General features: G+C 37.0%; 4 protein-coding genes and 2 long non-coding RNA genes across 10 annotated transcripts; 4 read left to right on the forward strand and 2 right to left on the reverse strand.

Moving 5' to 3' along the window:
* Positions 1–2,579: 2,579 nt before the first annotated feature.
* LOC131312630 (uncharacterized) lies at positions 2,580–5,739 on the reverse strand. The gene is made up of 3 exons (XR_009195927.1): positions 5,670–5,739; positions 4,415–4,614; positions 2,580–2,947 (listed from the first exon to the last, which is right to left on the reverse strand). It is a non-coding gene; the product is annotated as an uncharacterized LOC131312630 (long non-coding RNA).
* A 2,446-nt stretch (positions 5,740–8,185) lies between these two features.
* On the reverse strand, positions 8,186–10,722 carry LOC131312629 (uncharacterized). Its single transcript, XR_009195926.1, has 2 exons — positions 10,408–10,722; positions 8,186–8,627 (listed from the first exon to the last, which is right to left on the reverse strand). It is a non-coding gene; the product is annotated as an uncharacterized LOC131312629 (long non-coding RNA).
* Positions 10,723–12,738: 2,016 nt separating this feature from the next.
* Positions 12,739–17,206, forward strand: LOC131312628 (uncharacterized). The gene is made up of 5 exons (XM_058340521.1): positions 12,739–13,178; positions 14,286–14,539; positions 15,686–15,897; positions 15,983–16,250; positions 16,716–17,206. The coding sequence occupies exons 2-5, from the start codon at positions 14,288–14,290 to the stop codon at positions 17,004–17,006; spliced, it is 1,023 nt and encodes a 340-aa protein (XP_058196504.1). The 5' UTR covers positions 12,739–13,178; positions 14,286–14,287; the 3' UTR covers positions 17,007–17,206.
* Positions 17,207–18,586: 1,380 nt separating this feature from the next.
* LOC131312626 (uncharacterized) lies at positions 18,587–23,628 on the forward strand. Of its 3 annotated transcripts, none has more exons than XM_058340518.1 (5): positions 18,587–18,653; positions 19,186–19,439; positions 19,934–20,145; positions 20,562–20,829; positions 23,112–23,628. In XM_058340518.1, exons 1-5 carry the CDS (start codon positions 18,599–18,601, stop codon positions 23,418–23,420), a joined length of 1,098 nt encoding a protein of 365 aa, XP_058196501.1. In that variant the 5' UTR covers positions 18,587–18,598; the 3' UTR covers positions 23,421–23,628. The 3 variants fall into 3 exon arrangements, with proteins under 3 accessions (XP_058196501.1, XP_058196503.1, XP_058196502.1); XM_058340520.1 differs by lacking the exon at positions 18,587–18,653 and adding an exon at positions 18,906–19,047; XM_058340519.1 differs by lacking the exon at positions 18,587–18,653 and adding an exon at positions 18,916–19,069.
* A 27,630-nt stretch (positions 23,629–51,258) lies between these two features.
* LOC131312625 (uncharacterized) lies at positions 51,259–55,296 on the forward strand. 3 transcript variants are annotated; one of them, XM_058340516.1, is made up of 5 exons: positions 51,259–51,420; positions 51,533–51,854; positions 52,732–52,943; positions 53,546–53,807; positions 54,869–55,296. In XM_058340516.1, the coding sequence occupies exons 2-5, from the start codon at positions 51,834–51,836 to the stop codon at positions 55,190–55,192; spliced, it is 819 nt and encodes a 272-aa protein (XP_058196499.1). In that variant the 5' UTR covers positions 51,259–51,420; positions 51,533–51,833; the 3' UTR covers positions 55,193–55,296. The 3 variants fall into 3 exon arrangements, with proteins under 3 accessions (XP_058196499.1, XP_058196498.1, XP_058196500.1); XM_058340515.1 differs by having other exon boundaries at positions 51,261–51,420; positions 51,522–51,854; XM_058340517.1 differs by lacking the exon at positions 51,259–51,420 and having other exon boundaries at positions 51,713–51,854; positions 52,725–52,943.
* Positions 55,297–61,648: 6,352 nt separating this feature from the next.
* LOC131312631 (ABSCISIC ACID-INSENSITIVE 5-like protein 1) lies at positions 61,649–65,522 on the forward strand. Its single transcript, XM_058340523.1, has 5 exons — positions 61,649–61,768; positions 63,253–64,218; positions 64,648–64,719; positions 64,826–64,855; positions 65,320–65,522. The coding sequence occupies exons 2-5, from the start codon at positions 63,340–63,342 to the stop codon at positions 65,404–65,406; spliced, it is 1,068 nt and encodes a 355-aa protein (XP_058196506.1). The 5' UTR covers positions 61,649–61,768; positions 63,253–63,339; the 3' UTR covers positions 65,407–65,522.
* Positions 65,523–71,904: the final 6,382 nt, after the last annotated feature.

Raw genomic sequence — 71,904 nt, forward strand, 5'->3', positions numbered from 1 at the left:
CAGCTAACTAGCTCAGTGAATGACAAAGCATGTATAAATAAAGTTTGAAAGCGGGAATTAAAATAACTTACCATTAAACCATAATTTGGCATACGAGGTATACAATAGAATAACAAATTAATCCAATGAAGCACTTATCCAATAATCATTCTTAGTGGTGATCACAACATCAAATCCATCAACAATGGGGAACCATAATCAAACAGTACCATGGCCAAAATAAATATCTCAAGATTAGATCCCATATCGAACTTAGAGTCACCAGGGTTGACAGCCTGTGGTATTTTTCCTTAAGATGATCCGGCAAAAGAAAACCATTGAGCATTAGGGTCACCGGCCTAATCCGGTCTCTTCCCCAACGGCCAAGGTCACCAACACGAAGAGGCATAATTTTCCTGAACATCCGAAAATAACTGTTCCTATTAATATCCACCAAGTTCTCACCAAAAAACTAATAACAACTAATCTTAGCAAAAGTTACTGCATGCCAATTCAAAGAATGAAATATAAACATTTGTGTATTTTCAATTAACAGTTATAATTTTTTCTAAAGAATCATCTAAGGGACACGGGGAAGTTCGAAAGTACGTAACATGCTTAACCACTCACCTGGGCCCAAATATGATGCAACTCAAATGAGCAAAAATATGCTAACTTGTACAAGATAAAACATATAAAGTAATTAACTAATATTAATATCACACTGACTAAGTAACTAGGAATTCGATTTACCAATAATCTACCCAACCAAGCCTAATTCTAAATTACTAACTCGTAAGTAGCGAACCAAAACCCAAATCACATTAAACTGCCATGCCACTACTGTTTTCCTCCAATTCTCCCATAACAAATCCTAGAGATAATGGCGGCCTAAGACGTGTTTTGATAATTAATCCCGCCAAGGATAAGCTAAGAACATTTATTAATGCTGAAAATGTCCTTGGTGGGTATTAATTATCAAAACACGTCATTGGCCGTCATTTTCCCCAAATTCTACTTTAATCCTCACATCCCATATTACTAATGAAATCAAGGAAGTACCATTTTAATGTATCGCGGGAACATAACCCCCAAAACCACGCAACTCTACTGTAACTGGTAATGATAAAATCATCCCACAAAACTCCAATACTTCAGCACCTCCCAAAAAATATTTGCATCGGATCACCACCACGCACACACACATCACACAAAACGCCAACCCACACATAGCGCACACACACACACACTAAAACCCCTTTGTGTTTCTCTCCACTTCACAACCAGAAACACCACCCAATAAATTAACTAACATCTAATATCCAACCCAAGGCCTAATCTCTCTCTCTCTCTCTCCAGATATAGTTTTTCCAAGACCCAAAACCCTAACTTATATTTCTACGTACGTGTATGTATGGAAGACTAACCAAAACCCACATTTATAGCCAAAGATATTTACAATAATTTAAATGCTAAATAAAGATAATTACAATATCCACCCACACTATATACAAATCAGAAGACTTAGCAAAATAAAACTTATACCACCGAAACCACAATAATTCTATTACGGCAAATCAACCCAACAATAAAAGCCAAAATTTAAATAAAAAACTAATAATTGAAGATAGAAAAGTCAGGGCGTAACATCCTTCTCCCCTTGAATAAATTTCGTCCTCGAAATTGAATACTAACCTCATGCATAAAAAGATGGGTATGACTCGAGCACCTCTGTTCTAGGCTCTCAAGTAGCTTCTCACACAACGTGATTGTGCCACAATACTTCAACCAATCAAATCTTTGTTTTTTTGGCCAAGTACATTTCCCTTTGTGTAAAAAAAACTCAACAGATTGTTCATCATAGGTTAAGTCACGATGAAAATGAAGTGTCTTGTAATCAAAACAGGGAAGGACTATGCATATACTTCTACAACATCGATATATGCAAATTTTTATGAACTCTAGCCAAACTAGGCAGCAACGCCAAATGATATGCCACCCCACCAACGTTGTCCAAAACCCCCAAAGGCCCAACATAGCGATGACTCTATTTTTTCTACAATTAATATTCAATTCCTATTTTAAACTTCAATTCCTTCTACGATTAATATCTGCATAACTCATTTTGTTTTTACATCTAATCCAATTTCTATGCCATCAATAATCTTATCAACTAAAATGATCACCTTAACTCATGGTATCAAGTCGCCTAAAAAATTCCAAAGCTCTAAAACTTATTTGTTGTCCATCGTTGTATGAAATTAAACATGTAACTAATCTCGAACACAAATGTTCCAACACTAACCAATATATCACTTCCTTTAAGATATACGAAAATCCAAATATATCAAACAAATCTAGTGCTCATCCCTGTCTTGAACTAAAGCATCAACAAACTACCACATTGATATCTCCTCTGGCAAAATAATTTTTTTTTCCAACGACTTATCACATATGTTTTCCTATCCTATAACAGTATTCAAAAGTCAACATTCCACAAACACACCCTTGTCGTCACAAACTCGTATTTCCAACAATTAATTCAGAATACTCAATTACTTCAAAGATCACAAAACAAGGACTACTTATTGGACTAAATCTTTAAGATTCATTGTTTTACATAGCTCTAAAAAATAGGAACCTCAACTAATTTTACACAATGATGCAGATATACATTAACTGATCAGAATTTTGTCAAAGTTATATGTCTATATTATCCATACCTGCACTTGTAAACCACAAACTAATTTACAAAGCATCACCATGATCATGCACACAGTTGCACAAAGAGAAACTATGAAGACGATGAGGAACTCAACTCATTGGATGTATTTGGGGATTTCGCCTTTTCTTAATAGAGAGAGGGAGTAATCCGCAGCATCAAAGAAATCTTGGATGTTATGGAGGGATAGCTCCTCAGAAGCGAGCAAGAAGATGGCACGAACCTTTGCTTTTTTTGCCAGTCGTGCTGCCAAGTTTAAGCAGCAAATCAGGGGAGTTAAGACTCCACAATATAATAAAGATGTATAACAATAGTAAATATGTTCACTAAAATAAATGCTAGGAGAACTATTTTCGGGCACACAAATAATGGATTGCAATCAGAACAGGACCAAGGCACATCATAAATGCAAGTTCAATATGCGCTGGCCACAACGAAAGCATAAATGAAAACAACAGTAATCAAAATTATAAATATTAATCATCAATTCCTAATACTATCGATAAGTTTCTACAAAAATAAAAGTACCATGGAAAAGTAATAAACAACAAGGAAATCATTTTCTTATTTCAAAGACTAAACCTATGAAAGCGAAACGAATTCACATATTCCTTAAATCAGAAGTCATAGAAATGCAATTTCAGCACTAAAAATAAGCTATAACAAATCTCTTCTTACTTCTGGTAAAGTCATAGATATGCAATTTCAGCACTTAAAATAAGACATAACACATCTCTTCTTACTTTTGGTACCAAATTTGCCTTTTCTCGGGTTATATTCACTTTCTATTTGAACAGACAAATTCAAATGGAGAAAATGCACACACCAGCAACTCCCTTAACCCATTGCAACGACAAACATGCAATATGTGTATAACGATCAAACAAAGAGCTGAAAATTCAGAACAACAACTCCCAAACATCTCACACAAAAGAATCAAATGCGCAAGAAAAGCAGTCATCGTCAAACAACCCAAAACAGGAAAATACCTAAGGTGCAAAGCGATGAATCATGCATCTAAGCAAAACACAAGCCCAGAAGGAGAGATCTAGAGAGAGCGTCGATGTCGAATCGGCTCGGATAGACCTATCGCAGTTATGACGAGGGGATCGGACAGTGGTGAACAGTCCACATCTGGTGGAGGAGAGAGAAGAAGACGGAAAGCTCTGGAAAACATGTCCACAGCCACTATAAGGCAGAACCCAGGTATTCTCTTTTCCCTAGCGCGCCACGTATCCTACATTGCTAAACAGGTAAAATTACAATTAAGGATATCCCAGTTAAGAAGTGAGGCCCAACAGTTGAGGGGCAAAATTGTCCCAAATTAAAATTTCGCCATGCCACCTATCGGCTCTTTTATATAAGCTAGGTGGTTAGCTTCGTGCTCTGTACAATAGTCATGCTCGTTGATTTTTTGTGACCAAGGATTATTCGGTTTATATTAGTATGTGTACGTGTGATTGTAGATGTATGATTACATAATTGAATGCATTTGGTATAATGTAAATATAGTAGATTCTAGATATTGGTAAGAGAATACAAGGATTCAAAAACATGATAAGCAAACTTTATATATACATGCAGTGGCAGTAGCAAAATTCATCTCTTGAAACAAAGTCTTGAGATGAATACAAAACAAAATCTTGAGATGAATACAGTTTCCATGATTAAAAGTATCGAAATAAAAGCTTGGGTAATACAAAAGTGCTACACCTTAGGAGGAGGACTGGAGGAGTTATAGTTCAAGTGACCAACAACCTAAGAGATGGCCTGTTCAGCTACTTTCTAAGACGGCTACATCATTTGCGTTTCTATTGCCAATAACGATTGCATACACTCTACCATTGGTGTTGAAATGATCATCTTTTTCCTTACCCAAAACCTTAACAAACGGTGCGGAAAGAGCCATGAATCTGCAATTAGAAAACAATAATGCCAACAAAGAATAACCTATTATTGAAATAGTTAAAAGGTACCTATGATACACAGCACTCAAGGTTTTGACAAACACTGCACATCATTTGAGGAGATCTTAGATAGGAATTAAAAGCACTTCACGCGCTAACGCAATATAAAGGTATATAGAATATTAAACAACACAATCCATAATTTGACAGTAATAAAAAAATGTATCCAAAAGAACTCGATAATATAATACAAATGCAAACTGAGAAAGTTCAACTGTTATCCAAATCTAATAAGGCCAGTAGTTCTGTTCAAAATTACTAAAACACCCAGTCAAAATATATTACATATGACTAAAAATCAAATGACAGATTTGAAATCAATCATAGTTTCCGAAAGTGTCAGATTCATTCATGTAATCAGAATCCTCGTTGTGGAATTGATCGTGTTGCAAATCAGCATAGTATTTAGTCTCAAGCCTAGAGGACTCTTTTTCAAACTCATCCTCAACAATGCTATTACAATCACCAAATTTAAACTGGGACATTTTTCAAGAATCTATATAAATTGCCAACTGATGTTTGAATCAAGATTTCTCAATCGTTGTATGAACTCAACCACTTGTTCTTTCATAAGTTGAACCGAAGTTGTAGGCTTGCTAGAAACTGACTCAGTTGAACTCTGACCCTTTTGACCAGTGTTTTAAATCGCAAATGGCGCACCATAGCGCAAAGGTCCCGTGGAGCTCACGCCTTTTCGACGCGAGGCGCAAAAAAAAATAAAAAATAAAAATCTTGTTACAAGGCGCAATTTATTAGAACAAGATTTCAACACAAACAAACACTTATAAAAACATTCAAATGACGTCAAAGATAACATTTCAATAGTTAAACAGAAACCCTAGTAAAAAAAAATTAAAATTTGACCAGCAAAAAAAAACGAACATAAGTCGTCGAGAAAAAAAACAGGGACTGACTCTGTCGACTGTCAAGAGAGAAAGCGCGCACGAGAGAGAGAGAGAGAGAGAGAGAGAGAGAGAGAGAGAGAGAGAGAGAGGACATACCTTGAGAAGTCGAGATACGAGAAAAAGTCGTCTGGGTCCTGAGATGTCGAACAGAGAACTCGAGAAGAAGTGGTCTTTTTTTTTACATAATAATGCTAGGCACACAACGTACGGACGCACAACCTCTCACACAACCGCTGACGTCATTCTCAAAACGACGTCGTTTTTCTTTAAAAAAACAGGTCGCAATGAACAGTCGCCATTCTTCCCCTTCCCCATTTCACGATCAGAGATTCAGAATACAAACTAAGGGGGCGACCACCACCACCCAACCCGGCGCTCCCCCATAGCCGGAGACCGCCATCACCACCGGCCTCTGGGTACCCTGGCGCTGTCTCTCTCTCTCTCGAGAGAGAGACCGTTGTTACACTTGCTTCAACAAAATCGAATAAAACTTGAAGAGGTAAAAATTTCGAAATTAGATGGCTTGATTCGAAACATGTAAATCACTCATTTTTTCCTACTAATCTTCCCCATTTTGTGTTTCTTCCTTAGACTTCTTTGATTTTAATACAAATCAGTTTGCCCTAATTTTCCCAAAAAAAAAAAAAATCCTCTGTTCTGAGATTAGGGTTGCTCGAAATTGGGGCTTTTCTAAAATCAGAGCTTTGAAGGTATTGTTGTATCCTACTTGATTGGCATTGTTGTATCCTACTTTCTTTCCTTAAATTAGGGCTTTTGTGTATCTAGAACTGTTACTTAGCTAGATTTGTTTCATTTTATAGAAAAAGTTATTGTGCTCTAACTTTTTAGAATTACTTCATATAATTGTTGGCTATCTGAGAATAGAGATTCATTTTATCCTAACATCCCCATTTGATTAATGTATTTACAAAGAACCATGCTCCCTTCTGTCTTGTTTATCATATTTGAACCCGATATTGGCAAGCCACCCAAAGGCTCTATATGTACATACAGATGTTATGTGTAGATTTTAAGGCATTTGATTTGTTTTCTCTATTTTATTGTGTGGATAATGCACTAGTTTTGTTTCTGTCTTATGAAAATGGTTCATGTGTCTCAGTCATACCAATCCTATAAGAAGACATATTTATACAGTTTTTTGTGCGACACAGTTGAAAGGAGATAGACTGGCCTGGTATTAACTCCTGAGTCCTAATGAGACCCTAACCTTTGAGACTGCAATACTGCATCTTTGTTGGATTTTCATTATCCCTTACTTAGCAGATAAGTAGTACTATATTAGCGAGGTAGTGGACTTAATAGATAAGTGTCGAATACATCATTTATAGCAACCTATTGAGGTTACTCGAACCCTGCAGGCTGCCTTTGAAGCAAGGATGTTTGCTATGTGTGAAGGAAAGATGTTGTCATGTACCTCCCATCTTATTATATGCATTTAGCCTGATTTTAATTGTTTGAAATGATGTTGTTTTTAGCTTCTCTTAGGTGATCAATCACCATTCTAGTTGACTAGTTTCTTTCAGCTCTGCTTGGACCGGGATTTGTTTAGGAATTTCTACAATGACGAGAAAAAGAAGATAGGAAACTTGGACCACTGAAAGGGCTCGAGGAGAAAGAACTGCTAGTGCTTGCAGCCAACAAAGAAACTTGGACCGAGATGATTTGTGAGTTTAAATAGACAGATATCGGCATAGAGATGACTCCGCTTGGCAGTTCAACTACTTGGAGATGCCACATGCCGTTGAAAGAGATTGAAGCTATTCAAGTGAATCAAAGGCTAAGAAAATGATTAATTGTCGTAATTTGAAATATGAAGTTGTAATTTGTCGGAATATCAAGTTGTAGTATCAAGTTTTAGTTTTGCGAAATCTAACTTCAATTGTAGCCCATTTGTGTTACTATATTGTTTTATTATTTTTGTTGGGAATGGATAATTTGGCAATGGATTTTGGCTATGAATGTGGCTTGTGAATGGTGATTTAGAATAAAAAAATGCCTGGGGTGGGCTTGTGCGTAATCTCATGTTGTTTCTATTGTTGTTATTGATGTACTGACTTAGGCGTAAGACTTCGGGCTAGGACCAAAAAACATGGGAGACCATGCCGAAATTGAACATGAGATTCTATTTGATTCGACATTATCATTTCGAGGCCGGAGGAATAACAGTCAATTGAGTTTTTAAAAGTTTTCTCTGGAGTAAGATTTGGTCAGTTGAGATTCTTTTTGGAAGGTTGAAGTTGAATTCATAGTTCCATCAGATAAGTTTTTGAAAGTCGTTTTTTTATGGAGGATGATTAGGTCAGTTCAAGGTGTAATCGATAGCTTAGAATGAAAGCAAAATAGGACTAAGTTTTGAGGTGAATTCAGTCAGCAATATCAATACTAGAATCATGCTAGTGTATTTGGTTCTGGAAAAATTTCAGCATAGTCTCCCTTGTTTTTTGGTCCTAGCCCGACGTCTCGCGTCTCAGTCAGTACAACAATAACAGCAGCAGAAAGATTTGTCTCAAGGTATTTTCTAAAAAATTCGACAGAGTTTCCCTTGTTTTCAATCTAGCTCGACGTCCCAGTCAGCAATAGCAACATAAAAAAGAGCAAACCAGTAGTTCAATTGCAATTGAAACGAAAGTTTTAAATTTAGCCGACATGAATACATAATGTTTTACAAAAGAGGCATGAGCCGAACATCATCATCATCGTCTACCCTAAGCTATATTACAAGCAAAATGAAAAAGAAAAATCCTAAGTGTCGCTAACATCTCTTCTTGGCTGGACGCTCCATACACCAAGGGGAACTTAATTTTGGAGCTGTGGAACTGCTTTGTGCTCTCCCTCTTGCTAGGATAGTAGCAGTTTTGATGATCAGGGAAGTAGTGGTTTTGATGATCAGGGAAGTAGTGGTTTTGATGATCTAGATGCAAAAAGGAGCTCTCCCTCTTGCATAGCTTCGTCGTTGCCCTCTTGCATAGCACCATTCAGAGTGGTGTCGCAGCATTCCTTGTTCTTGATCTTGGTAAGATTCTTCTAAAAAATCTGAAAGTAGATAAACAAGTGATCAGCACACCAAGACCAAGAATAAGCATACCGTTCAACATCTAGCCAAAAAATTGCCAACAATGTATCATCCTACCTAGAAAGGGTAAACTCTCACAGTAGCATGCTCAAAACACACAGAGATCACTCAACTGTAGTTGAAGTGTTGTGATAACAAGAAGGCTAGAAAAAACAACTACAAGACTAGACTAATAGTTGAGTGCAAACAGTAGTTAAGACCAAATACCAGACATGGTGGTAACAAATCATATATTTCTGCTCATGAATGCTCAGTCAGTCAATCATGGATTACCATTCCAATCCAAAACAAACAAAAACAAATAAAAGAATACAAATCCAATCAAAGAAGCAAAATTTCCACTATTGGATGCCTGAATTTAAAGTAATCATACACTAGAATGTCAAGTATACAAGATATTGATCGACTTACAATGATATTGATCGATTCACAGAAATTCAAGGTTTGTGTTGTGAATTTATTTGTTTGTGTTTGGGGTTTCCTTACGAGCCTGAGTAATGACGAATCCTTTTGTTTGGGGAGGTAGGAAGTTCTACTCTTTCCGGCCATCAAAACCACAGGATGAACTGCCTACCAAAGGTATGCATTCTAATGTCTTCTGTAGCTCTGCCTTTTGTCCATGTAATGCAAATATGTCAGGTTAAATTTTGTTTAGGTAGAGTTGTTTCTAATGTCATGTAATTCAATCCTTTTGTGGCAGTGACAACGGCGGTGGATTCTGAATCATTGACATCATCTCTGGCTATTAGATAATCTGATTTTGAGGGACACTGCCAACTTTTATGTAGATAAGTAATTTTCTGCTAGAAAGCCATTATCACGAGGGGATCACTCGTGAAATCTGTTTCACCACCTATAGCATCAATCTTTATTGGAAAGTCACCATTATTATGTAGGGTTGTTCTTGTAATATGGTTTACTATCCAACTCATTACTATTGAAAGTATTCTTGCAAATGCAAATCATATTTATCGATGTGAAGATGTGAAAATTACTACACAGTACACAGTATGGTGTTTTGGTCGGGTTTGAATGATGACGTCTGCTTCAGTATCAAAATGCGAAACTTGGTCCGGGTCTTGTTGCAATGAAAACTGTATAAATATGTCTTCTTATAGGATTGAGACACATGAACCATTTTCACAAGACAGAAACAAAACTAATGCATTATCCATACAATAAAATAGAGAAAACAAATCATATGCCTTAAAATCTACACATAACATCTGTATGTACATAAAGAGCCTTTGGGTGGCTTGCCAATATCGGGTTCAAATATGATAAACAAGACAGAAAGGAGCCTGGTTCTTTGTAAATACATGAATCAAATGGGGATGTAAGGATAAAATGAATCTTTATTCTCAGATAGCCAACAATTATATGAAATAATTCTAAAAAGTTAGAGCACACTGATTTTTTCTACAAAATGAAACAAATCTAGCTATGTAACAGTTCTAGATACACAAAAGCACTAATTTAAGGAAAGAAAGTAGGATACAACAATGCCAATCAAGTAGGATACAACAATACCTTCAAAGCCCTAATTTTAGAAAAGCCCTAATTTTCGAGCAACCCTAATCTCAGAACAGAGGATTTTTTTTTTTTTGGAAAATTAGGGCAAACTGATTTGTATTAAAATCAAAGAAGTCTAAGGAAGAAACACAAAATGGGGAAGATTAGTAGGAAAAAATGAGTGATTTACACATTTCGGATCAAGCCATCTAACTTCGAAATTTTTACCTCTTCAAGTTTCATTCGATTTTGTTGGAGAAAGTGTAACAACGGTCTCGAGAGAGAGAGAGAGCGCCGGGGTACCCAGAGGCCGGTGGTGATGGCGGTCTCCGGCGATGGGGGAGCGCTGGGTTGGGTGGTGGTGGTCACCCACCTTGTCTGTATTCTGAATCTCTGATCGTGAAATGGGGAAGGGGAAGAAGGGGGACTGTTCATTGCGACCTGTTTTTTATTTTTTTATTTTAAGCAAAACGATGTCGTTTTGAGAATGACGTCAGCGGTTGTGTGAGAGATTGTGCGTCCGTACGTTGTGTGCCTAGCATTTTTTTTTTTTTATTCGGAGGAAGAAGTCGATCTGTATGTATTTTGACCTAGACGTTGATTATTAGGGAATAGGGACTGATTCGGTGCATCACGCCCCGTAATAGATGGAGGGATTGAGGACTGTGATCAGTTGCCAACTTGCCATCGCCCTACCCCTTGTAGCACTAAACCATCGAAACGCCACGCAATGCGTACTATTTAAATCATTGCTTTTGACCGATGATAAAACCGCATGATTCTTGCAATGATCGTGAATCAACAACAAAATTACTATCTTTTGCTGTTTTAGGCTCCGTTCCGGAAATCTTCTTAAAAAATAAGTACTTATTTTGCCACTTCTTATTAAAAAATAAGAAGGGCCATTCTACAAAACCCAAATAAAAAGTTTCTTCCATATTTTCAAACTCAAAAATAATGTAAATGAAAAAAAAAATCAATTTTTTTGCACCGTATTCAAGATCTCAATGAGATCTATCAAACAAGATCCATAGTGGTAGGAAAATTATTTGCGTAAACACATGATTTTTGAGCTTGAAGTTGCCTTATACAAAAAAATAAGACTGTTGCTATGATAATGGGCGCCGGTGGAGGGAAATCGTACTGGCAGCTGCGCTGGGCCGTCTTCGGCCACCGGACGGCCGATCCAAACCGTCCAAAAATTCTATAAAAAAAACCCGAGGGGGCTTGTGTGGGAATCAACGGCATTCGAGGTGTGTAGAGTGCTTGATCCGAGCATCCCTTTTCCGTGTATATATGTTCAAGCACCCTACACGGAAAATGGGTGCTCAGATCAAGCACCCTACACACCTCGGATGCCGTTGATTCCCGCAAGAGCCCCCTCGGTTTTTTTTTATAGAATTTTTGGACGGTTTGGATCGGTTGTCCGGTGGCCGGTGACGACCCGGCGCGGCCACCGGTACGATTTCCCTCACCGGCCGGTCGGTACCTATACAAATTCTTCCAAAATAAGTATCACCCTTCTTATTTTCCGGAACAAACCTTCTTATTACACAAAAAAATAAGTTCTTATTTTGTTTTCGGAACGGAGCCTTAAGAGGCCAAGTGTTTGCCTTGAAACTTTGATCTTTAAACCTTCCCTGCCTTAAGTCATCCGTAATAAATTCAGGTATGATTGGCAATTGTTCTCTGATGACCACCATTTCCGAGTTGATTTTAACATCATTTTTGGGTGAGAAAGAAAACACATCTCACTTTTTTATTCTGATTCAAAATTCGTTTGGTTATGTTTTCCATTGCACGTTACGCTACACATTTCCCATACAGATGAAGGCAAACTAACAGGTTTAGAGCATGTACACCAAATTAGGTATGAGGAGTGCTAAAAACAAAAAAAATGGGCAAAGAAAATACCCTTTTAAAGTATACATGAATAGCTCGTTCATGTACATTTTAATGATATTTTCTTTGCACGTGCACTTTAAGCTACTTTAGTTATTCAAGACACGAAATACACATGCACCAGATTAGGTAAGCTTCTCGGTACAATTTCTTCAGCCCCCGTGCACGATAAATATAGCGACGAACTGTTCACCAGCAAAAGATTAGTTTACTATTTTCTGGGCTATGGTCTCCCATTTCTCTCCCTTCCTTTGCAATTGAATTATATTTTATATTGTATTTTATAAAAATAGAGATGATAATAGAGATTATTGGTATAGAGTTAAGAGAGATTTGAATAAGTATAGTAAAAAAAGTGGAACGTTGGGTAGGTAAAATATCTATTGCTTGGTGTACAACTGTGAGAGGTTGAGGCTCTGTTTCAGAACGGATTTTAAGTACTTATTTTTTTAAAAGGCAATTTTCAAGCTCAAAAATAATTGATTTAATAAAATTTAAAAATATGCAATATGGATCTTGTTTGAAAGATTTTGATAAGATCTTTTATACGGTGCAAAAAAAATTAAAAAATTATTTTTTTATTTACATTATTTTTTTATTTGAAAATATGAAAATAAATACTTATTTTTTAAGAAGGTATTCTGGAACGGGCTCTGAGTTTAATAGACAAACCGGGCATAACCATGGGATTCGGTTTTGCTTCGAATGGGTTTTCGGGTTTTCCTGTACGATTTGGACCCCTCTCCTGTCTGTCTGTCTGCTACTGTACAAATGGTACGCAACTTTCACGTTGTTCTCTCTCAACCAATGTGTGGTGGTTCTCCCTCGTTCACGTTTCGTGGGCCTCAACCCAATTACTAGCATCTCCCACTGTATCCAGTGATGGATTTGATGTGGATCTCGTCGTTGTATTATACTGAGAAGTGTAATCTGGTATAAGGGTTGGCGTTCCAGTTTAGATTTTCTTTATCAGTGTCGCTTATGCTTTCTCAATTGTGATGTATTGTAAGAGGGGGCTCAGAACAAGAAGATAATCAGCAAAAGGGATCATCATCACGCCAGAAACTCCAGGCGATTCAACTCCTCCAACTCTTTTAGTGGGTTTCTTCAACTCTTTTGTTTTTTGTTCCTTTTTTCCCATTCTGGGCAATTCATGTCTTAATTATTATTTTTTAATTCTAAGTTGGATTCATGTAGTGACCGAAGTTTAGTAGTAAAATCTTCTTTTCTTAACAAGAAGAATAAAATAAATAAATTTAAGTTCTGTGATTTCTTGAATTGTCTGTTTCTCTTTCTTTGATATTGTATCGAATTGATATTTTTATAGAGTCCTTTTGAGAACCTTGTGATTACAATCCGATGGTTCAAAATTCACTCTCTTCTTAGATATACTCTATAGTGTAAGCTTAATTGGGTAAAAATAGTTACTGTATTATCTTCCTAGCGAATTCAATCATTTTTAGGTGCTAACAATTCCTTTGGGCCAGTTTGCTTTGGCTTTAATTGGGACCCAGTAAGTGGTGGCGGGATTGGTACCCGAAGATTAGTCGAGGTGTGCGAAAACTGGCCTGGACACCTAAGTTATAAAAAAAATTCAATCGGTTAAGAACTTGAGGCTTGTTCGCAATAGAAGTAAAAGGTAGCCATATTCGGTTGGAGTAGCATTTGGGATAACTGTCAAGGATAGTGAATGATGTGAATCGATACTCGATCCAACTTGGAAAACATGGAATAATTGCTGATGTTTGAAGTTGGTAAAAGGGTGTTAAATGAGGTTGAAGCAAGGTATTATTCACCTGTCGTTAATTCTACCCTGATGTTGCTAGCTCATCTTTAGTGCCTTATCTTAGAAAAATTTAGTTAAGTTTGCACATATTCATATGAAGGTCCTGAAATTCCAGACCTGAGATGAAGCTTGTGATGCCTTCTGACTGTCCAAGTATATGAATGGTTATTATAGCATTCCTAGCTATTGTCCTTTTTTTTTTAACCGAATAGCTATTGTCTGTCTCTCTGTCTTTTTTGTCTATTGTTTTTTAATCTGCATCGATAACCATTGTACAGAGTTTTCTGTGTTTTAGCTTTAGCTATTTGTCAATTCTGTTCTTCTTTTACCCCCTTGGCCTTGAGTTTAACTGCTCAATTCTTAAAATACCATTGTTTGTTCTTGATGGTGGAATCTAATCTATTGTTCTCGATTCCAGTAATGATTGTTCAGGTAGCTGTTGCACTAACAGCGGGCCTTCTGGGTTGGGCATATCTGGCGATAAAGCCGCCCCCTCCTAAAATCTGTGGATCGCCAGGTGGTCCTCCTGTTACATCACCAAGAATACAGCTTAGTGATGGGAGGCATTTGGCCTACAAAGAGAAAGGTGTTCCCAAGGAAGAGGCTCAGTATAAGATTATTGCTGTACATGGCTATGATAGCTCCAAGGACTTGGATTTACCTGTTTCTCAGGTATGAGATTTTGCTCTTGATTTTCTACATGCACTTTTATTTTTTTACAAAGATAATGATGGAGTCACTGCATTTACAACTGTGCGCTTCTCATTGCGGAGCCAAAGATTAGATTGTTGAATTTGTAATACTCAAGTCAGCATAAATTTTTTCCTGCTGAGTTATTTACTTTTGGTTTGTTGTAGCTTCAATTTCAAGTTCCATACTTTTGAACAAGCAGCCTAGTATAGAGACCTCCTGCTGAAATAGAATGGAAACACTATTGGGTTTTTTCACTATTATTTTATTTTATGAATGCATGATGTTAAAAGTTCGACCATGTTGGGTAGGTCCTCCTGAAACAAGATTATTTTCTATGATGATGCCAAATGACAGTGAGGGAATCTGGTAAAGTTCATCAAATTGGTAGCATTTAAGATTTATGTCTGATATGTATGTCTCCATCTATTTTATATGAACTCTTCTGGATCTCGGATAAGGATCTGGCATCTGTATCCGATATATTTAGTTGGAACATTCACCCACCGAATGTTTTTTTCAATTCTAATCCACCGGGAGCTATTCATGGAACCGTGAAATGAAATTAGACACCTTGTAACATAGATGATAGGGCTCCATCATTATTCATGGGCAAGAATGCTTTGCATGACACTGACAGAGCATAACACAAATGCAAACACCCGAGTTGTTGAAGTATGCCACGCGGCAACAAGATGCTTATGCGATGTAAACGTGATTCAATGGAATTCTAAGTATGATTGAAACAAAATGGAATATTGAGTTTAAAACAATATGATGCGAGTTTAATAAAATTAATTTCAAGATTGGAATTGTCTGCCCCTCTCCTCCATCCTTGGGAGAAGATGTACCGGATAGTGTGTTCTCATTATCAAGTCCTCGATAGTTGCAACAGCCATCGCTTAGTTCAACAACATATGCTCTGTTATCATGTGATGATGCATATTAGAATAAAAGGTGACTGTTTGTCCAAAAGATGACACTGTTTGTGCATTTAATGCCAAATGTTACCTAATCTATCATTCCCTGAAACTCATTAATGGTACTGACTGGGCATGCGTTTGTTTTTGTTTAGGTAGGACCAGACTTCGAAATGGCTTTTGAATACAACTGCTTATGTTTTTTCAGGAACTTATAGAGGAGCTACGAATATATTTCCTTTTTTTCGACCGAGCAGGCTATGGGGAGAGTGATCCATTTCCAGAACGGTCTGTCAAGAGTGAAGCACTTGATATTCAAGAACTAGCTGACAAGTTACATATTGGATCTAAATTCTATGTGATTGGATTCTCCTTGGGAGCATTGTCTGTTTGGAGTTGCCTGAAATACATTCCGCACAGGCAATAAGAATTCAAGATCTTTTTCCCTGCCTCTAATGTGTTGAATGCTTTGTGTGCATTTTATCCCATATGTATTATTTTTCAGGTTGGCAGGAGCTACCTTAGTAGTTCCATTTGTCCACTACTGGTGGCGTGGTATTCCTGCCAATATATCAAGAGAAGCCTTCAATACGCTGCTTGGGCAAGACCAGTGGACATTCCGGATCGCGCATTATGCCCCTTGGCTGTTTAACTGGTGGATGACTCAAAAATGGTTCCCTTCTCTAAGTATGATGGCAGGGAACATGGCTGTTTTCTGCGATCCAGATTTAGAAATCTTGAAAGAGTTATCAAAGAAACCCAGTGTTGGTCAGGTAATTCTCACTCATAGATGTTGATCCTAGTTAAATCAACCGGGTGAAGTGCTTTGACTAGTGAATCCTTGACGAGGCTTTATGTTATGGGAGACTCCTAAATGAAGTTTGAGTTACATTCGAATGCTGCAAGGATGACACGTAAATTATTTGGCTGAAGAACAATTTCGTTAAAGAACCTCTGTGGCATTTCTCTCAATGAGAACTAAAAAATGGAAGAAAGCGAGTTTGTTCAAAAATATGTAGTGAAAACCTTAAAAGAGTATTTGTAAAATCTGATTTGTGAATACACCCTTAAGCTTCTACGTTTCGTAAATCATGCCATAAATATTTGTTACTCTCCCATGTAGGTACCAAGTAAAAGCACTTGCATATTGCATACGAGGCAACAAACGTGTTCATTTTTTCTTGCAGAAACGGAAAGGGTTTTCAGCTAATAATGCTTAGTAATTTTTCTATTTTCAGGAAAAGATACGACAACAGGGCATTTATGAATCTCTGTTTCGAGACATTGTGGTTGCGTATGGAAACTGGGAATTTGGTCCCTTGGATTTGACTAATCCTTTCCCTGAAAATGAGGGTTCAGTCCACATTTGGCAAGGATACGATGACAAGATTATTCCGCGTCAGTTAAATCGTTATATTTCAGAAAAGCTTCCCTGGATCCACTATCACGAGGTTCGTGATGCTGGGCATTTGATGATCTTCAATCCCAAAACATGTGAAATCGTTTTTAGGGAATTTTTGCTTGGATAAGATCCAGAGACTGAATCGAGCATTATCGTGTAGAGGGTTTCTAAATAACGTGTTTTATACCCCCCATGGCGTCACTTTTTCACTTACTTTTTCCATATTTGACAGTTTAAATGAGTGTATTAGTTGATATAAAGGCAATCGGCGAGTTTATTTCGCTTGGGCATATCATAATGAAGTTTTATTCTCTGATGTCGATAAAATAGCCATGGGTTTACTTCTAGTTTTGCTTGGTCCGCCAAGTATGTGCTCCTTTTCTGTTGTAGTTTAAGGAAAGTAGCTTGCTGGGTCTAAGTCGAACGAAATAACACAAGGGGCACCCTATTGTATCCCGGGACGAGTTATTGGCAATAAGTAGGAACCCGAAACAAATGAATGTGAAATCAAATTGGGGAAATTTGATGGGAAGATTAAACAGATAGTTTACGGGATAATGGACGAGAATACGAGATTATACAGAATATGACATTAGTCATCGCCTCTTACTATGTTCAGTTGGAGACTTATTGCAGTGAGATGAAGAATTAGATAAGGAGGAGGGATTTTTTTAACTGTGACAATGATAGACGATTCCATGAAATTGGTCGGAATGTTTCCAACAAAAAAAAGAAGAAGAAGAAGGGAATTTGGTCGTACTGTGTTTTTTAGTTAAAATAAGCTTAAGGAAGGTAAAAGGAGGAGTATTTATAAATTACCTGTGAATGAGAAGGAAAAATGGACTGGGAATTAGCTGACACCTGCAATACCTAATCGCACAATGAGAGACTAACTTATAAGGTAGTGAGGTCCATCGCATCCCGCCACAAACAACGTATGAGGCTTTGTCCCGGCTTTAATTGCATCTTTCAGTAGTAGACGGAGAGGGTTTTTTCCACGAATTAGTCGAGATGTCCATAAACTGGTCCGGACATCCAGAGTTATCAAAAAAGAGAACATGAGTGTACAACAAGTTTTTTAATTGTGGTATCGGGAAACATGATAGTATGGGTAAAATGGTAATATATCGGTCGATATGGGTGATAACAAGTTTTTTAATTGCGGTATCGTGAAACATGATAGTATGGGTAATATGGTAATATATCGGCCGATATGGGTGATATTGTCATATATAAGCCGATACTGGACCATATTAGGCAGATACATAAGTAAAAAGAGGTATTCGAAATTCTGTTACGTAACAGCTGATACGGTATGTAACGACCTTTATTTAAAATCATGTATACAATCACATTGTCATCCTAGGTCAAACGTGCCCTTCAGTACATTTTCTAAATAAATGGATGATGTGACTAGTACTTTTTGAGTAAAATCTGAGAGGGTTGGAGGCTTGGAGCTAATAGTCCGAGAGTCCAAGCAAACAAACCCTGCACCAAAGAAGGTGGGTTAGGACTGGGGGGCACAAGTGCTTGATTCTCTCTCTCTCTCTCTCCTACATTTCTTGTGATGTGATGCAAATACCGTGGACTGGCGGTTCCGTCCAACCCAATTTTCGGTGAGGGTGCGGTTTTGACTCGTAGATACTGAACGCTTTCTAATGGAATGTTTTCAGTCCAACTACTTCCAAGATAAGTTCATACAGTATAACTGTATTGATTATGATGCCTTGGCTGGTCTTCCTATCATATATACCATGTTTTCTTAATAAATCAGGTGCGTGAGTAAGTTTATGCGCATCTATATTAATCTCTCTTATGAAGTTCCAATCAAGGTCAAATTAAAAGTTTTATGTTGTATAGGCTGGTTCCAAAAGAGCACGTGAAAAATTTTGAATAAAAAAGGGAGCAAATCTCTTGGGTTTTTAGGCCACCCAACTATATTGCTGTAACGGTGTAACCTGTAATGGTTGGGCAATGCTAGGGTCCCCAAATAGGAGTAGTTTTTCCAAAAATATCCCCAAAAAGTAAATTTTGATTGAGATTGGTTGATTTCTCTATTGGGGACATTTTTCGGAGAAATTTTCAGTTAAATAGTCAAGAGGAGAGAGTTATAAAGAGAGTGTAACTTGAAGAATCAGAAAGTTCAAGTCTCTCTTCTCTTTTATAGGGTATCAGGAATCCCCTTACCCTGTACTGTTTAGTCTGTTTTCTGCATTTTTCTATCTTGTCTCCAAAGTTATTTTCTTGATTTCTTGATTTTTGTAATAAGGTGTGGAATTAATGTCATTGATGCCTTGTCCTTTCAGGGATGTTCACAGAGGCAGCGGCGGTGTTGGGGGTGGGTGTCTTATTATGGGCATTCCAGGCCATCAGGCCTCCCCCTCCCAAAATATGTGGTTCAAAAGGTGGCCCTAAAGTGACTTCACCCAGGATCAAGCTCAGTGACGGAAGGCATTTGGCTTACAAAGTGAGAGGTGTTCCAAAGGAAAATGCCAAGTACAAAGTAATTGTTGTTCATGGCTTTGATAGCTCCAAGCATATTTACCTGCCACTTTCTCAAGTATGTAACTCCATTCTCATCTCCACTTTTCTTGCTTGTATTCGCTTGCCTTTTTTTTTTTTGAACAGCAAAAGAATTTCATTAATCTTTGAAATTGTTACAAAGACCAATAGGAACAAGGAGGACGGCATCATATTCCTAACAAAGCTATAAGAACAATCGTATGCCCAGTCCGAGACCCAATCCCTCGATTGGCAAGAAACCAACCCAGGAAACCCAAAGGGACAAGCCCACACCTAAGAGGACGAAGCCTAAAAACACCTAATGGGACAAACCCAACTAAAAGTGGTCGCTTGCCTTCGATGCACTAGGTTGTAGAGTGGTGGTCAAACGTCGATATCGAAGTTTGTTCACAGAAATACGGAATGTCTAGAATTATTTTCTCAAAAGATATGGCATGCCTTCGATGCAATATGTGATAGCTGTTCATGTGTAGTAGTTGTGAACATGTTTAGAGCATAAGGAGCATAACAAGTTGTTCACCTTTGCTGCAGGAACTGATAGATGAGCTAGGCATATTCATTGTTACCTATGACAGAGCTGGGTATGGAGACAGTGATCCGAACCCAAAGCGTTCGGTGAAGAGCGAAGCATACGATGTTGAAGAACTAGCTGACCAGATACAGTTGGGTCAGAAATTTTATGTGCTTGGTGTCTCCATTGGAACATACACCACTTGGGCTTGCCTAAAATTCATACCACACAGGCATGTTACTTAGCTCAACTCTCCTTTTTTGTTTTTCCCTGGGAGAAAAAAAAAATGCTCACGGTCCCTAGTGTAAGAATTTTGCATCACTTTTTGGCACCCAAAGTCTTATTTTTTCATCTAGTTCGTAAAACTTCCTATTTATGTCTGGTCTATGTTCAAATGAACATCAAGATGACTAGTAGAATGAGTATGGATTGCAAAGCATGCTTGTCACGGGCATTTGAAAGCAACACAGGACGTGTATTTTTTCCCTGATAAGTGACGGTGCCCAGACCAACTTGCGTGCATCTCGTGTTCTTCAATTGTTCATTGTTTAAGCTATTCGATCATTTCTTATCCTAATTATATTAACCAGAAAAATGCTTCCACCGAAACCGAAACTCAAGCTCTTGCTTTCAAACCATTGTTCGCAGGCTAGCCGGTGCGGCTCTAATAGTTCCAGCCATCAATTTCTGGTGGCCATCATTTCCTTCTGAATTGTGTGAATCCGAGTACAAGAAGCAGCCTAAGAGCGACCAGTGGAAACTCCGGATCGCTCACTATGTCCCAGGCCTGCTTTATTGGTGGATGACACAGAAATGGTTTCCCTCCTGTTCAATCATGGCTAGAGACCCCATTATTTTCAACAAAAGAGACTTTGAAATCCTGAAGAAAATGCTACAAGTTCCTAACCCCAACGAGGTACGACAGTTAGTTTTCCCGTCTCTTTCTTGACCTCTATTCGTTTTGGTATTCATGTAACAAAACACAGTCATTGTTAGATAACTGCAAAAACTTAAAAGAAATTGTGACGGCTATTTTAGGATTAAGCCACTAACGCAGCGACTCGAGTCATGTTCCGATCCAGTGTTGCAATTTTTCCCTCTCCGACAAAGATGTCTTCCGAGAACATAGTAAATGATATTCAATCAACATAATTCTTCAAGGAGCTTTTTAAAAGAGAATGGTGCCAATAATCGAAGTGAGCCCGAAACTCTCCAATTAACCAAAACCAAGCAGGGGCAGTTCTAGCATTGTGCTAGAGGGTTCAAAGGACTTTCGTATTATCCTAGAGGGTTCAAATGAACTCCATCAATTGGTATTGGCCACAATACTTCAATAACTGAAAGTCCACTTATATTTAGGAGTACGTAGATCTTTGCTAAAAAAACAAAGCCTTGTACCATCTTAATTCTATTTAATTAGTCTTTTCGTTAAAATGAAAGGCGAAAGACGAATATATACTGGATGAAGGAATGTTTATCTGGTAACTTACATTAAGAAGAATTTGTATAATAGTTTTGATGATACAACTATTGTGCAGCTTTTTCAACTGATGAAAACTCTTTCAAAATTCGCTTGTATGTTTTCGTCACTGCTGACTTATAATTCTTGGCCGCCCTTGAAAACAAGAATAGAGTTCTCTATTGATTTGTAGGAATGTCTGCTTTGGAAAAGGTCTCCTTGCAATAAAAAAAACAAGAAGATAAGAGGACTAGCTAACACCCACGAGCATGGACTGGGTAGAGGTTCAAGAGAATTGGAAAAGGCCTCCACCGGGTATTTCTTATGCCCAAGAAGCTCCATATTGAAAAAGGCCTCCAAACTTGAATTTCCTCCTGCCTGCTAATTTAAGAAGATCCGTTCTAGAAATGGCCTTCACCAATTTGGATTAAGTTCTACAAGTTAAGCCTGTACCTGTGCTTTTCTTCTTCTTTTTTCTTTGTTTTTTTTCTTCTCTTTGTAGCGTAGTCTTTGCTTCGAATTTCTAAGTTATTTTTCCGTATTGCACATCAATTAGGTTCATTTCTTTTCCTTTCATGGCACTCCTGAAGTCTTCAAATAAGTAGCCAAAATTGTTGTCAAAAGACTCATCTGGAAAGAACAGAACATTAACAACTTTCTACTCTGTAAAACGTTGTTATATAAGGAAAAGGCTCAAATAGGAATTACGTACCCTTTGTCGAGGTAAGGCTGAATCTGACCTCAACGCTATAGCAAGATTTTGAGTCATACGGTTTTCCCTCTTCAAAGAAGGTGGATTAACTGCTCGGACAGTGCGTGCTTTAAGAGGAGCCCATATGTAGGGACGGGTCTAAACGATCTGAGTGGAGTCGAGTTTTAGAGTGTTTATACTTGTTTGTTAGTTCTTAGCGAGCTTGAGCTCGAGCATAATAAAAACTTAACAAGCCAAGTTCGAGTCGAGTTTGGTCATGACTTTAGTCGGGCTCGAACTCATTCATGAGCCTTAATGAGCTAAAATAAGTTCTTAGCGAGCTTGAGCTCAAGCATAGTAAAAACTCAACAATCCGAGTTCTAGTCGCGTTGATCAAGACTTGAGTCGAGTTCGAGCTAGTTCACAAGCCTTAATGAGCTAAAAAAATTTTACTCCCTCAGCCCCTTTTACGCGTCCCCTACGAAAAGACGTGCAATTTTCGGATCGAAAAATAAATTACTTCCATTCACTATTTTCTCACTTCTTTGTATCTTTTCGTACAGGACACTTAAATAGGGATGCGGTATACATTCGTGTTCACATACATGTTTTTAGCTACACTTATCATTTTTATTAGTACTATTCTTCGTTTTTGTATACTCCTAACGTTCTAAATTCTAATAAAAACTCTTTAGGTTTGTATGATATTCAATTTTAATATACATGTTTCAAATTTTTTAAGTGAAAATTTTCTTAAACTGAACAATAACATATACGAGTAATATCCATTTTAAGTCTTATATATGCCCAGCTCACGAGCCTTATCAAGCGGGCGAGTTCGGCTAGTTTACCGAAAGAGTTGAATGTCTAGCTTGAGCTCGTTTGCTCAATTAATTAGCTGAGCTCGAACGAGCCATTGTCGAGCCGAGCCCCGAACATCTCGGTTCCTTTGCAGCCCTACTGCCTAACCACAAGGCTACGACTGTTAAGTCTTAGAAAAACAAACACAAGAAACTGATGACAGTTTGTGATAATTTTGCAATGGCAGCACAAGATTCGACAGCAGGGTGAGTACGAGTCCCTATTCAAAGACTTGATGGTGGGTTTCGGAAGCTGGGAATTCGATCCGATGGAACTTGAAAATCCGTTTCCACACAACGAGGGTGCTGTGCAATTGTGGCAAGGCCGTGAAGACAAGCTCGTGCCGGTTGAACTTCAACGATTCGTTGCGAAGAAGCTGCCTTGGATCGAGTACCACGAAGTCCCTGATGGTGGTCACTTGATCATTCACGACAATGGCTTGTGTGAATCTATTTTCAAGGCACTTTTGCTCAAACAAAAGCCCAATGTTATGTAGTTTGGTCATTGTTAAGATCAATCTACAGGGCTTCCAACTCAGAATGTTCTGCTATTATGGTCATTGATAAGTGGTTTGGTTTTGGGGGATGTTTTTAACTACTGGAATCTTGATGTTTGTTTGTTGTGGTTTTTTGCTTCATGAAGTTGGTGGTGTTGAACATAAACAAGTGGAAAAAAATAACTATGTTATTATTCACACAAACAAAGTGAGAACAGATCATCCACATAATTTTTGCGGGGCTCATTTTGGATCCCGCAAAAATTATCCACAGAATAGGCGGATCGGATCATCTTTGCAGGACCCGAAATGGGCTCGCAAAAAATTATAATGCAAATTCCAAAATTAAGCTCCAAAACCCCCCATAATTAATTAATGAAGAGATATGGATGGGCCGGCCTTGAGTACCGGATTAATGGGGCTGACTTAACAAATTGATTTGACGTCAAACTTCAATTAATCAAGTGCAGTTTACAATTTGATCAAATCAAGAAAACCACTTTCACCAATCACACTCCACATTTTTCTTTGTGAGGGGTCAATCAAAATTTTTTTCAAAGAACTTCATTAAAATAGAAAATTACTCTCAAAAGAGCAATGCTTTTTGCAATTTACTTTCTTGCAAATCGCACTCTAAAAGCTTGTCCTTCAGTTCTGAAAATTACACACAACACAAGTACCAAATGACGAATTTCAAGATTCGTTTATACAAAAGTGAAATGCAAATATCGTTTTTCTAAAAAAAAATTGTTGAAAGAAGTATAAGGGGAAGTGTGAATATGGAACAGTGTTATTTGCATGTTATTTAAAGAGCATCATTACACATGACTTAGTATTAACAAGATCGCTGTGCAATCTTCGACCCAATTAATGTTCATTCGTTGGTCATTTATGATTATGAAAAATTGAAAATAGAATTCTCTCATAGAATGTTCAAGAAAAATGATATCTCACCTATTGATCAGTTGCCCACATTTTTAGACTTGAAATGTCATCTTTTAAAAATTGAAAAATGTCAAATATATATATTTTTATTTTATTTGAGGTCATGGCCAGTGAGCAGAGGCTTAGAGTCAAGAGGGTACAAAAATGACTAGGTAGGAGAAAATGGAATAACCACTCAAGCCTTAAAGAATTGAGGGCAAGTCTCCCAAACCCCAACATTCCATACAAATAAAGAGTTTGACACCCTAGCTAATTTGGTGGGCCAAGCATTAAGGCTCTGTTTGGTAAACTTGCCAGTTTTTTGGTTTTTCATTTATGAAAAACAAGTAATGAGTTTTTGCTTAATTATTAAAAAAATAAAAACAAAAAACATATATGTTTTGTGACCATCATAGTTTTTGTTTATTTATTTTTTAGGCCGCTAAAAGTGTTTTCAAAATAAATAAAAATGCAATTTTCATAAACTAGTGGAATTGATTATGTATTTTGTAAACAAAAACAGTAATACAAATATGTTTATGGTGCTTGTTTCAAAAAATATCGAAAACAAAAAAACCAACAAAAAACTGGAAATAAATATTTTCCAAACAGAGCCTAAATTAAAAGTGATTGGTCAGTTAATTACATCAAGTAGCTGCGGGTATTGTATGAAAGTACCTTTATGAATATTATGAAGCTGTATTTGCATTAGGTAACAAATAAATTATTTATTCAACACTAATTTTTAAAAAAAAACCCATGGACGGCAACTGGTCAAATCTAGGAGCATCCACGTTTGACTCTTGAAGATTTACCGTGTTATATTACAAAAACTACTATTAAAATTGGGCTCACAACTTATGTGTCAGAGAGTTTTTAGGTATGGAATTAATGAAAAAGTGGTTCATTTGGTATTTTTAAGGGTAAATTTCACCGCCCGCCCCCCCTCCTCCCCGGTGTCAGGGGGCTCTAACACCGGGCCATCCATTTTCCCGTTTTACTCATCCATACGTGCGCTCTCTCTCTCTCTCACCGCTTTCTCTCTCTCTCTCTCTTATTTTATTTCTTTATAAAATTGTAAATGCTAATAACTTTTTTTCACCTATTTTTTTTAATAAATTTTATATTTTTGAAATCTACTCAACGAAACCTATCAAACGAGCCTAATATTGATGGTGAAATAATGTAAAACGGAAAAACTATATTTTTGTGGTAGTTTAAATTGTATAAAGAGGTTGAAAAATTAAGTATTTCAAATTTCAATCCGTTTGAACCGGTGGAAAGATTTTAATTTTATGATCATTTTATCCTAAATGGTCATAATTAAATTTTGACTATAGGGTTCTCGTTGATTAACCCTAAAAAAGTCGTATAATCAAATATCTCTGAGGGTTAATTAACGAGAGCCCTAGAATCAAAATTTAATTATGACCATTTAGGATAAAATGATCAGAAAACTAAAATCTTCCCACTAGTTTAAATGGATTGAAATTTGGAACATTTAATTTTTTAACCATATTTTTTAATATATAAACTGTCTGAAAAGGTTGAAATCATGTATTTTTTAAATAAATTTTATATATTTGAAATCTACTCAACGAAACCTATCAAACAAGTCTAATATTGAATATGAAATAATGTGTTTAAATTAAATGATTTTTTTGGGCTCAATATATTATCTCTTTGTTTTTATTTTTTTGTCCTTCATTTTTTTAAACTTCTATATTTGAGTTTTCAAGTAAATTATATATGTTGAATTCACTTAAATTTACTTTGTGTTTCTCTGAACAGTCAATAATGCAAATTGAAATCAAATTTCATTTAATTATAATTGAGTATATAGAACCAATACATGAACATAAATAAATACACAAATTTAGTCAATATTTTTCCGTCAAATTGTGGTCGTTGTCCCTGCGGATCTATCTGCATTACTTCGTACCATAATTGGAGACGTGCTTCATAAGGATGAGCTCATCCGTGTGTTTCATTTGATGCATTTGGCCTCCACCATATGATGATGGGTGGTACAGGGTAATGACGATATAGGAAAACTTGCATGAAGTGATTGCTATTAATACGGCCAATAGCTATATGTGTGCTCGCTTCGAATGGAACTGGATGGGAGCTCAACGGCAAGTGAGTGAGACAATTTGAAGCAATCATATCGAATATATGTAGTACAACGTTGTACGTTGATGCGATGACAAGTCTCAATGATATAGATCGAATCCATCCAATGATCCTTTAATGCCGATTAGGGCTGCTCGCGATCCGGTTTGGTTCAGATTTCTAAGAATCCGAAGACCGAACCGGTAGTCACGGTTTTTACAAAATGAAATCCATGTCCGGACCAAAAGTCCTTCGGTCTGGTTCCAATTCAATCCATGACTCGCGGATCGGTTACGATTTTGTTCACGGATTTTAGCAAAAATAAAGTTCAAGCATATATTCCACAATAAAAAGGAAGAAGGTTACATTCAAAATTAAGTTTAACACCACCAGAAAGTACTTGTTACATAAATTACCAAAGGCTTACTTCAGAAATCAAATTCAAAAGAATCTTAAACACTAGTGGGATTGTATCATTGTAGTACAATACATAATATAAAAGAACCGGAAAAGAAACGAATTACTGAAACTCAACTAGGGTTACCAGTAATTTATACGAAAAAATTACGATTTACTCCCTATATTTTATATACATCTACACTATATCCCATTATAAAGATAAAATACTAAAATTGGTGGAAAAAGTGTTAACACTATTAACAATTTATTATATAAATACACACACACACACACACACACACACACACACACATATATATATATATATATATATATACTCCCTCCGTCCCATATTATTTGGACTTTTTCGATATTTGTGTCAGTTTTCAATCGTTTGTATCTTCCAATATGAATCTCCAACAATATGCAATATGGATCTTGTTTGATAGTTCTCGATTAGATCTATAATACAAAGTTTTTAAAATTATAAAAAATATCATAAATTGGGAGATATAAGAGTTTAAAGAACGGCACGAATATCGAAAAATACCAAATATTTTGGGACGGAGGGAGTATATATATTATTTATACAAAATAAATATCTCACAGTCCGATTCGGTTAATTCAAGGTTTCGTAATGAAAATCTGTGGACCGAACCGCGAGTCATGGTTTTCTAATTTTTCAATCCGTGTCCGAACCATTAATCCACGGACAAAATCTAAAAGGTACGGATTGGTTCGGTCCGGACCGGTTTCACGGTTCACCGAATTTTTTGAGCAACCCTAGTGCCGATGGCTCGAAGCAACAAAGTCTTTGTAGCACTTAGGATACATAATTACTTTATAGATAAAGCTAATTGTACAGGACCCAATTTTGTTCAATCTCTTGAATAAGGTCATGTCGTACTTGAGCTCATTCACCTTCAGAACCATAGAGTTGCGCGACTATCGCCCTGAAGCCATAATGACCGTCAGCTTGAATGTCAACACAATGGAAAATATAACGCTAATACTGCTTAGGAAATTTTAGAACAAGATGATCCCTCCCATTGCTCCTTCGCAATGTTGGAATACGTGAGGCCCGAGATTCTGAAGTGGATACTATGAAGGAAGGTATACAACCTCTATTCTGCTCATATTTGCCTGTAGGTCGACCCCTGTGTTCTATGTGTATGCTGGGGGTCGAACTGTGCAACGAGATAGATCCGCCATATCGAGAAACCTGTCCATCATAGACTCTCGACTGTCGGAATCCATTTTATTTAATCTTTCAATAAGCTGAGCTACCCTGTCGGATCGTGCTCCCTCATCAGTATGCCTCTGGGTATGCATGGACAATGTACTCCAGTGAGGTTGGATAGAGCTTAGTGGAATTGGTCTGTCCACAGAACGATAAAATGCAATATCGTGAAAGCATGACAATTCGTGTGTCCTTTTGATCTTACAAAAGCAAAGGCCGGCTTCGTTATCAGTGCATTGTGCCTACTTATGGATCAAGTTCATTGCCTGTAATGAAATGCGACCTCTGATTTAACTATAAATGCCTTCATGTAGATGTATGTGTCGCGGAATGTTGAGAGATTTATGGAACGACCCCTAAATACCCCCAAACTGATTGGTCAACATCTTTTCTATTTTCTGAAAAGATGTTTGAAGCGAGGACATGGTATCTCCCAAGTATTGTTTGAGCCTTGCATGCGCAGACTCCGCCCTGTAATTTAATAATACACTATGTTAAATAGGAAAGTTACATAAAGTATTCTTTAGTGCAGGATAGTAAATATACAATAACTATAGGAAAGTTACATTTGGCTTGAATTGCTCCCGAGGTACATAAACTGGTTTATATATGCTGCAACAAATAGCTCTTTGTAAGGACCTAACCATGCATCCCAGAGGTATTGTATGGCATTGGAATATTGCTCAAACTCTCCGCACATGACATTCCACCTCTGTTGCAAAGACATCGGTGTCGATGAATGAATAAGCAACTACCATGTATCGAAAAACTCGTCCCACCTCATACCAAACATAGGGCTGCACTTCTTCATTACACACTGGTTTATGTGCCAAATACAAATGATGTGTTGTGCGAAGGGAAAACATATTCCAATGGCACCAAGAAGTGCTAGATCCCTATCTAGAACAACCACTGACGGCAACGTTGCCCCTTTTTCAACCATCCATCTTTTTAAGGTATCCATCGCCCATATCAGTCGCTCTTTCGTCTCATTATTCAAATATGCAAACATAAGAGAGTAAGTTTTCAATATGGATGTGATACCCACAACTTCCAAGAGTGGTATCCAATACCCATTACTCTTGTACGTCGCATCAATAATCAACACGGACGAAAAATTTACAAATAGTTCTAGGCTTCTAGGATGAACCCAAAGAATATCTGTGATTTCGTTGGTGTGTTCATTTATAAAATAGTCATATATGTATTTTTTTCGTTTAATTCTTTGAAGATGTACCCAATAAGAAATAGACCCCTCAATTGCTCTTTCTTATATAGTGCATTCATATTGTAAATACTCTTGATTTCTGTACTAATTGATGAGTCTTGTTATTTCATAAAACTAAGAATTTCTCGAGGCGCAGTACTATTAGACATGTCACGAACCAATTGCTGTTGGATTGGGGTCAGCCTTGACAGGTACTCATGTCCCTCAAAACTTTCAGCTGGTTCATGGTTATGAGAACCTTTAACAACCTTCAAACTCCACATGACACCGTCTAGAGGATGTGGTACACCTCGTAGCTTAAACGGACAATTACATTTTTTAGTTTCAGTATTCCTTTGCATTGAATGTCCTTCCAGTGGCGGTTTGTACAATCCTCCTCTTTCACAAATTTGAATACACTTCGGCATCTTATTGCCCTTTATACTAGCAAATTTACTTATGACACTCACAAAATCATTTTCCTTACCAACTGTCCGCACCCAATCTAACATGGCATTTCTAGTTTCCAATATCTATAACCAAAAAAATGAATACGTATAAGCACAACATTGGACAGAAACAGTTACTGTAATTGTTCATATAAACAGATAATTTCTCTTAACAATCTTAAAACAAATTATTTCTTCCCTGTTTGGAAAACAGTTTACATTAAACAGTATTGTTTTATTAGAACAAATTGCTCATTTCCGAGGAAAAGAAAACAAAATTTAAGTTGGATCAGTTTTCTCATAGAAATCGAAAAGCATAGGCTTTGCTACAACCAAACTCAACCTTATACTATGTTGTAAGTTTGTAAGTTGGAAGGGAAAATATGAACGGATAAATGGAACTTTTGTTTTATTAGAGTAAATGCTACTGTTGGTAGTTTGAATGAATAACCTTTGGAACCCTCAGTAAAAACAACTCAAATTTTTTGTTGTTTTTTCCGGATCAATAGAGCATTTATTTTAAAAGTAAATGTCCGGACCGTAAACTTTATGTCTTTAAAAAGATGCATTTGACTCGTTATCAAATTTTTTTTACAAATCAATAGATATTACTGAGTTTTTTCAATTTGTGCAAAAAAGTTTGAATTTTTTAACGGAAAGATTGCATGTTTTTAAAGGTCTTGGTTGGCGAGCCAGAACATTTATTTAGGAACAGAGGGGTATCATTGTCTTATTATATAGTTTTAAGTAAATATTTTTCAATCAACATGCACCACAAAACATTTAATAACAGTTAAAAAAATTCCTTGGATTTTTTCTTTTCTTTTTCTATTTCTACGAACTTCACATGGTACGTACGGAAGATAGAATGAAGTGAAAGAATTAAATTTTCTACGTTTTTGGTTGTGCTACAAAAAGAGTACAACATTAACAAAAATGATTAACAAATATGTATTATAACAACAGTAATAATTAACCTGGTCTGTCGGAAATTTAGCTGTGTAATCATGTCCAACATAGGAGCTGCTCTCCCTACAAGGAACATCATTCGCAACATCGTTCCCAACTGACCAACTATCCGAAAATAAAAAATTGTACTGATCCATAATGTTTTTTTTATGAATTACGAAAATGAAATGAAAGTTGAGAAAAATTGTGATGATGTGATTACTCAAAAATTGCTCTCAATCTCAATATATGCAAGAGTACATCATCAGATTATATAGTCAAGGGAAATGTTCAACCATAGGCAAGTTGATAAGGTGCTCATCTCTATTTTTTTTTTCTCTGCAGGATAACTGATTACTCCTACTTTTTGCCACACTGTAGTATTCCAATGTTTAGTTTATTTATGTACCAAGTGATGCTTAGTCATCAAGCCCCAATTCACCTATGTGTTCAACGTCCAAAATTCTTTAAGGCTCACATGCACACCAAAGCACCACGTGCACTACAAGGCACCGATTGCCTCTCTTTTTCCTTTTCTTTTTTTTTTCGTTTCGATCAACCGGTGGAAAGATTTTAATTTTTTGATCGTTTTATCATAAATGGTCATAACTAAAATGATCAGAAAACTTTTTCTCTTTCCACCGGTTCAAACGGATTGAAATTTGGAACACATTTTTCAACCTCGTTAGACAGTTTAAACTACGAAAAAAATATAATTTTTTCGTTTTACATTATTTCACTATCAATATTAGGCTCGTTTGATAAGTTTCGTTGAGTAGATTTCAAAAATATAAAATTTATTAAAAAAATACGTGAAAAAAAAGTTATTAACATTTAAAATTGTATAAAAAAAATCACATGAGAGAGAGAGAGAGCACGTGGGGGTAAAAAGGGAAAGTCTCGACCGTGTCGGGGGAGGGGGGGGCGATTAGTAGTTTGCTTCAATGACCTCCCCTGAGGTTTCTGACACAAGCACTAACCTTCCCTAAGGTTTCTGAAATTTCACTGTCGTCCCTTGCTTTTTCTGACTTTATCAAGATCCCCCCCCCCCCCCCCACAGGGCTGTTAAATATTTTCACAAAATTAGATGATTAATGCTGATGTCATGTTTTTATGATTTTAAATTGTCCAAAATACTCTTTTGGCATCTCTCGTCATTGTGGACCTCTTTTTTCCCAAACCATGATGCAGTTAAGATTTTTTATTCTCCCATAATAAAATTTATTGGTCGTTCTTGTAACATAAAAATTTGAGTAAACTAATATTTGATATTCCAATTTCAAATAAGACTATTGTATCCAAAAAAAAACTTGACGATGATGACTATATATATATTTTAATTTGAGATGATAATTATATTATAAGGTGGAGTTCCACTAACCCTTTTCCAGACACTGCAATGGCGGAAGCATTGTGCATTGGGTTTGCATTTTTATTTTTTTTCTTAAATTTGTATTTTTGATTCCCTTAATTTAGATTTTGCAAATCACTATATTAATATAGAGCATGTTATATCCTTAAACCGCTTTTTGGTACGGGCTCAAAAATATAATTAAGCCCTTGTTGGTAATAGTAACGAGCCTTTGTTTTATTTTCCCATCCAACCCACACGGCAATCAACTAAGCAAAATACCTCAGGCCACTCTTGCTAGTCACTTATAGTGCTTCGTTTGCTCCGATATAAGGAATAATACCCCAAGCGTAGGGTTTTAACACGTCGGTTGAAGCATAATAAATCGAAAATCCGGGATCGTACCTAAGGGAATAATTATATGGCTTGATCGGATTTGTAGATGCAAGTAAAGGCTTTTGGCTTTTAGACAGCCAACTTTGTTTTACTTTAAACGGTGGAAATAAAAGGCTAAATTAAAAACGAATTAACTAGAGAAAAGATAGGCTAAGTCTAGGAATTATTAACACCTAAGACTCGATGCTAAATCACACTTTTCACCCAACTACACAATTTAAGATACTTGGTTATAGTTCTCAAATCGGAAGATAAAATGAGTTGTGAATCAAGCTAGCTCTAGAATTCATTTGGCAAATACCTCGAGCGACAGAGCTCTAAGCATCATGTGTGGTGGGTAGGCGAAACTCCCACCTACACATGATCAAAGAGGTTAACACCTCGGTGATTTGACAAACAAACCCGAACCCCACATCAATTTTCAAATCAAAGTTTAAAGCTTTATTAGGTGCAAAATGCAATTTTCGCCCGAGCCATGAGGTGCTAATCACCCCATGACCTAACCCTTGAAACTACTCACTCATATCTAGAGAGATAAAAGCAAGCAAAAATCTACTCAATATAATTGAAGAGCAACACTAGAAGAAAATTAGAGATTAAGATAGATTGGGAGAAAATAAACAACTTTAATTAAAGCGACAATATCAAAAACTAACAACTAAAGATAGAAATTGAAATATTCAAAACTGAAAAATGAAGAACACTCAAGAACAATTTGAATTGCAAAGAAATCTAATCTAGATCTAGAAATTATGCTACTTGAATCTATCTACTTGTTTTTACAAAATGATGAAATAAGCTTTTATACTTCTAAGATCCGCGCCTGGAATATTCCCTAGATGCTCTGAAAATCCCCTGCTAAGCCCCTCGGCATCGATGGCAACGGCCTTAGAGTGCTCTACTAAGGGGCTCGGCATCGATGTAAAACATTTCCTTCCATCGATGCCGAGATGAATAAGAGACTGGACCATTAAGGGGCTCGGCATCGATGGACCATAGAACTTGACATCGATGCCGAGCGCATTAACCCAGAATTCTGCCTTGGCTGCCTTCCTCTTGCTCGGGCAATTCTGCTTCTGCTCGGGCAAATCTCCTTCTGCTCGGGCAATTCTGCTTCTGCTCGGGCAAATCTCCACAGCATCTTATTTTCATTCTCTAAACTTAAGTAAAGATTGCATTTTAAACCTTTCTTTTACCTTTTTTTTACTTTAATTTATTTAATGAAAATAAAGAAGTACCCCCCATTTGGAAACAATGGCATTACCAGAATTTTGAGATTTCAATCCAATCAAAATGTTGACCCCCAGCTTTTAGTGTAAAACAGAAAACAACACACTTTTCTATCGAATAAATGGCTCAAAACATGACCTTAATTTTTGAATAAAATCTTGCAATTTTGAAGTTGCTCTTAGAAAAATTCAAGGATCAATTACCGCCATTTTTTATCTTGAAAATCGATATTTTTTCGAAAAGCAATTTTTCCATACTTAGACAAATTTTCAGGGGCCGACAGGGTCTTCATTGGTTCCTCGGGTACTGTAACGCCCCGAAAATTCGGAGACATTAATAAAATATTTAAAAGATTATTTTCACAAAAGAAATTTATAAATTTACTACGTCACTAGTTTAAAAGCATATGTCATTATATTACAATCGTTTTGAATAAATCAACATATTACAATTTCCAAATAAACTTAGAAGCTTCCAAAATAAAGTCGAGTTAAATTAATCAGAGCGACTATGCGCACGGAAACCAAGGTTTTCAGCTTTTTCCTCATTAGGATTGAACTCTTCCGAATCGTACGACACTTCTGTTCCATCTCTGGTACCTGGCATTCGAGTTACCAGGGCAACATAGTACCGTGAGCGATGACGCTCAATAGCCAAAACCCACCCGAACCCATAACTTACAAGCAATAGGAATATAATTGTCATGCATTAAAAATAACATAAAAAGAGAACAATAAACTTTTCTTTCATTACTATCCTTTAACCTATGTGAAATCTCGGATCTTATCCACAGATCCGTTCCTACCCATAACCTCCGGCGTAAGGCACTGGTGTGGTCCGACTCCCCTTTTCCAGATCTGGATGAAAAATACCTAAGTTATATACCCGGGTATCCCATCCGCAACCATAAGTTCGGATAAAACTTCACCGGCAACGCTCAAGCGCCGTCTAGCCCGGGTTGTGACTCAAGCACAATGCCACCCTTATGTCCCGTCCCAACATCCGAGAGCCGACCACCACCATGCCGTACCCAGGGTTCGTAAATCAACACTCTCAACAAATCACCACCAATCAACCTCCAACAATTTAATCCCCGGACTCCTTGTCCGGAATCACAATCACAGTCTCTCACTTTATTAAATTTTCCGTTAACCAGATTTCAACGTCTAAGATGATAAGTCCGCACATCGCAACCAACCCATGAACCTATTTGTCCAATCTAACAGTGTACCAACATTTCGCACAATGCAACAATTTCGAAACATGCTAACGGTAATTAAATTCATGACAATAACAATTCATGTGACAAAACCAAACACACGAATAATTTATCATACGATAAAATTAATCATGCGATTCATTAATCCCACCAACATACCAACATGCTAAAAAAATATTCAGCCGTGCAATAAAATAAATCATGCGATCCAAAACAATTTAAGTAATTCCTTTTATTTTCTCTTTTCTCTTTTCTTTTTTTTTTTTTTTTAAGCTAAAATTCACGTTTACTCTTAATCATCTCGGGGTGTTGACGGTATTAGAAAAATTCGTATGTGCAACCAAACTAGGATCGCCTCGAAACTAATTAATGATGGGACTTATACCATTAAATTCCAATACACTAGGGATAGATTTATAAGCTAAGCAACTCGAAGGACCAAACTGTAATTTTTCTAAAACTCATTTCAACATTTCAATTTCCAGTACTGTTTACAACGGAAAATCAGTGGATTTCGGCCGGTGGCGTCAGAATCGAAAACTAATTAACCTCGGGGCTTAATATTAACTTTTACTACACAAGAGTTAGATTTATAAGCTCTTAAATCACGAGGGGTTAAACTGTAATCTATCCAAAAAAAATTCAAAAGAACAGAGGCATAAAACAGTCGGTCAAAACAGGGGAGCCGGTTCCGGCCGGGTTTCGACTGGCGTCTTTGGGTTCGAATACAATCATACCATTCACAAAAATTAATATAGACACGACATATACTTAGGGAGGTGAGTTCCGAACTACCTCGTGTCAGGCGAAAACGGGTTTCAGAGTGATTCGGTGGCGGGTCGGAACAGCGGCGGAGCTCGGTCGGATGGTGATGGTGAGCACGGCAAGAGGTGATGGTGTCCGGCGGTAATGCAGGAGGTTTGGGGAATGGAGCTACAGTGGTGAGGTCAGCTTCGGGTGGTGGCGGTGGTGGCTCCGGTTGGTGATGGAGGGAGGAGGAGGTGATGATGGCTGTCTTTCTCTTTGTCTCGTGTATGTGTGTGTGAGTTATGTACAAGTGTATGTATGTATATAATAGGAACAAGAAAAAAGAAAAGTGGAGTGGGAGGTGGAGTGTTGAAGTTGTTGGATTGGACAGGAGGCATGGCGGGGGAGTGGGCTGCCGAATCTGGCAGAGGGAGAGGGTGATGGAGTATTGGTTTGGGTTGGGAAAAAAAATGATCCAGTGCCACTCATGCACACACTAAGAAAATTACTCGTTGGATACGTGTGCGCACAATCGATTACGGAAATAAAATTGGCGTGACGATATAAATAATTTTTTTTGCATTAAATAAAATTACGAGCAAAATATTAATTTTGTTTTGGAAATTATTATTATTTATTAAAAATACCGGGTCTTTACAATCTATCCCCCTTAAAACAATTTCGTCCTCGAAATTAAGATGTAGCTTCGATTTGAAACAGCTGCAGATAGTTGGCTTTAATTGTGTCCTCACGCTCTCAAGTTGATTCTTCTAGTCCTTGGTGTCTCCATAAGACTTTGACTAATTTGATTGTTCGTCCTCGGGTAACTTTTCTCCATGATCCTAAATTTCACCGGTTGCCCTTTAATGATCGTTTCCTCGTCCAGTGTGACTTCCTCTCAATTGAGCACGTGGGTAGAGATGGGCCATATATTTCCGCAACATAGAAACATGAAAGATGTTGTGAACCTTGGCGATCTGCGGCGGTAAAGCGAGACAATAGGCTACTTCTCCAATTTGCTCTAAGATTTCGAACGGACCAATGTAGCGAGGCAATATTTTCTCTTTCTTGACAAATCAGATGATCCCACGATGCGGCTTGATTTTCAGGAACACATGATCTCCCACATTAAACATCAAAGGCCTCACTCTCTTATCAACATAACCCTTTTGTCTGTTCCGCGCGATCAAAAGTCACTCCCTGATCACCTTTACCTTCTCAATAGTTTCTCGGACTAGTTCAGGTCCAAGCAAAACGTCTTCTCTAACCTTGATTCAACAGATGGGCGATCAGCATGGTCGTTCGTACAGTGTTTCATAAGGGGCCATCCTGATACTAACTTGGTAACTGTTGTTATTGGCAAACTCCACCAGCGGTAGGTGTTTCTCCTTACTCCCTTTAAAATCCTACACAAAAACTTGAAGCCTGTCCTCCAGGGTTTGAATCGTCCTCTCAAATTGTTCATCAGTTTGAGAGTGAAAAGCTGTGCTCAGGCAGATATCTGTTCCCAATGCTTTCTGCAGGCTTCCCCAAAAGTTTGAGGTGAAACGGGGTGTCGATTAGAAACTCTAGATGCCAGCACTTCGTGCAATCAAATAATCTCGTTGATGTAGAGTCTGCTATAAGATTCCTTACCTCTTAGATGGCGGATGATACTTTTCTCCAAAATGGATGAGAAGATTACAAAAATGTTCAAAAGGTTTCAACATGAGCCAAATGTCCAAAGGTCATAGCACCAAATAGAAAGTACGAATAGTTCATCTTCCACGAATTGAGGTTCAATTAGGTTTGAGTTGGAGTTGGAACATGAGGACAATGAGGATTAAGTTAACCAAAGTAACTCAATGATTTGGAATTGAAAAGTTCCATCATTGCAATTAATAATGTTGATTAAAGATTTAACAAGCGAGTAAAACAAACAAGTACTTGGGCTTCAAAACATTGCAATGGAATAAATAAGGTGGGTTCTCTTAAGAAATTTAGATCTACCGCAATAAGTTCTGAAGGATTACAAGGTCCAACAATGAAACCGAACTAGATATTTATTTTGCACCACATTGGCCAAATGCGTTTCCAAAACAAGCATCTAACTCTAGTTATTTAAAAGAAAGAAAAAAAATAAGGGGCACGAGTGAAGAGTAAATAATGACTTTCGAATCCAAAAAAAAAAAAATAGAAAAAGTCACTAATAGAACGATGATTGAATCGTATTAGCTCAAGGCGTGATACAAAGCTCAAGGAAAGTGAAGCATAACAATAATATGTGCGTCCAAGGATTTGACAACTCCAACATTGAAAATTGAACTACGTTTACGGAATTAGAGTTTTGTAAGGTCAGACACATATCTTATTGTGATATCAAAAGAATTGAAGGTTGTAGATAGCTGATAGTGCGCTGATCAAAATAAACGAGGATTGCTCCAAACATGCAGTATTCAATGGATCAGAAAGGTTATACTTATAATTGAGTAAACTGTTGACTTCACAATCAAATCAAGAAAGGTTGGATCACTATGATCTTTAGGAATACCCAACTCCTAAAAGAAAATATCACAAGGATTAGGTGTTTTGGAATTGACAAGGAGTTCTACGATTTGAGCTTTAGTTGAAATTGCAGCTCTAACAATGGAGAGTCATAATGAAGGTAATTTTAAGAAGAGCCAAGAGAGATTGAAGGTAGCGGACAGTTAGGATACAATCGATTGAATGAGAATGGTGACTTAGATGAATATTCGTCAATAGCTCGTCTATCCCCCTTAGAAAAAATAGAACCTCATTGCAAAAGAATGGTTGCTGCTCTCTCAGATATTCACGACCTTGAGCTCTTCATGATCTGTTTGAACTATGATGGTGCCTTCATTGGATGTAGTTTGCATAGTATATAGCTGGGTGACGATTTCGAATCTCTGACAACATCATGTTTTTATTCGTTGATCTATCTACTTTCTCGAGGGGTCTACGACACTTGAGGTTGGGGTGTCGAAATAGTCGATGTGTCAATCGCTTGTAGAACTTGCATGACCTTCATGTTACTCGGTATCACATAGGGCTTCGTGTTGCGTTAACCTCGAGATTGGCGTAAACATGTTGATAACGTGGGCGGCGTCGGCAGTAGTGTTCATGCGAAGTTGTTAAAGGGTTTCCACTAAGGATTCGTAGCAAAGGATTTGAAATTGCAAGAATAATAAAAAATTTAATTTTTTCTATACAATGACATGCAAATACTCCATTTTCCTTCTAGAATTGAAATTAGTTTTCCAAGTAGTATGCAACGGTACTCTTTAAAATAAAGCGAGTTTTTCATAGATAAAAGAGAGATACAATCATAAGCATAGAATTATACTATAACGGCAAGTAGGGACAAGGATAAGGTTTTTCTTAGTACAAGTTGGAAAGATCCTACTTACTACTACCAAAAGGTTCCTTTTTGCCCTAATGCCACAAATACAACTACGGCTATCAGGAGCATATCCTAATACCAAAGATATCATATAAGAACGAGTAGTAATCGCAATAAGGCTTTTATTATCAACATAGAAAGAGTACAACTTAGGAGATTCTTAAACAGACAGAAGTGATCCTAGTTTCCGATATCCTATATCCCGAAGGATTACTATTGCTCCAAGGTCGGCCTAAGATATGCCTAATTGGCGTCTTCGGTCTCGCCCTCCTCGAGATTTCCTACCATCTTTCATCGAAAGCTTGGCGCAAACGACGTTCGTATTCTTTTATGAACGCTGCGAGTGCGACGGCCACGACGAGAGTCCAGTACCAGAAGGTGTTGAGACGGTTGTTCTCGGCGAACCACCGTGGCATGCCTATTGTAAGTACCGCACCAAACAAGATGAGGATGAAGAGTTGCATCCAAAGGGTTTGGATTGTTATGGTTAGTTCGGCTTGCTCGATTTCTCGGAACACGGCGTCTTCCGGAAATCCTCGTCGTCGGGTTGCCATGGCTCGGTACGATAGGATAGGATAGCAATTTGGAGGGGTTAAGATGGTGAGGGAGATGAAGAAATAGAAGTGGTGGTGTGATATATATAGGGGCGGAAAAAGGGGTGTTGTGGAGGGAAAATGTTTGAAATTTAAATTTTGAAATTTGAAGTTTGGAGGGTGCGGTTTTGCCGCGCCTAGTGGGGTTGTATTCGGCACTCGGTGCTAGGTTCCACTCTCGTCCCTTAAGAGGCGTGAGAAAATATTTATCCAAGAACGGGCCGCAAAGGTTTACTAACGCCAAAATATTTTCGAGTTTCTAAGTTCCACATTCGATTCTTGATTTAAGTCATCATCCAATTGTTCGAGAATTCCCAGCTCGGTTGTACTGCCAATTTCGCGCCTTGCTTCAATCCGAAGATTGTTTTGACAGAATTCCACCCAATTTGGGACGGTAAACTTAAACTCAATTCTCATTTGTGCAACGGACCACTATCTTATGGTTCTACCCATTCTACCCATGGCCGAGGTTTTGAGCCTAAAGCTTTGATACCAATTGTAACGCCCCGAAAATTCGGAGACATTAATAAAATATTTAAAAGATTATTTTCACAAAAGAAATTTATAAATTTACTACGTCACTAGTTTAAAAGCATATGTCATTATATTACAATCGTTTTGAATAAATCAACATATTACAATTTCCAAATAAACTTAGAAGCTTCCAAAATAAAGTCGAGTTAAATTAATCAGAGCGACTATGCGCACGGAAACCAAGGTTTTCAGCTTTTTCCTCACTAGGATTGAACTCTTCCGAATCGTACGACACTTCTGTTCCATCTCTGGTACCTGGCATTCGAGTTACCAGGGCAACATAGTACCGTGAGCGATGACGCTCAATAGCCAAAACCCACCCGAACCCATAACTTACAAGCAATAGGAATATAATTGTCATGCATTAAAAATAACATAAAAAGAGAACAATAAACTTTTCTTTCATTACTATCCTTTAACCTATGTGAAATCTCGGATCTTATCCACAGATCCGTTCCTACCCATAACCTTCGGCGTAAGGCACTGGTGTGGTCCGACTCCCCTTTTCCAGATCTGGATGAAAAATACCTAAGTTATATACCCGGGTATCCCATCCGCAACCATAAGTTCGGATAAAACTTCACCGGCAACGCTCAAGCGCCGTCTAGCCCGGGTTGTGACTCAAGCACAATGCCACCCTTATGTCCCGTCCCAACATCCGAGAGCCGACCACCACCATGCCGTACCCAGGGTTCGTAAATCAACACTCTCAACAAATCACCACCAATCAACCTCCAACAATTTAATCCCCGGATTCCTTGTCCGGAATCACAATCACAGTCTCTCACTTTATTAAATTTTCCGTTAACCAGATTTCAACGTCTAAGATGATAAGTCCGCACATCGCAACCAACCCATGAACCTATTTGTCCAATCTAACAGTGTACCAACATTTCGCACAATGCAACAATTTCGAAACATGCTAACGGTAATTAAATTCATGACAATAACAATTCATGTGACAAAACCAAACACACGAATAATTTATCATACGATAAAATTAATCATGCGATTCATTAATCCCACCAACATACCAACATGCTAAAAAAATATTCAGCCGTGCAATAAAATAAATCATGCGATCCAAAACAATTTAAGTAATTCCTTTTATTTTCTCTTTTCTCTTTTCTTTTTTTTTTTTTTTTAAGCTAAAATTCACGTTTACTCTTAATCATCTCGGGGTGTTGACGGTATTAGAAAAATTCGTATGTGCAACCAAACTAGGATCGCCTCGAAACTAATTAATGATGGGACTTATACCATTAAATTCCAATACACTAGGGATAGATTTATAAGCTAAGCAACTCGAAGGACCAAACTGTAATTTTTCTAAAACTCATTTCAACATTTCAATTTCCAGTACTGTTTACAACGGAAAATCAGTGGATTTCGGCCGGTGGCGTCAGAATCGAAAACTAATTAACCTCGGGGCTTAATATTAACTTTTACTACACAAGAGTTAGATTTATAAGCTCTTAAATCACGAGGGGTTAAACTGTAATCTATCCAAAAAAAATTCAAAAGAACAGAGGCATAAAACAGTCGGTCAAAACAGGGGAGCCGGTTCCGGCCGGGTTTCGACTGGCGTCTTTGGGTTCGAATACAATCATACCATTCACAAAAATTAATATAGACACGACATATACTTAGGGAGGTGAGTTCCGAACTACCTCGTGTCAGGCGAAAACGGGTTTCAGAGTGATTCGGTGGCGGGTCGGAACAGCGGCGGAGCTCGGTCGGATGGTGATGGTGAGCACGGCAAGAGGTGATGGTGTCCGGCGGTAATGCAGGAGGTTTGGGGAATGGAGCTACAGTGGTGAGGTCAGCTTCGGGTGGTGGCGGTGGTGGCTCCGGTTGGTGATGGAGGGAGGAGGAGGTGATGATGGCTGTCTTTCTCTTTGTCTCGTGTATGTGTGTGTGAGTTATGTACAAGTGTATGTATGTATATAATAGGAACAAGAAAAAAGAAAAGTGGAGTGGGAGGTGGAGTGTTGAAGTTGTTGGATTGGACAGGAGGCATGGCGGGGGAGTGGGCTGCCGAATCTGGCAGAGGGAGAGGGTGATGGAGTATTGGTTTGGGTTGGGAAAAAAAATGATCCAGTGCCACTCATGCACACACTAAGAAAATTACTCGTTGGATACGTGTGCGCACAATCGATTACGGAAATAAAATTGGCGTGACGATATAAATAATTTTTTTTGCATTAAATAAAATTACGAGCAAAATATTAATTTTGTTTTGGAAATTATTATTATTTATTAAAAATACCGGGTCTTTACAGGTACTTGGACGCACTCGGGCCATGGATGATGTCAAAATATGCCTTATTCACATGATTTACCTGAAAGCACTAAAAACATACCTTATGAGTAAACGCAATTAAGAAGCAACTAATTAAGCGATGAAATTAACTAAAACTAGATACTAGCGCACCCTGCATTGCATTAACGGGTGCTTATCATATAACTAGCCAAGTACAACACAACAAATGGTACAGCAGCAAAACTTTTGACCTTTTCTTCTTCTTTTTAATTTATCTGGTTCTACGACTTTCTCTTAGGGCTCTCATATAAGAGCTCTATAACCAAAAATTAATTATGACCATTTAGAATAAAATAATCAAAAAAATAAGATTTTCGCATTGGTTCAAACGAATTAAAAATTGAAACACTTAATTTTTTAACCACATTTTTTTACCCGTCCAAATGTTTACTGTTTTTACTAGTGAGAAAAAGAAGAAGTGAATTTTCAAAGTATGAAAGAAAAAAGAAGAAGAAGAAAAAGAACTAGAGAAGAAATGCATAGGTTTTAATGGTCGAGAGTGTTTGGAGGCATAGAGATGGAAGGGCAAGGGTATGTTAGTCATTTTATACAGAAAGTTAACACCGTTTCGGGAGAATTTAACCGATGGGGAATCTTAACAATTTCAGAAAAAGCAAGGGAGGGCGGTGAAAGTTTAGAAACCTCAGGGGAGGTCAGTGCTTGTGTCAGGAACCCCAGGGGAGGTCAGTGAAATTTGCCCTATTTTTAAGACATAAAGGTTCTCCTCTCAAAAATATTATTTTCTTCATTTATTAAGCATGTAGTTCTGTGCCTGTTTGTCGAGGTTTAAGATTTTCATTTTGTATGTATCTTTGACATTCATAACATGATAGTATTTGTTTGGAAAACATCACAAAATTTCTTCAAATTTTTGTCATTTTCAAGTAGCAAAACTCTTGGAGAGATGCTCTCATGCTAACAAAGCTCTCTTAATGTATCTCTAATGTTAAATTTTCAGTTCTAGTACCTGGCCAGGGCGCCGGGGGCATGCATGCCTCAACCTGCTCCTTTCTCAGCAACACATTTGTTTTGGAAAAGAGTAACACCATGTCAATCGGTGGAGTCGGTGGCCGGCGTGTGGGGCTCACTACGGGTCCTGCACAAATAATTCGAGCCGTTCAAAAATTAAAAAAAAAAATTTCAAGTGAGCTCTCGTGAGGATCGGTTCAATCCGATATACTATAGATGCTCGATCCAAGCTTTCCATTCTTGAAAATCGGAAAATCTAATCTTTCCTTTTTTCCATATTTTTCAAGAATGAGAAGCTTAGATCGAGCATCTACACATATCGGATTGAGCCAATCCTCGCGTAGATCCACTCGGAATTTTTTAAATTTTTTTTTGAACTTCTCGGATCATTCGTGTGTGGTCCAGAATAGGCCCCACATCAGTCGGTGGCCGGCCACTGGCTCCACTGTCGGTGGACGTAGTGTTTTCGTTTGGAAAACCCTAGTCTCCATCAACATAAGAGAGGAAAAAAGTTTTGGACATGCCTAGCTAGGGACGTAACTTTCCAGCTTTACTGGGGACATACTCCACGTGGACTGTAATCGATTTGTAACAAATAGTACACTTTCTGACATCAAAAACACTTGCTTTTCAAATTTTCCGGTCCGCTCTCAACACTACAGTTAGGTTCCTCCATCTATTTTTGGTTTTGGCAAAATAATTACTCCTTGCAAGAGCAGTGGAAGTTTTTTCCTCCTTTTTTTTGTTTTTCTCCTTTTGATCGGAGAGTGATTATTTAGATGCAGAGATATTTCAAGACCCATATATATTGTATCGGAAGTGTGTCTAGAAGAATGAATCTGTGTTTAGTAATGCTACGCACACAGCAAAAGTGCACAGATTTTGTGTGGGGCCCACTACGGGTTCCACACAAATAATCCGAGCCGTTCATTAAATGTAAAATATTTTTTCAAGGCCCCTTGCCAAAAATTGGCTCAATCCGATACTTATAGGTGCTCGATTTAATTATTTAACTTTTCATTCGAATTTCAAGATAATAAAAAGTTAGATGATTGAATTGAGCACCGATAGGTATCGGATTAAGTTGATTTTTAAGTGGGCCCTTGTAAAAGTATTTTACATTTTATGAATGGCTCGGATCATTTGTGTGGGATCCAGAGTAGACCCCCCCCACACACGGATTTGTGCGCGATCTATGTTGGAATTGTTTGTGCGAATAGACTTGTTGATATGTGTTTTGGTAGTTGTGGATGTAAGAGTGTTATTTGTGACCCATTTCACCGCGCTCTTAAAGAACTAAGCTCAAGGTCGATTCTATACATATATGCATGTATCATGTATGTAACTCTCAATGTGCATGGGTAGTGATAATGTCAAATATGTTTTTGTTCGTGTCAAAATTTCAATGCATAAAAGTCTTGGACATTGTATATGGTACAAGTTTTTTGTGCACTAGAATTTTGGCACCAATAAAAATAAGTTTTGGCATTATATCATTTCAAGAATGATTTCCATACTCTCTTTTTAGCTATCCACACACTACTTTTTTTTGTCTTTATCCTTTTGAATTTACTATCTTGCCCTTTATTTAATACACTTTTTCACACATGCAATGACAATATGATAAATTCATGTGGATAAAAAAGAAAAAGAAAAAAAAGAGTGGAGATGACTAAAAAGGGAAGTGTGAAAATCATTTTTTTCTATGTAATTCACAAAAAAAATATGGAAGAAAACTTTTTGCTCTCTGAGTGGATTGGCAATAGCACCAAAATGCCTCCAACTAGGGCAAGGTGATTGCGTGTCTAGCCGGAACAAGAGGGAGGGAAGCTTGCAGGGGGGGGGTCCCCAATTTATTAATGACTTATCAAAGCAAATTAGTTAGAACTAGTTTAGTACTAATGATGATGATAATCGAATATTCTCTGTTTTTGGTGGTCCATATGATATTCCCTAGCGCGTAGTACCACTGCCTCGTGTAAATTAGCATAAATTCCATTAATAGTATATATTTTACTAGCATTAATGGTCCGTATGAAAGGGGTAGCTAATTAATTAGTAATGCCGACAATAGATCTCAAACTCCATTAAACCTTTTTGGTCATTAATGATAGTAATGAAATAGCACGAAAGATACTAACACATAATTAAATGCCATTAAACTTCACTCTAGCAAATACGGATCGGATCTAAAGTTAGAACACGCCATTGATCAAATGATTGTGATTTACGCACTCCAAATATTGATGGAGGGGCTCCAAAATTGAATTGTATTGATACACAAAACGAGATCGTTTTGGAGCCTCTCCATCAATTTTTGGAGTGCTAAAATCAATTTTCTCTTGATAAAAAGAGCATTGTATGTAGAATTTTCATTATGGTGCATCATTTGTCGCGGTAAATAAATTTGCAAGTAAGAACCAACATGTATTATCGATCTCATACTTTACATTATGCATTTCCAAGGCTCTTCTAACATGAAGGTTTGAAGTTCAACTTTGTCAAGTGTGAGGTGTTGTTTCTGTGATAATTAAGTTGTTCTCCAGACTATAATCATGTATACCTCGCATTTTGGATTCTTCCGGTATAAGTCAAAATATCAAAACAAAAAAAAATAAAAAAGAGCAGGGACAAAAAGAATTCCAATAAGCATTGGCAGAGCTATAATTTTTTCCCCGAGGGTACAAATTTAAGAGAAGTATTTTCATGTGCAAATGTCCTAAATATATCCTTCAACTTTTGTAGTATATTGACCCAAAAAAAAAACTTTTGTAGTATAATAATTATATTCTACATGTAGTATATAAAAAAAAATATTCTAAATGATATTATTAATTTTTTGTTTGGCTATCGCAACGCCAATGTGTGCTTATTTTCGTCTATGACAGAAATTAAGAAAATTTCACACAACAATGTAAAATAACTTCAAATTCCAACTAAGTTAAACCAACATCATTTAACTAACTGAGGCTAGTTCAGTTGATCAGGACTCTTGTGTCTTACTAGGAGGTCAAGAGTTTAAGTCTTTTCACCTGTGTGTAAGTGTACCCTTAGAGGGCTTTTCTTCTTTTCTTTGTTTCTACCCTATAATGGGCTTATTTTTTGAATTGATTGAGTTAAAAAAAAAACATCATTTAAATTTTTAGAGATTGCTATTCTAATTATATCATATAACAAATAATGATTAGTTATATTTAATTTTTTAAATTTTTTTGGGGGTGGGGGTACACAGCTTCGCCATGGGCAATAATTGCACAGGAAAGACTCTCTAATAAATAGAGATATTAGTATTTTACATACAATTTCTTTTAGATACATTTTAAATGTTATTTTTTACACACTACTATATTGGAAGCATATAAGATATAAATTTTTAGAATATTACTCCATCTTTCTCAAATTGCTAATCATTTTTCACTATTTGAGACCTCTCAAAAATTGTCCATATCTTTGAATTTATATTATTTTTTATATCTAATATGGATCTTATTTGACAGATATCAATTAGTTTCATTGAACGAATTTTTCAAAATCATAGAAAATATTGTAAATTGTGAAATATAGATAATTGTTTGAGTGACATGATAGCAAAAAAAAAGGGATGGAGTTGGTAATTTTAAGGGCAAATTACTAAATCACTCCGGAGATTTCTATAAATTTCGTATTGCCCCCTCACTTTGACAAATTATGAATTACCCCCTTTTGCATAACAAATTACCCCATGTCATGATATAGCCGCTAGGAAGTTCGACGAATCTATTTGACATCACCGAATATTAATTACAATGGACTACACTATTCTTTTCTAGCTTATAAAAGGCTGCAGATGTGTGAAAATAGTCTATCACAGACTAAAAAAATAATTTGGTCAATTGTAATTAGGATTCGATGACGTTGGGCAGATTCCATCAAATTTCCTTGTGGCTACATCACCTCAAGGGAGTAATTTGTTATCCAAATTGGGATATTGTTTAATTTTCCAAACGCGAGGAATAAATTTGTACCTGATTTGGATATTGGACGTGCTATCTTTGAGGAGTAAGGAGTTGTATGATCTATTCCTGCATCAGTGTCACTGTACAGTTGCAATATTTGGTTTGGATTGGCTTCTTATACTGCTAGTACTATAAGTATATACCGTAATCTTACTTTGTGTCTGAGGGGTGTGATCCAATTGACAAATATGTGTAATTTCCCCTTGAGATGTGTGATCGAGCCCATTTTTCTTGGAGATGGGGTAATAGCTAATGGGGTAATTTTTAGTTCTAGTGGTGTGAGTTGAGGACTTTAGTCTATTGCAATGTAGTGAAAATAAGGGAGTTGTCATGCCATCGATTTTCAACATAAACAATAATAACTTTCCATAACCAAGGTCCTCGTCGTTATACAATCGTCACCAAAAGATCTTTCCTTTCCCTGTTCCCAAATTAATTTCACTTATTACATTTTTGGCTCAAGGGCCCCAATTTATCAAAATATAGTGTGTCTGAGTCAATAAAAAAATAATGTTTTCAATTTACAAGAATCATCCTTTTGAGAATGCTCTTTCAAATCATGTGCAACATAGCTCCTCATGTATACCTTTTCAAAAGATTTGGTCAATTATACAACAAGCACGCCATGTCAACTCCTTTGATTTGTACCTGAAAATGATAAGGTAAGTTACACTAGCCCAGTAGAAAAATCTATACTCAAACTATATAAAAATGTGATGATAATGCACATGGAGTGAATGAGTATAACAACATGTCACAAAGAAAGGTGAGTCTTTTGTCACCAACGAGCATACCATTGCCTAGGGGATCAAGATTTCATAAGGGGGTATTCCTAACAATTCACACGTCTAACTAGAAGCAAACCCAACTCAAATCGTTCTAATTAAACCACAACAGGTCCTCGACCGTCTCTTGTCCATCGCTATGCCAATTAAAAGTTTAGATTCTCATGTGAATACTCCATTCTGCCTTGATCTATACGTATATGTTATGATCACACACTGACAGTATTATGGATCAACAACAAATATGTACAACGAATCCAAAGATGCTAATGACAATGAATATATCTCACAGCTAAATAATACAAACATATCACAGAATTTTCTTTTAGAACGTAATCAGGTTGGCTTGTATTCCTCGAGGGTTAGCCATTTTCCTTCTCAATTCAAGTCCGGGAATTTTGGGATATCCCGTCTAAAAACCTTTCATTCATTCCGAGCATTTGGGACCCTTTGCATCTATTAAAAATCTTTCATTCAAGTCTGGACATTTGGGATCCCGTGCGTCCACTAAAAACCTTTCATTAAAGTCCGAGCATTTGGGACCCTTGCGTCCACTAAAAACCTTTCCCCTAAGCATATCCCGTTACCCTACGTAATGTACCAACCCATAACGACTCTACGACATACTACCCACTAGTATCGATACTTAGATCCCATGGAATGAGTACCAATGGAGTTTGCAGAACAAGTAAGTCAAGAGGACACGAGTTACTATGCTACCATCCAGATCACTAGACAAGCTCACATCAACCTGTTACACTCACCACAACTTCCCACTTATCCTACGATACTCCTAAACCACCTTACGACACGTATTCCGTTTATAACGATGCTAAGAATACGCTTAACGAGTATCGAAGGGATTGGAACGATCAACGAATCATTGGAACCTGATTAATCAAGCTTAGGGATGGTTTAACAATACTTAAAGTGTGTTAGAAGTGATCGGGAATCAATACAATTGACGAAAGATTAAAAAAGTTCAAAACTATTTTTGAGCTCTGGGTATCCATACCACCATAAAGTGTGGTATCGATACCGAACTGACGAACACATTAGTGACAATACAGGGAGTTGGGTATTGATACCACCATAAAGTGTGGTACCCATACCTAGAGGGTTACAGCACGCGATTTACAGCTTTTTGACAGATTTCAACACAACGAAGGACAATGACCAAGCACTACTTTACACCAAATCAACATATAAACACATAGAAGATGAGAAGAAATCCCTACCTTAAAGTTAGAAGCTTCAAATACAAGACCCACGGACAAGCCCTAGCTCCAAAACCTTGAACGAGCCAAAATACACCTCATCGAGCTCAACCCACGCGATCCAAGGCTCGTACCACGCAAAGATGATTGATTGAAGGTCGAGACTTGAAGGTTTCAAGGTTGATTGATTAGTTTTGGTGTGGGAGAGAGAGAGAGAGAGAGAGAGAGAGAGAGAGAGAAGGACGGGGAGGTGAGAGAGAGAGATGGGAACTTTTGTTCCTCTACACACACACACTAATATAAATATATACTAGTACATTTACAAATTAGACTTGCACCCCCTCAACTTACAATTCTATCATTCAAGCCCCAATTCACATAAACTCAAAAATTTCTCATTTATTCGATATTCTAGCATTCATAAAACCTTTTAATAATTTTAAGAAAATACGGATTTCTACAAGAGTTGTGAGTTTATCGAGGGTGTTGTGGTGTGAGCAAAATCTTGCAATAGGCTTTACATTTCTCAGTCTTTTCTTTTTTCTTCAAAATTGTTTGGTTCTATTCACTCCAATTTTAGTGGTGCATCATTGTTAAGTACTTCATGATTTTTGTTGACCTATCAATGGGGATTGTCTTTAGATGTATTTGGTGAGTTGTGTAACCTTTAAAGTCCAAGTTGCAAATGTGTCCATTAATATGCGGCTGGTGAGTTGTTAGTAACCTTTAGTTATGACCTATTTTTGGGGGTTGTCCCTTAGTATTTTTTGTTGATTTGTGCGTGTTTCCCATGTTAGTTATCTATTAAGATATGTTACCTATCCTTGAGGGGATGTACCAGGATTGAGTATCTCCCACTAGTTTTGTATGCTTACTTAAGGGGGTTGTCCCTCAATGTTTGAAATATTTATGCTCGAGTTGAATTGAGCATGTGGCGCACCCAGTTCTCTGCCGTTGTATTTGGGCCTACCATCTCCAAAAGGTGATGTCTACTTGTTTTTGCTTCTTCAAATAGCTAGTGTTGTTGCTAGTATTTCTCCAAAAGATTACTCCAGTTCTCTAAAAATTTGTCTTGGACGGCCACTTCACAGCTCTTAACCATCCATTTGGCTTTTCATTAAGTGTAACGTTGAAATACCATGAGTAATCTTCATCAAAGTTTTAAGGCTAACAAGTTTTAATTGTATCAAATTAGCACTCTTATCTAAGCTATGCAACCACTTGGTGTAGGTTGGAGGTTTTGCCATGTGTTTTTTCTAACTCTTTCTAAATGTGTTTCAAGGCTAACAAGCTCTAATTGTGTTTTCTCTTCCTCTTTTTTAGAGCATCCACAGTGAAATAATAAAAAATCAAAAATCAAAAGTTATTACATTATTTTTTAATTATTCATTTAAAAGATTGTTAATATTAATAATGTAGACGTCCACAGTGGCATAATTGATTATACCACTGTGAGCACTTTTTTTAGAAAATATTGCTAACTTTAACAACTCTATGGTTTCGGTTATTCTACTGTGGATGCTCTTAAGTCATCTAATTCAATGTAGCCATTTGGCTTAAGATTAGCAATTTTTCTTTCTTTTTTTTGTTTTCCTCTTGGAATATGTTTCTTGTAGTATGGATATTCACTGAGCTTCCTTGTTATTTCAAGTTAATTTATCCAAAAATAAAATACTATAAATTTGTACTGTAGTTTTGAGAAACCTCCGGGGTGGTTTTGATAATGGAATTTACCCTAACCTTTACTGCAGGAGTATTGAAAAAGTGAGAAATCGAAAAAAGTGGGGTGAGAAATCGTATAAATTGGAGTATCTGAATAGATATTACTCCATAAGTCAGAAAATTGGGCAGATCAACGACGGCCAATGAGAGACCTTCGTCGTCTTCTCCTCTCACGCGGTAGCTCATAGAGTTTCCAAAAACTCATCGCAGCAGCACTTCTCCTGGCAAAAATCTTTCCCGGTAATCTCAAAATCCCACCTCTACTTCGTTACTTCGTATTCAAAATGCCTATTTATCTACTGTATTTTTCATGACTCTCTCTCTCTCTCTCTCTCTCTCAGATGGTTTTTAGGGGAGCAGTTGTGGCGTTGTTGGGCTGCCTCGGAATAGCATACAAGACCACAAAGCCTTCCCCTGCACCCCCAGAAAGCACTGAACCGCCACCGCCACACCAATCATCGTCATCATCTTCATCAAAGCCGTCATCATCATTATCGTCGTCGCCATCGGATGGTGATGACGTGGGCGTTGTCGGTGAATCAAGAATCAGACTCCGTGACGGAAGGTTTCTGGCTTACACAGAGAGAGGAGTCCCCAAGAACAAATCCAAATTCAGAGTTATTATTGTTCATGGGTTTGGAAGCTCCAAGGAAATGAGTTTCGTGGCACCCCAAGTACACTTATCAAACCCCCCTCCCCCCTCCTTTCTCAATTTCTTGATTTTTGCTTTTATTGAAATCTGGGTTTTGTGTCTGGAGGGACGATTTTTTCAATTGAGAAAATAAAAGTAGGATTTCCAGATTAGGATGAGAAACCTAATTGGGAACATTGACTTCAGGAATTTCTTGGAAAAATGAATCTGAGATCCGAAAGAAGTAGAATTTTAATTTTGCGAAGCTTTGGTAAATTTAATCCATGATCGTGGTTTTTCTTCTTTAGCCTATCATGTATTTATAAACGAGGATTTTGTTTTTGTTTTATTGATAAATGGATATTTGAGCCAGCTTGCGCGCACATCGATTCCCGAAGTTAACGACCGAGCAAACCTCGAAGTTAACGACCGAGCAAACCTCCAGTTGCCCAAAGGTTTGGTATGTGTGGCCCTGATGTTAACTAGGATTTTGATGGTTCTCCGTAATTCAAAGAATGGGTCTCCTATTTCAAAGAATTTCTTGCTAGGTTGTGTTTGGAATTCGGATCATAGATTTGTGGATGAATTTTGCTGAGGCAAAAGGAATGATTAAGCAAGAGTTGAAGTGAAGAAGCTAAATTTATGGATTGACTTTTCTATCATTTTCTATCTGCTGATTAATTGATCCGCAAATTCTTGATCCAAACATAGTGCTGCAAAATTCAAACAGTACATAAGGCACACGACCACACTTTCAAACACATGAGCAGACTGCAGATATACCAACAAGCTTTAGAAATTGTGATTTTTTGCTCACTTGCTGTTTTTTGATAAAAGCACCACCATAAACCATTTGTATTTACTTATCGAATTAGAGTAACATCAGATAACAAGAAATCTAACATTGATGTAGTTTTCAGGAAATAATGGATGAGTTGGGCGTACACCTTGTGTTATTTGATCGAGCTGGCTACGGAGAGAGTGATCCAAATCCAAAGCGGTCCTTGGAAAGCGAAGCAACTGATATTCAAGAACTTGCTGATAGGCTAGAACTGGGATCCAAGTTCTACGTAATTGGTGTCTCATTGGGTAATTACCCCACCTGGAGTTGCCTCACTCAATTACCACACAGGCAAGAACACTCCCTACAGAATTTATCCTTTCTTATGTTTCGTTCCAAATCTTGAATCACTGAATTGGGGGTTCTAACCTCAAAGGTGAAGTTGGAGAAATCTCAGCTATCTATTGAAGAATGAAAGGGAGAGGGAAGTTGTTTAATGTTCTTCTAAAAAAAAAGGAAGAGATGGGATGAGCGAGGAGTGGGTGAGAGTGGCACAATCTATACCTTTTATGCAGTGTTTGGTTTCTTGGAGTAACAGCAACAAAACCCATATAGTCCCCAATCATTTGGTTTCTTGGAGTAATTTTTTAAAACAATAGAATGGTCATTCCTTGACCTTCCAATGGAATGACCATTCATCAAAATGGGTGAATTTTGATTCCATTGGTAGTGTACATTATGTCATTCAGCAAATCAAATGGAAGAATGAGCATTTTAAGTAATTACTAATGACCTTTCCATTCCAGGGGACAAACACTACATTAATTTTGGACGGACGACTAGAATTTCTCCAACTTCACCACTAAAATTCAAATTCCAAATTCAGTCAATCCAGACCCGTTTCTCACCTGTCTAAAACATATATGATTTTTCATGAAAATCCATTTTTACAGGCTAGCAGGCGTGGCTATGGTAGTCCCGACAATAAACTACAACTGGCCATCTCTTCCTGGTGATCTGACAAAGGACGACTTCAGGAAAAGTCTAACACAATGGGCACTTCGTGCTGCACGATATACACCTGGACTCGTACGCTGGTGGTTGACTCAAAAAAATTTCCGCTCATCATCAGTGCTTGATAAAAATCCAAGATTTTTCAGTACAAAAGACTTGGAGGTCTTGAAGAATACCCCAGGATATCAGTTACTCAGCAAGGTAACTCTTTTATCTGCTTGTTGGAAAAGGAAGAAGTAAATTGGTGTGCTCTATCTCTCTGTCTTCTGGTATGTTTCTGCATAATGGGAGGTGGATAGGAAACTTTTTTGGTGAACAGTTATCAAAAGTTGTTTCGGGTAGATTTTTAGAAAGTTATGCACATTTCAGAAAACACCTATGTTGCATGGATCCTTCGTTTTGGTGGAAGTACCCACATTAATGTTTCTGACACCCGTATCTATTTTGACACTGGGATCCTCTACTTGTTATGATATTTACAGAAAAAGTAATGTCAAATTAGCTAGAAAAGCGAAATTTCTAGTCTCACATGGACAGGAAATAGCAAAAACATACATTTCTAAATATAACTTATGATACATAATTTGAAAAAATTATGCAATGTATACTACAAACAAGTGTTAAAGACGTGTCCCCGTACCCATACCCAATTTGGGGACACATATCCGACCATCCTAAGATTTAAGTTTAGAAAGGTCCGACGCTTGGACTTGCACCCGCACCCGAGTCCATGTAACATAGGAAAACACCTAATTAGTTTCCATTTTGGGGCAACTGTTTTTTTACAAAATGAAAATGACGCGTAATCACATTGTTTTTCATTTGTTTTGTTTCGAAAACATGAAGAAAGAAGACACAAAGTGATTAAGGTGAAAGCAAACAATTCCAGACAAGCTCTGAAACCTACTTATGAAGGAGTAGAAGTTAGATAATAGATCTTCCTAACGATGCTTCAAGAATTGGTTAACTTTATTTCAGCGCCTTAACTGGTTTGGCGAATCCCTTTCCATTGCCAATATTTTGCTCTTCATCATTTTGATTCGACGGTAGAAGATGAGACATTGTGCCAAAATAGGATTGAGCCGACAAAGTTAAAATCTGGTAAAACGACACTATCTCGAGCCAATTTCTAATAATGGCAATGTCAAAAGGACACAAACGAGTGGTGAGGTCGTCAGTGAGGCAGTGAGTCTAGTAGATACACAACTACCTACAAATATATTATGCATGGCATGGTTGTGATTGATTTTCTTACATTACAGAATAAGTTGCAACAGCAAGGTGTCTTTGACTCTCTTCGCCGTGACTTTATTGCGGCTTTTGGGAAGTGGGACTTTGACCCCCTGGAATTAGTTAACCCATTCCCCAAAAATGAAAGCTCTGTACACATCTGGCAAGGATATGAAGACAAGGTTGTGCCCTTTCCATTACAGAGATATGTTTCCAGTAAGCTGCCCTGGATTAGGTACCATGAAGTTCCTGATGGTGGGCATCTGCTAGTGTATGATAGTGATGTATGTGAAGCCATTTTGAGGTCTCTTTTGCTTGGAGAAGATCCTCCATTATATAGACCTAAACTCAGTTGATTCATCATTGTTCATATCTTTGATTATCATCTGTATGGTTGGTGACCCTAGTAACTAATTCTGATTCCTATAGAATGACAAAAACATGTTTTTAATGACCTAAACTCAGTTAATTCTGATTCCTATAGAATGACAATAACCTTTGTGTATATACTTAGGTTACATAGTATAAAATCTAACCCAATCAACTTGTTTTTATCCCTTCTCTTCTTTTCATAGTGAGAGATTGGGAGTGAAAGTATGTTTGAGCTTTTCATTTGACGAGTTAGATCCCGTTTGATTCATCAAAGTGACAATGAGAGAAATGTATCATTACGTACGACGACTAATTCTATTGGACAATTAGCGGGGAGATCATTTGCGTCAGATGTTCAATGTAGAGTATTATGCATTTCATATTGACTGGTCATATAATCTTAAGATGCCCTGCGTGCCAATTTGTGCACCGATCTTACCCGTAGAACTGTTCATTTTTCTGTACTTTTATCTTGCTAAAGTCCATAATGTTTTCATTTTCATATAAAAAATTTGACTTCTTGTGAGTCTCCTTTAGTTGCTTGATGATCTTTTAAGAAATGCGATTGTTGGAAATATAATCTCATCATATGGAGTCGGTTTTCCTGCAAACCCAGGAGCAGGATTTCCTGCTGCCTAGGACAGGTGGGAACCCATGAGAGGCCAAGTTGCTGCAATTAAGAATTCCATTGGGGGTCAGCCTTAACGGCACCAAGGATTCTACTGTCAACTCACTCAGATCCTTTTTCTAAGGGAATTACATCTTTTAGGTAAAATTATCCTAATCAAAAGATTATGGATTAGGCCCATTAAGATTTCTTGCGTTAGAAAAGAAGTGCATTTTAGCTGGGTCTTTAGCCAACTGGGGTTAGCTTAATTAGCCAAAATTCTTGCATCTCGCTAAGAGGTCAGGAGTTCGAGCTATTCTTTCGTTGAGAATATTTTTCACCGTAATGGGGGCTTGTAGTTGGATTAGGTTTATAGTGGTTGAGTTGTTTGGTTTAGTTGTCTCGTAAACTCTCACACAATTAATATAATGTCCCGTGATTTGTATTTTCTAATTCATATATGGTGTAATGATATTTCCTATCGATTGATACACAAAAAAAAAAAAAAAGGGTCTCTTAAACAAAACCCTAATCATCTAGCAGTAGTTCAATCCGATCAATCTCAAGAAAAAGCTACATAGTTATGCGTACTATCATTCATCAACGAATAAAATCATAAGGTTGGAGATAAAAGAAAAAAATTGAATAGCTATTTTGGGGGTCCAATATTAAAATTCAAAAGATTGTGGAGAAAAAAAATGCCATTCATCCGAGTTTTGGCAATTTCTTGCTGCAATCAAAGAATAAACATTTGTGTAGATGGCGAAATTGACAACAAAACTATTTTAGCATCGACAACAAGTATGACCTACTATTCATTGAAGTACATGTAGATACAATTTGATTGATTCTTTGTGAGATTAATGCAAGGGTTGGATAAATTTTCAAATGATAAGTTCAGAGTTTTTTTTTTGTTTTTTTAAAGTGTGTGTGTTTTAATTTGAATGGACCGAGGGACTGTGCTGCGCAGTGTGCTGTGTGGAGCGAATCGCCGTTACTCCGGTCTCGGTTTAATGATTGGAAACATTCACTTTATAGAGCTCATCGAGTAAAACAAGTGTACCAAAAATCAGCTCGATCGAATATCATTAAGTGTCTCATCCGAACATCTTGAAAAGAATGGATCGAAACACTAGATTAAAATCCACTGTTTTTTGGTACACTTAATAATTTCAAGATAATAATGTTCGAATGAAACACTTAATAATATCTGAATGAGCTGATTTTTGGTACACTTGTTTTACTCAACAAGCTCTACGAAGTGAACATTTTCGATCATCAAACCTAGACCAGAGCGGCGGCGATTCGTCCTGTACAACACGCTGCGCAGCACGGTCCCTCAGTTTGTTTTGAATGGAGGTTTTTCCATTCCTATAGTTTCGTTGTGAAGATAAGAGAGAGAAAATGGTCAGAGCTTCCCTTAAAAAACAGGGTATATAGGCTGTTGAAGTTAACGTGGACCAGGCTTGCCGGTAGGCACAAAATCAAGAAATTTGATTTTGTGAATGGAATCAACGTTGGCGTCTCACGGGTTGCCACCTGTCCTAGGCAGCTGGAGTTCCTATGGAAGGACCGGATTAAGATGCAATAAATATAAAATAATATTGAACATTTAATGCTATTTTCTGAAAGAAAGTCAACAATACTAGTATTAATTTTCCTTTTTCCTCCACTTCATTTTCTATTTTTTAATCTCCTTCCATTTCCTTCCCCAGTATTTTCCTTTTCCACTTCATCTTCTAGTAGAGACCATTTTCTTTATTAAGTATATAGCATTAGTAGGCGACTAAAAATCAATCCAAGCATCTAATATAAAAATTAAATGACAAACAAATACCATGGCAGGACATAAATAAAATGAGACGTTCATAATTTAATTTTTCGCATTATCCTACAAGAAAAAAAGTTCCTCTTACAGATCCAGAACAAGGTGATCACATGACTAAGAAAAGAAAGATAATATAGGATTCAAAAAGAGTCATCACCTAGTACTTTAACGGTAAGTTATTCTATATGTTGGAAGATGCCATGGGGAGGGTTTGGTTTAGGGATTGTCTTAGTTAAATTATTTTTTTTTTGAAAGGCGAAAAATTTATTAATCTTTGAAAACAAATTACAAAAATTAGAAGGAATCAAAACAGCTTCAGCTGAAGGAGAGAAAACTCACAAAGGGAAACAACCGCTCCAGCAATCATAAGCCAACACAGACTCTAAGGGAAAAGATAACAAACCGAGTTGGCAAGAAACCAACAAGAGAACACCTAAGACCCAAAGTAAATAAACCAAAAGAGCACACCCAACTAGGCAACCCGCAGTCAGAACGGCTAAGACACCCAAAAAGACACCTAACAGACACCCAAAAAGACACCTAAGAGTCAATCATTATGATGGATACCATGCGCCTTAGCCCTTTCCTCATCTTCGGCTTCCATAATCGCTAAGGAAATTGATATTCGCGCTCCAAGATTTACTGCAGGCGCTCCATTTTTGGTTTTTACACTGTGATGTTGCCAGCAATATCACAGTGTAAAAACAAAATATACACTGATGTTGTCAGCAACATCACAGTATAAAAACAAAAAGGTGGAGCGCCTGCAGTAAATCTTGGAGCGCGAAAATCAGTTCCCAATCGGTAATTGATGAGTAAGATCATTTTCATCATCCGTATAATGGAGGCCCATAATTTTGTTAACGGCCCAAACAGCCTGAGCCTCGTCTAGATGAGTCCTGATGATGCCTATAGAAGAAAGAGATAAAGCAGCAACAGCAACTGCTGATCTCAATAGATCACTTTGCTTCTTTTTTCCACCTTTCTTTTTGGGCTTAAGAAAACCCAACATATTCTCTACCGACTTCTGCTTCCATTTTCCTTTCTCCGAATCCTTAGTCTCCTCGATTCGGTTAAGTTTCACAACTAACTGGAGGCCCTCAACTTCCTTGTAAAAGCCCACTTCTGGTATGTTATAAAAGCCTACATCATGCTCCACAACCTCTAAATTTGAGATAATTTCCGCTGCGCCATCTTTTAAGTAAGGAAGTTTAACCCCTGCAGTATTAGCTCAAGGAAGTTTAACCCCTGCAGTATTAGCTCCAACGTCAGCCAAGGCTTTGGTTGAATCCTTAGCATGAATTTCGGAATCATCAGGTTTAGTGCTGGCCACTAACTGATTAGGCCCATTAAAAATATCAGCCCCGCCACTTGCAAAATCACTGTGGATTCCACTCCCTTGTCTTACTATCGGCTCCGCATCCGAAGAGGACCCATTAGTATCACTCTCCGACACCGGAACATCCACCTCATCCTCCTCATTTTCCTCTGAGTTCGAGTTAATTACTAAACAAAGTTGATTCTCCTATCTAGATCGGACTAATATGGACATATGAGAATAAAATATACAAATTAGTTACATGAAATACTCATTGATCAATGTTTTCTTGTGATATTTGTGCGTATTCCATATTTATTAATTCCACCATCCATATTTATTATACCTTGTGAATATTTGTATCCATCACATCTTAATTTGTGCCCGGGACATTGGTGAGCATGCATTTGCCTTGGAAGAAAGAAAGCCGACTCCAACAGTGTCACAGTGGTGATAACTGGATGCAGGATAAACAGTGTATATAGGATGAGACAAAAATACACATCCATTGCATGTGTACCGCTCTAGCTAATATCTAGAACGGTTCAAACTTAGGGGTCAGGGGGGGTGAAAGCAACCCGGCCATTAGATAAGCCCAAAACATGGTATATTAAGGTGTTCCACTTTAAGAAAAGTACTTTTTTTTCAAAATGTTTGAATTTCAAATTCAAATATAATGAAAATGAAAAATATTTTTTTAATTTTTTTTGTACCGTTTAAAAGATCTTAATGAGATCTATCAAACAAGATCCATATTGGTAAGAAAATTATTTGCGTAAACACATAATTTTTAAGCTTGAAATTACCTTCTTTTTCAAAAAGTACTTTTTTTAAAAAACTGGAACGGCTACTAAAATTAAATTTCATGTACCAAAAAAAAAAAATTCAGAATTTAATTAAGTATGGTAACAAAAGTTCTAGCTATTAAAGGGATTATGAGAGTGTTATTCTATTTCACGTGTGACAAATCGAGTGACAATCAAGTGATGGACGCGCTATACTTCTTGCACTAAGTGAGGGTTCAAACCCCACCAACTTCATCTTCTTTCTCCTAAATTAGTAACCTACTCCCTCTGTCCCCTTTTAAAGGACAGATGCTAGGTGCACAACCATATTCGAACGTAACATCTCAATACATGTGGGTCCCACACACATTTAACACGCAGTGCACCTACATTTTTGTTTTTAAAGTGCTTTGTAATTTTAACATATTAATGAGACATCATCATTACACTTATCACATCGATCAACTTTTTTTTTTTGATCGGCAACAGGATTTTATTGAACTTGACAAATGGTACATCGAGGAGGCTAAACTCTAGATGCAACGAAAACTTGAATCATAGAGCAGGCCAACCTATCACATCAACTTTTATCTCCACTTTTCAAAATCATCCTCCATTTCTAACCTTTTTTTAACTCTTTATCCAATACCCATAAACTTTCAAACAAAGTTGTGAAATCCGTTCCATACCGGTGCTTAAACGGAACACAAAGACTCAAGATCCGTTCTAGTTGAAATACCGGCCTGTTCTGGCCAAGACTGGATGTACCGAATGATACCGGTCTGTTTCGGACATTTTCCGGTGTTACGGACGGTACAAAATTACCTTCTCTCTCTCTCTTTTTTATGACATAAGTTGTGGGCTCTAAACTAATTAAAAGAAACTTATGGGCTTATATATGATTTTCTTCGATTAAGATCATGATGGAATCCTGATCCGTTTCATAACTTTGTTTTGAGTCTTTTTGAATATTTTTTTGCTGCCATTTGTTTCACGGAAATGGTTTTGCAACCTGGTAGATATATATTAAATATATATAAAATATTAATTGCGGTAAAACCGAAACGGTACCGAAATACAGCCCGGTACCGGTACGTACCATTTCAGTAGTGAAAACGGTACGCTGGCCGGTACGTAATTGACAACTTTGCTTTCAAAGGTCTTATTGAGGGAGGAAGTAGTAGAGAGAGATTTTTCTTTGTTAATTAACAGAAAAAAACAAAACTTCACATGCTGAACTTATTGTCGTAGTTTGAAATGGGGGAGGGGAAATTGGCCCCACCAACCCCTATATGGTTTCGCCATTGTGAGAGGAGCATATTTGTTTTGGAAAATCTTCAAGATGTAATCTAATGCACCTAGCTCAATTTTTTTTTACAATATACTACTACTATCACAAGTCCATTTTTGAAAACAAATGCCGTATGCAACGAGTCATGAGATTTGAATAAATAAACACAATATATAACTCATGAGATTAAGATCAAGCGATTAAGAATAATTATTTAGTGATCTTAGGACACTAAATAATCGAACATCATGTAGATAAGAATATTGAACATCACGTGTCGATACCCCAGATCACCGAAAATAAAGGCGTTTAGAAAGAGGGCAAACCAAATTGAACCAGCTACCCTAATCCCAATTTGAACGGCCATTACCCCTACAAGTATGCGGGTTTTTATTACTGTAGGAGTACTTACAAGGGAAGGGAGGTTGGGCCACCAAACATACGAAAGAGTACAAACAAGGGATCGAAACGTACTTAAATGTTTTGGCAGAGGAATTTGAACATGTGTTGCAAACGTGTCACTGAACTGGTACAAAAGTGATCAGGGTACCCCCCGGCCCAAAGCTCCAACCACCCTTAAAAAAGTTGTCAGTACATGCACACTCTCTGCCACCATCTTCTTAGACCTCTCCGTGCACTAAGAGAGACAGAGAGAAGATAGAGAGAGAGGCGGAGTGGGGGGCAGCAAAATGGATTTCTCACGCCTCTAGGTTGAACTAGATGAGTTTCAGGTAAGTTTGAAGATCATTTGAATGATCAGTAGTTGATCAAAATTTACGTTCGATTTCAAGTTTTTTTTTTTTTTTTATCACCAAAAATTCACTTTTGTATCACCTTACATCCAAATAAAATTTTACGTTTGTTGGTTTGTATATTTTTCACTAGTGATGGTAGGACCTACAACATTATTTAGGGTTCCATCATCACTGTCAAAACCTCTTTTTCACTGATAAAGGTAGGACCCACAACACTGTTTAGGGTTCCAGATGTAAAAAAAAAGCGGAAGTAATTTGGATGTGTGCCTAGCATTTTTCAGAACTAGGTTGGTTAGTTTGGGTTGGGATTAATTTCGTTTAATGTTGTTATGGATTTTACATTTAAGTCCAGACTTTTTGTCGTAATCCTCATTTCGATCAAATGATAATGAATCACCTACAATTGATGGTAAAAAGCAATCACCAAGAACCTATTTCTTTCCCGTTACGTACAATCTGGTTACATAAGCCACCATTGGTTGTTTGTTAGGGTTAATTTAGTTGTTGGTGGATTCTTAATTTAAGTCCATTTCTCCCGATCTTACTATATTAAAGAATCCCTAGAGAAAAAATTGTTGCGAAGAACTAGAAGCATGCCTACTGGCGGAGACCATTTAAAGTCGAGGCTTTTGGACTAGCCCAATCACCTTGACTCTTGCTCAACCCCTTGGATTAAGCATTCTTATTCTTACACCCATATGGCTAGTATCGCAGGCTAATAAGGTTTTGGGATAAGTAAGGAGGGTGGATAAGATGTGAGGAATTAGTTAAGATTGAGAGATTAACTAAGAAGGGTGGGTGGATAAAGAAATAATGTGAGAATTTACTTATTTACCTTTGTAATGGGAATACACAAAGAGTTTGGAGATGTTTGAGGGGCATGCCTGTAATTATGCCCACCTGGATAAGCTTATCCTTGGGGGTGGGGTGGATTTCGCATGGGTCTTAGCTTATTCGAGGGATGAGCACAATCCAAGTGCAAATGGAAGAACCAAACACCAAATAAGAATGGGCCTCGATTAGCTTATGCCCAGAAAGCCCTTATCCCCTCCCCCTCCACTCGCCAAATGAGCTGCTATGATATTAATTTTGATCCAATTAAGGTTCTAATCCACTCAATATTTACCATCCCAAACCCAACCAATCCACTACTTAGGTGGACCAAAATGACTCTTCACCTAAACCTAATCAAACCAAGCATTGTGTTTCAATCAAGTGGGGTCAGCTATATGAATCATGTTTTTCTGTTGAGTTATGTCTAGAGCTACCTCTTCACTTAGATTTAGTAAGCTCAAGTCTTTCCGTAACATAGTATTTAAAATCAGTTTAGGTCTTCGTCTTCCCCTAACCGGACTATCCACTACTATCATTAAAGCATTCCATAAGTCACAATCAACTTAATTACCCATGGTACCACTCCTACATGCAAGCTTATTAATAGTTTTGCCTTCTTATTACAGGGTTACGTTGAGCTTTCAATCCAATATACACAATAACATCCAAAAAGTTTACCAATTTTAAAATCGCAAGTGATTAGCTGCTTAACCATGGAGGATTCTGACCCTGAAAGCATTGAGGTGAAATCAGAATTGCCGCAACATCCCTCAGAAAAGTCAGCAGATAACCGCTCAAGTTCATCATCACCAAACAAACAAAGCTCTATTTTTTCCCTCACCTTAGATGAATTCCAATACAAGAGTGGAAAGAGTTTTGGGTCGATGAACATGGATGAACTCCTCAATAGTGTCTGGAATGCCGAAGGGAATCCATTCCCTTCACACTCAATCCAAAATGACGCGAGCTACAATGAAAACGGAGCCACATCAATGTATCTCCATGGACAAGGCTCGTTTTCGATCCCCACCCCGCTTTGTAATAAAACGGTAGAAGAGGTGTGGGCTGAAATCAATCGAAATCAATCCCCGACGCAAAACCCAAACATTGTGAGTAACGACTTTTCAGAACGGGAACAAACGTTCGGGGAGATAACCCTAGAAGATTTTTTGATAAAGGTAGGCGTGATTCAAGAACCATGTACGCCTCTTCCTGCTGCTCAGGAAATGGTAGACTGTTTCCAAAACCCTTGTGGGAATTTTTTGATTAGTGATGACACGGGTTTGGATCCAGATATCAGGCCAGGACCTATGATGGTTCTTGGATTCTCTCATCCAAATCCAAACAACGGAAATAACTTTCAAGCAAATGGTTCACCTATGTACCAAGTGTTCACACCTAGTGGCAGCTTCGTGGGAGAGTCGTCTAACAACAATGTTAATAATGAAAATGAAAAATGTAACGGTGTGGGAGGGGAACCGCAAATCAGAAGGAGGACAACAAATGGTTCGTTCGAGCTCGCGGTGGAACGAAGGCAACGGAGGATGATAAAGAATAGAGAGTCTGCAGCACGGTCTCGGGCCCGAAAACAGGTTTGTAGCTTGTTCATAACAGTCTTATTTCTTGATATATAGACGACTATTTCATTACTGGATCTTAGTATAAAAAGTGCATTTCTTGAGCCCGGCTTCGGTTTGGAAAAAGTTCAACACATAAACCTTTTAAATTGGAGAATAACTTCTTTACGGCTCTTTCGTAAAGAGTTATTTACAGCACCTAATCTCCGCCGTTCAAAAGTGTTTTGAACGGTCTGGATGTTAATGAAACTTTTCCGGAGAAGAGTTAAACTTTTTCCGGAAAAATTTCGTTAAAATCCGGACAGTCCAAACACTTTTGGACGGTTGCAATTGATTACTGCTACAAAACACTTGTTTACGGCTGCGCTGTGTGTGTGTGTGTGTATATATATCTCTTTATGTTGATGATTCTAAAAAAATCTTGTATGTTTCTTCCTTTGCCAGGCATATACAGCAGAACTAGAAATAGAGCTAAACCAATTGAGAGAAGAAAATACAAGGCTCAAGACCATTATGGTAAATCAACTTATTTCTTTAACATTTATTTGAGCTTCTTCCGAGTTGAATTTTTCTCGTTTGACATTTTACTAAACTTTATTCTTAATCTATCGATATCAAACAGGGAGAAGCAGAGAACAAACGGAAGCCGGAGGTAACATCAAAAACAACCTTGATAGAAAAATGGTATAATTAGTAAGAATCTTAGCACTGGACCCTTAAATTGGGTATGTGGTCTGACCTCAAGTTTCTCATCTATGATCCAAGATTATGAAATAGAGACGCCTTATATCATAGAAAAACCCACATTAATCTGATTCTCATGTTCAAAAGATTTTACCATGTTTATTTTCAAAGAAATGGACGACAAGTGAAATTAATAGACCATAAATTTTTATTTTTAATTGGAAATGAATGGATGTGAGATATAATCATGCATCTATCATTATTGGATCAATTAATCTGAATTTTCTGTGCGTCCTACACTTATTAGAGGCCTAGAATACCAAGTGAAGCGAGCGAGCGAGCTATGGACCTGAGTTTTTCTCCTTCCTTTAGATTCACTTGCATCAAAATGATATGTGAAAGAAAATCTAATTTGTTTGTTGCATTAAACAGGTTTTGAAAGGGAAACAACTAACAAAGGCACAAAGAACAGCAGAGAAGATCAAGACAATGAGGAGGACCTCAAGCTCGGCCTGGTGAACAAAAATAGTTTCATATAAATAACACAATAAAACCGTTTTCTTTGAGAATTTTCGAAAGCGTAGACATTGCAAATCTGTTTATTTTGTCAGCACGGTCATCTCTTCGTTTATGCTTCCGTTAGAGTAATAAAGTTATTTAGGTAGGGAATAACCGGTATTTTTTGTAGTTCTTTCCGAGGACAGACACGTGGAGGGGTGGCCAGCCGTAACAACTTTCACCGCAAGTTTCGGAAAATCTCCTTTCATAGCACTACTATTCGAATATTTGAAATCGTATGGACATTCCCGGGTGGTGTTAGGGTAGGTAACTAATATTGTGCTCAAATCTTACTTGATGATCAAAATGTGTGCACCTATTTTGCCCACCAATGAAAGAGGGTCTAGTCACGCATTGTGACCTCAAGAATTCACGCAAAGAATTTTCACCCTTAAGAATTCTGCAAAAGGGCAAAATAGTAAAAGCATTTTTAGAAAAAGGGTTGCATGGGATAGCACGATAAAAGAGAGTCCAAAGTCCCCACGAAACCCCAAAAAAAAAAAGGGACCGGCCTGGAATTTCCCGGCTAATAAAGACACTCAGGATACATGTTAGATGAACTGAAGCCCGTTAATTGGTAACCCAAATGGGCTGCATCTGCCCAAATTGGACTCTTAACTTGGTTGTCCGATATTTAGCTGAATACCAAGACCAAGCTAGTGTTCTCTTACTGTTAACTATGAGACCTAGCAGGTGTTCTCTTACTGTTAAAGTAGCTGAAACCTCTGTTTGTTGCGCAGGAGTCATGCACATTAGAACTACTGACTTTCCAATGAATAGGCTAGGGTTTGGATTCGAATCTTACTCGCATGCATGCTACTAATTTTTGTATTTGCTCGGTCCACAATGAATAGGGTTTGGGTTTGAATCTTACTCGCATGCTACTAATTTTTGTATTTGCTCGGTCCGTACAGAGTTTTGTTACGGCAAGTATTTTGCTCTTGAGAATTTTTTTTAGTTACTAAGGGGTGGCAAATGAGCAGATTTGGGCCAAATTAGGTAAGTTGTAAGTGAGTTGGGTTCTTAATGGGTCATTGACCCATTTAGAACCCATTAGTTACGAGCTTAATTATCCATACCCAACTTGACCCATCAAACCCGATCCGCCCATTAACCCAATTACAAATATATTAAAATTTTAAAATGACTAAAATACCCATATACACGAAAATGACCATATTGGCATATTATACATCGAAATGACTAAAATACCCATGTCCACTAAAATTATCATATTGGGACCATCGAATCAACAAGTATTTACTAATTTGTGCCCATATATATATTAGGTAAATGTTTCGGATGAATACACCGATCTTTCCAGTGGTTTGAGAAAATATTTTGACCTCACCGCGGCCTACTTTTGAAACTAGTGTCTGAGACTTTATCGTACCGTGAAATTGAATCCAACGCTGCTACTTTTTTTCTTTTTTTTTTTTTGTTGTTGTTGAGGAAACTGAAAAATAACATGCATTCGAACAAATAAAGAAGTCTTTATAGATTTTATTAATCACAAACCAAATGTCCGAAGGACGAGAAATACAAAATTTGTGCGATGCATTTTTAAAAAAATTTGCTCTAAGTTTTACTACTTTTTCAACTATCTTATCATATGATAATGTCAAAATGTAATAAAGTTTGACTTATAAATGAGAAATTAACATATTAATAACGGAAAAAAGATTGATCGTTAATCGTTGGTGCTTTCTTAATCTAGATCTGTTTTTTCTCTGGCTCATTGTTTTTTGTTTGCTTTTGCTTATTTTTTATTCACTTCATTTCACTTTTTAATCCTTTTCTTCTACAAATTTGGGAATCAAATACACACACAAAAATACATATTCGTAAATTGAGCAGTAAAAAATGGGAAGTGCTACAATATACATTCCTTATTTGAGTGTGTATCATATGCACCCTTATTGAAACGCACCAAAATGTTATGAATCTATTGTTAAAAAGTTACAAGTCATACTGATGAAAAGTTACGAATTTTTAGTATAAAAGTTACGATACGAAATAAAATGTTATGAATGACCGGTCCTACAAGTAATTTTTTATGAGATGGCATAATATGAACCATATAATATGTGCATATCGTACACACCTTAAAAGGGTGTGTATTGAAGACTTTCCCATAAAAAATTGTTGTGGTTAAGGATCGAGGTTTTGTTAGCCACCATATTTTTTTAAACAAAAAGTTTTCATTATATCATGACACTTTTTGCCCGTTACTTTGAGATATGAACAATATTTTTTGGACAGTGAAAAATGAAAAGTTAATTAGGACCAAAAATTGGGGACGGGGGAGTAGTATACATGGAGGGCTGACATTGTCATTAACAGTGATTCAGCAAAACTCGTATGACTTTGAATTGTAAACAGTACACTTAATTAACGGGGAGTAATTCGTGACTGATGAAGGCTTTCTTTGGTGGGTCATGTTCATGACTTCTTGGGTCATTTAAGTTGACCCAATTAAGACCCAATTAATAATGTGTTAGATGAGTTGAGACCCATTCTAACCCAACTAATAAATGGGTTGAGTTGGATCTGTTTTCTAAAAGATGGGTTTGAGTTTTTTAATGGGTCTGAATTCAATTTGCCACCTCAAGACTTACTATACACGGCGGCTCAAATTATCTTGTCCACAAACAGCCAGTTGACCATGAACTAAAGTACAAACGTATCAATTTCCATTAGGTATTGAAAGCAACAACTCCATATCAATGGGTTCATGGGTCTATTAAAGGTCAGGTGAGATTTTGCAATCAAGCTAGTCAAAAGCCAACAAGCTCTTACAAAAAATTAAGCATATATAATTAGTGATTTTTTGACAAGGGAAAAAAAATTAGTGATTGAATACCAACCAAACTATTTGGTGGAAGACCCTAATGTCGTATTACATGATCATTGTTATCACCTGTTTGACACTAATGTTCATGGCCGGTCACATAAAGTCAAAGTTCAAACAAGACGAAGACAATATTAATGATTTTTAGTATGTCCTAGATAGGAGAGCTTTGAGTTCTTGTAAACTTTTCTATCTTTTTCGTTTTTTGTGTTTTGTTCGTCTTTTTTGAAATTTTTTAGATTCATGTCATATTTTTTAGATTAATTATCCATATCGATGAGAGGAGTTTAAAAATTAAAAAATTATGATCAAAAGTATAAAAAAAAATCACTAAAGATGAAAAAAATCAAACAGCTGTTTTTTTTTTCTTTCTAAAATTTGTCTTATATGAATTTTTTTCAACATCGTCCACATTTTTATACTTTTTTTATTCTTCTCGTTGAGACGAATGATTAATCCAAAAAATTAAGACAAAAAGCTCGACAACAAGTTGCGAAAAATAAAAAAAATACCAAAAGTTTTAGACAAAAAAAGTTTGCAAGAACTTTGTTCGTTATTAATGTTAATTTCTACGTCGTTGTGGGAATATTTCTACGATCACTGGTTGTTGAGTTTGATTTAATTAGTTGTTGTAAACTTTCACATAACTAACGTGTGTCGTATGCCATTGTTACAATTTAATGATTTATATATGTAAATGGTCGTTCACATAACTAACGGTTGCCGGCCTGTACGTAATCTTTTCGGTCGGCCAATTGTTGATCTTTTTTAGAAAATTCTAACTTGTTAAAGGGATATCAGCATTACAGTACTTCGTATTTTTTCTCCTTATTACTCTTGGAAAAAAAGAGACATCATTATTACATTTTAGAATTACTATTTTTCCATAATTTGAAAAGAAAAGAAAAGAGTAAAATTGCCCAGCAAAAAAAAAAGAAAAAGGAGCATTATTTTTAGACAACAAAAAGTGTCAAAATGGACCTAAAGTGGAATAAGTTGGTTTTGTTCTTATTTGAATTTTTTTGCCCATTTGTTAGTTTTGTATCAAACTTTTGTGGATTATTGATTTGTCTCGACGAGAGAAATCGAAAAAGTATAATTTTTTTACTTTTATTCAAATATTTTAAAAAATTTCCATTTTTTAGCAGACAAAAATTTAATGCAAAATTAACAAATACGTAAAAAATTTAAATAAAAATAAAAAGTGCTAAAAATTAAATAGAACAATAACTAACAGTTGGGAATGGAACGAGTAATATCTTTCAGCAACCGGCCATCCTTTTTAGGATTTTAGTCAATGGTTAACAGTCGAAGACCATGATTGATGTTTCAGTTGACGTTAAAAGAATTCTTTGTTTCTTTTTTGGTTATTTTTAATTGTGCAAATATTCCTCGAATTTGTTCATTGTCGAGCTTGATTTTATAGTTGCTACAACTCTCACATAAGTGGTTGAAATGATATATGTGACTGATCACTTAGTGATTGACACAAGTATATATAAAATAAAATAAAATCAGTCACGGGCAATCGATAGTAAATTTTTATGATTGCTTGTTTCCACTTAAAAAATAATGACAAAAGGAGCATTATTTTTTGAGAAATCCCTTCTACTTCGTGACAAGACGACGTGTGCAATAAAAAAAAGAAGAGAAAAGCTCCAAGACACGTCTCGTATAACTAAACATGTTACGTTTATTTTGCACAAATATTATGCCTCTAAATAGTAAGCGTTATGTTTCTCAATTGTTAAATGTGCAGACGGTATGCACCGTTACGGCTATTTGGTAAAATGTTACGACATGTTATGCCTATTGGTACAATATTACGTCTCCCAGTGATAATTGTTACATCTCTCAGTGATAAATGTTATGGGTGTATATCGTACACTAAAGTGTGCACCGTGGCAGTTCCCAACAAAGAAAGATCTGTAATTAGGTCATCTAACTCCCATCGGCCAATAATTTTGTAATGGGGTTTTGCAAAAGCACGCTGATAATGACTGATATATATATCAATGTTATCAATCCCGTACCGTACCGGCCGGTACGTATCGGATTTGAGAGAAACCGGTACCCTAACCCCCCAATACCGTTCCGGACCAAATACCGGTCAATACCGGCCGGTACCGGTCATCTCGGGAAATACCGGTCGGTACCGGCGTACCGGAAATTCCGGCCAAGATTTTGCAGCGCTTTTTTTTTTTTTTTTTTTTTTTTCGGTTTTGTTATCATTTTTGGTCAAAAAAGGAAAAAAAAAAACGTTTCAGATTTTTTTCTTTGGGTTATCTTAACCCCAAAAAAAATAATAAAATGTTTTTCAAAATTTTAGCAAAACGTGGGCTTTAACTATTTTACATGCGCAAGGCTCAAATCCCGGATTTGCACCCTCCCTGCGCGCGCGAATAATTCGTGACGCGCACCCAGTTAATTGGTTTTTGAATCAATTTTTTCAAATTGTCTTCGGCCACGGCCCATTTTCTCGAGCGCGCGAGGCCTCTCCTTAGGTCCTCATTTACAAGTCCACTAATGTGCAAAGCCATTTAAGATGGAAAATTTTTTTGCAACTAGGCAATGTGGGACAAGATGCTAGCACATGAGTATTTTATGATGAATTGCATAGTATGACGGATTTTTTTGAATTATGATTATATATAATTATTATATATATTATAGTTGCGGTAAATCCGAAACGGTACCCGGTATCTGACCGGTACCGGTACGTACCGTACCAGTAAAAAAACCGGTATCCTGGCCGGTACGGTATTCAGAACATTGATATATGGCCAATCTTTTTCCATAAGTTTATATTATTAGAATCAAAAGCGGAAAAGTCTACGATACACATTTCTTAAAAGAATGTACCATATGCACTTATTTTATGATTTATTCATAACATTTTAGTGTATTTCGTAACTTTTGTTTTAGAATTCATAACATTTCAGCAGTACAATTCGTAACATTTTCATTATGATTCATAACATTTTGGTGTATCTCGTAACTTTTATACGATTCGTAACTTTTTAGCAATATGGTTCGTAACATTTTCTCTATAATTCATAACATTTTAGAGGGTGCATATGATACATATCAAAATAAGGATCGTATATTGTAGTCTTTCCCATCAAAAGCCCAGAGGATTTTGTCATCATCATTCATCAACGAATCTAAGAAGCATGTCATTGTCTTTTGCTTCATGAATGTTGCAAAATCTTACCGGCTCTTGCTTTCCTCTAAAGTTTTAGGTTCGATTCTTTTTATCAGCAGTTCTGGGGACCACCTCGCCCTACACGAAACCGTGCGAAAAAGGCTGTGAAAGGGATCGTAGAAATTAGTATAAGGTGCGAGCAAAGCTAGATATGAGCACCCTACATTACCACAAAAAAAAAAAAAAACTTACCGGCCCTCAATTTTGAATGATAACGAATAGAAAAACATGTCGTACAATGAGAAGCCGTGATTCGTGCGATGCACGAAAAATAATTATAGTTAGTGAACATTTAGAGCATCTCTAACCCTTACCAAAATTTTCACTCACACTTGAAGCAGTACTTCAATGAGAAAGGATTGATAATGGATAAATTTGAGTATGTTGTTTATCAATGACATAT

Source organism: Rhododendron vialii, chromosome 13a, assembly GCF_030253575.1.
Source record: "Rhododendron vialii isolate Sample 1 chromosome 13a, ASM3025357v1".
NCBI lineage: Eukaryota > Viridiplantae > Streptophyta > Magnoliopsida > Ericales > Ericaceae > Rhododendron > Rhododendron vialii.

Bases quoted from the DNA above. Each gene is read 5' to 3' on its own strand.
- LOC131312631 (XM_058340523.1), top strand. From the start codon at position 63,340: ATGGAGGATTCTGACCCTGAAAGCATTGAGGTGAAATCAGAATTGCCG. The intron at 64,219-64,647 runs GTTTGTAGCTTG...TTCCTTTGCCAG, and splicing joins GGTCTCGGGCCCGAAAACAG to GCATATACAGCAGAACTAGA. The intron at 64,856-65,319 runs GTAACATCAAAA...TGCATTAAACAG, and splicing joins AGAACAAACGGAAGCCGGAG to GTTTTGAAAGGGAAACAACT.
- LOC131312628 (XM_058340521.1), top strand. From the start codon at position 14,288: ATGATTGTTCAGGTAGCTGTTGCACTAACAGCGGGCCTTCTGGGTTGG. The intron at 15,898-15,982 runs GCAATAAGAATT...ATTATTTTTCAG, and splicing joins CTGAAATACATTCCGCACAG to GTTGGCAGGAGCTACCTTAG. The intron at 16,251-16,715 runs GTAATTCTCACT...TTCTATTTTCAG, and splicing joins AGAAACCCAGTGTTGGTCAG to GAAAAGATACGACAACAGGG.
- LOC131312625 (XM_058340515.1), top strand. From the start codon at position 51,522: ATGGTTTTTAGGGGAGCAGTTGTGGCGTTGTTGGGCTGCCTCGGAATA. The intron at 52,944-53,545 runs GCAAGAACACTC...CCATTTTTACAG, and splicing joins CTCACTCAATTACCACACAG to GCTAGCAGGCGTGGCTATGG. The intron at 53,808-54,868 runs GTAACTCTTTTA...CTTACATTACAG, and splicing joins GATATCAGTTACTCAGCAAG to AATAAGTTGCAACAGCAAGG.
- LOC131312626 (XM_058340518.1), top strand. From the start codon at position 18,599: ATGATGCCTTGGCTGGTCTTCCTATCATATATACCATGTTTTCTTAAT. The intron at 20,146-20,561 runs GCATGTTACTTA...CATTGTTCGCAG, and splicing joins CTAAAATTCATACCACACAG to GCTAGCCGGTGCGGCTCTAA. The intron at 20,830-23,111 runs GTACGACAGTTA...TTGCAATGGCAG, and splicing joins AAGTTCCTAACCCCAACGAG to CACAAGATTCGACAGCAGGG.